Source organism: Chiloscyllium plagiosum, unplaced genomic scaffold (assembly GCF_037043375.1).
Source record: "Chiloscyllium plagiosum isolate Xiang-an unplaced genomic scaffold, Cpla_swu_hap1 HiC_scaffold_16, whole genome shotgun sequence".
NCBI classification, from domain to species: domain Eukaryota; kingdom Metazoa; phylum Chordata; class Chondrichthyes; order Orectolobiformes; family Hemiscylliidae; genus Chiloscyllium; species Chiloscyllium plagiosum.
In genome coordinates this window covers 60175850-60247938 of record NW_028270154.1, presented here as the reverse complement: position 1 = coordinate 60247938, position 72089 = coordinate 60175850, and the positions used below count along the sequence as shown (strand labels likewise).

Here is a 72089-nt window from a genome sequence, read left to right as displayed (position 1 = left end):
CAGAGCACAGAAGGCGTTTTCATAATAAAGTCAGCAGCACTAAGCTATTTCCATGAGTCACTTCAAATTGATTTTAAGTTTGGCCTTTTTCAACAGATAAATGATTTAAATTAACTGGTTCTTTCCAATAGAAACTTTATCACTCAGGAAATGATGCAGTGACAAAGAAACTTTAATGCGCCCTAGTGACATTAATATCTGAGGGATAACATTTTGATTATCCATTCTTTTCCAGCCTGTTTCGAATTTTGATCTTTGGAGTAAATTGATCAATATAAAGAGAAATATTTTCAGATTGGTATTTCCTTGCATCAGTAGACATTTCAGTGAAAGAAACGTTATCCCCATGGTGTCAAATATCAAAAAGTACCTAACCAGCAACATTGATGGCAAAAATATTCTTTGAATTTTTAATCCTTGATTGTGAATGTGGCATTTCACCCATCTTTCTCCATTTCGAAAGATCAGGTCATCCAATTGGAAGATAATCAATGCTGAAGTGTGGAGTGGAGTTGTGCATCAGGACCAAGTGAAATGACTCTGCAGGAATTTTCTAGAACTTTGAAACTGCTGATGGGCAATTGCCAGGCATTTGGAAACTTCCGAAAAAGACCCCAGATCTGAGTTAGAATGAGAGATTTTGGAGGGTTCTGACTTACTAATCTTAATAATTAACCATGATAAGTTAGAATTAATTCCTGTTTTAACTCGACCTACGATAAAACTGACTTCCCTCCAACTCATAGCTGAAGACAAACACTCTCTGCCCAATCTGCCATGACCACCTGATGCTTCGTGACTCCATCTGACCACCTCCCAAAAACATCCAGCGCACACCCTCACACAAGCCTTAACTCCCTCCGACTTCCCCATGCCCCCCACATAGACCCCCAGGACCAAGGACACTCTGTCCTGAACTGTCCACCAAAAGTCTACCTCTGAGCCAAACATTCTCTCCAATCCCTGACCTCCCCAAACTCCAGAATCCTAATCCCCTAACTCCCCTCTCAAACCAAAGCTGCCCAACCTGACCCTCCACTACCAACACACCTCACCCACTTAGTAGCAAGCTCCTCCATTTTCCTGCCACTCTATCCTTCATTAACCTTATATTCTTGCAGTACCTGTCAAATTGGCTTTACATCCTATAAACCATGAAATACAGCAGTTTCTACTGCAGAAGAGTCGGGGGTGGGGTCGTTGTTTGGGGGTCAGCACCAATTCACTCCATGGCGGTCTTCTTGGATTCCTGGACTTGACTGCACTGCTTCAGCTCGGAAAGTTCTAGGTCCAGCAGTTCTGGTGGAAAACTCTAAAGGTAATTGAGCAATTTCTCATCTGATCTGGATCAGGGACTATGCTCAGGGGTTATACTCAGATTCAGGTCTTGTCCTTTCTTTTTAATGAACTCATAAACCATGGACCTCACTGGCTGGACTAGCATTTATTGCCCATCTTTAGCTGTCTGTGCTTATCATTGAATTATCTTTTTCTTTCACTGTTCATAATGATTCTGTTGAATTAAAAATGTGAATTGAATTAAATCCTGTAAGAAATTTGGTAAAATATTTGTTTGTTAGTTTAATGGATCAATGTAACATACCATCATTCCTTGACATATTGACTAAATTTTCTTCCCACTGGTAAATTTGCAGTAGGGCAATTCTAATATCCACCACTAATTTGCTACTGATCTGTCACAATTCCATTATCAGCCCCAATCCTGGGCCAATGTCATGTTCTTTTTAAGGCAATTGTTAGGAGTCTTGTATTTAAGTCAATCTGAAGTAAAAGGGAATTGCACTGGGACTGTTCTAAATGTAACTCCAGTCTCCCATGAGTTATCCAGCAACTTCACTTTTGGTCGAAAAAGTGATATCCTTCAGGATGGAAAAAACAGGGCAGTTTCCTGGTTACTAGTCAATTGTACTCTTGGTTGAATGTTATCAATCCAACCATACATTAACTTTCTCATCATGAAGTTGATGACATTTTGTAAAGGGGTTTGGATGGCAACACACAAGCTGTCAGTAACCCGCACTACTCACAGAAGTTCTGCAAAATGATAGAAGTTGATAACCTTTTCTCTCTGGACCTATCTCCAAATTTAATTCTAGCTAAAATTTTACATTGAACATTAGAAATTTCAGCTACTGAAGAAGTAAGTATCAGAAAGCATTTTGAGAGAATTGCAGGAAAGCAGTGGCCAGATTCCACTGAATCATAAGATCCTGGAGGAGTTTCCATTAAAATTGTGAACATTGGAGATTACAACAGAAAATAAATACAAAAAATATTATAAAACTTACGTAGACAAGTAATGCACACAATTGCTGATATATGATGGATAGATTTCTAAAAAATATTGCCTTATCATTTGAAAAGAATCAATGCCTCTGTTCACAGTTCATCTTGGCACTTTAAAAAATTACAAATATGCAGTAAAAGCAATGTCATCTTGTGTGAATGCACTCTGTGACATAATATGAATAATATGAGCATCATACTGAATTAATTCAATTTTTAAAACTTTGATAAAAATTGTACATTTGCTGTGGCTCTGATAATTCTGTCGATTAGTCATTAACTATATCCCACACTAACAGACCTTTTTAGTTAAATGAATATTTAATAACTTACTTTTGTTTCACCTTTCTACAGGAAAAATTTCTGTGATCCAGAAAGCTCATAATGTTTTTTACTGTGTGCACTGGAAGACCTCTAACTTTCTGAATAATTTTCTTTCATATAAAACCTGCATGAATAATTTTCTGAATGTTATGTAGTTTGACTAGAAAAATGCATTGAACCAAAGAGCATTTTATAATTCATGTGTACCAATTTATTCAATCTTGATTTCTATGTCCCAGTTATCTATGTGTTTGATGTTGATGTGACAGTCTGGCTTTTGCAGCAAGACTGCTTGAAAATAAAAATCTTCTAGTGCTTGTGTGATGTATTGACTGCAGGCAGTTTGCAACCAGCCTATTGAATTGAAGAGAAAGCAAATTGGAAACGCAATGGATTTGAGTGACTATAAGTAAACTAAAGAAAGTAATAAGAAGTGCGAAATGGGAAGAAAAAATTCTTGCAAGCAAGATTTTAGGTAACATTAAAGACTTTATAAGTATTTGAGCCTGTTAAAGATAAATACAAGTAATACTATAATGCATAAAAAGAAAGCGGCAGATTTATAAAATGAAGGATTATTAATACTGGACAAATCAGATTCCAGAGTTAAATCTGGCTTGATAGATCCTAATTTTGTTTAACTTTTAACCATGGAGGGCAGTTACTAAACATATTCACAATAGCCTGCCAGTGTACCTCTAATACAGAATAAAAGATTTGTTAAATAAGAAAAATATGAACTCTATTACACTAGACAAAACAAGATATTGAAATAACTTTATCACAAATATCAAAAAGTTTAAAATTTATACTATGCCATTTAACCCAGCAATATTCTTACAAACACCCAAACCGCAATGAAGTTTACCATTACCTCCACATTAAAGCTCCTTGCTCTGACTCAGGTCATACAGCTGTAATCTGTTTCCTTTTGTTGAACTTCTGAGTAGGCACTAATGCTCTTTTCCTTCAATCAGTATCTATCAATGAAGCCCCAAAGTTAGTTACAAATAAAGCTCAAAATAACTTTAAAGAAAATGCAAAAGATTCTTAAGCACGGTGTCCAGAAGATTTATATTCACTCTCTGGCACCTACAGAAATTGGCTGACTGACTTTTTCAATTGTCCTACTATTCTCTGTTTACCACTTGCAGCCTGTTGCAGTGTTTCTCTACCCTTTCTTTACATGCACTGAACTATCCACTTCAAGAGTTTTAAACCTCTTTAAAATACATATAAATAAAACAAGCCTACAGACTCTTCAGCACCAAGCCCAAAGTAGTTCTACACAATGAACCTAAACCATCTCTCCAATCTCCACACCCCCACAACCTTTTTAATGCATGCAACAAAAAATACAAATTCAAGTTAAAGTTATACTTTTCTTTCTGAACACGAAGTAAATTATATAGATGGAATCAAAAAGTTAGAAACACAGAAGAGCAATACTAAATATTTTAAAACACACCCTAGTTTTAGATATAGATATCTACATTTAAGGACTTTGTGAAGGAAGTAAGAAGAGATGCATTTATTTGAACATTTTTCTGGATCGAACAGGATCATATTCTTTATTGAAATTGAGTTCAGCAGTGTGTAAGCTGTGACCCACGTGGTGATGACTGAAGTCAAAATTTGAATGTGCGCTGTAAGTCACCTGCCTTTCTAAACTGGAAATCAGTTGACTTTGAAAGAACAGGGAAACTTATCATTGAATGAGATAAGACATCAGGTTTATTGTGTAATGAATGGAAAAGAAACTGGCTTTGAGAGGACTAGGAGCTTATGCTAATGTTTGATAAGTGATCTTCTATGATCTTTGAAGTTTGTTTTGCAGAACAAAAATGAGTAAAGACACATTAGAAATTGCAGTCTCCCTAGGAAGTCTTGGGAATTTAATAGATTTTCAAATACCTGAATATTCCTGAAGCAGTGAAAAGCCTGAAGCAGTGACAAACCCTCAACGATTCTAATTCAAGGTGATGGAATCGAAGCTGGGCATTTGTCATCAATCTATAGCTATCAGCAATTTCGCTACGTCAACAGGAAAAGTGGCAAACACGAGAAGTTATCACAATTTATCATTTGTCTCCAAATTCTAGTCCATAGGAGTTTATTTTTTATCCTCCCTTTTGTTTGATTTCTAACCCAGAATCTCTGCAGAGACTCATCTTGTTTTGTTCTGTGTGTGGGATTAAAGGGATAGTTTTGATTTCTAATCATAGTTTAAGACTTCATCAGTGGTTGTTACTTGTTTAAAGGATAATTTTGGTTCATAATAAATAGATTATGTTTAGCATGTGGGCAGCACGGTGGCTCAGAAGTTAGCACTGCTGCCTCAGAGCACCAGGGACCTAGGTTCAATTCCAGCCTGAGATAGACTGTCTATGTGGAGTTTGCACATTCTCCCCATATCTGTGTGGGTTTGCTCCAGTTTCCTCCCACAACCCAAAAGATGTCCAGGTTAGGTGAATTGGCCATGCTAAATTGCCCATAGTGTTAAGTGCATTTGTCAGGGGTAAACATAGGATAGGGGAATGAGTCTGGGTGGGTTACTCTCCAGAGGGTTGGTGTGGACTTGTTGGGGCTGTTTCCACACTGTAGGTAATCTAAAGAAAATGATTATTTTGAAAATAGCAAAGATGCCTACTCAATGTTTCTTTTATTCTGAGCAAAAGGGAGGAGTGAAATTTGTCATTTTGGTAATTGAATTAACAAATTTTTACTGATGGTGTGACTGGTGATGTCATGGGACTTGATTGTGAACACATTCTTCCTGTCACATTGTAACAAAGGAAAAAATGGTTTGTGAGATAAAAACAAGTAAAGTGCATGGGAGACAGGAGAACTGTGTAAAAAAAGGAGTCAACAGCATGACAAGGGAGAATACAGACATTAGATTAATAGGTAAAAAAAGACAAAGAGGAAATATGGAATTAAATCACCAAGATATTAAATAATATAGTAAATGTAGCATAGCCAATATAAAAACAACCCGTCACCCAATGGCTCTATGTATTCATATCTTGCTTTGTATTCCTCAATAATAGTAATAGCAATAGTGCCGCTAAACAGAACAGCAGGATAACAAGTACAGGCAATGGTAGTGAAGTATTAAATAAATGTTTTGTTTCAGTATTTAACAGGAGCTTAAATCAGATAACTATGGCACCACAGGATGAGATTAGAAATGATATAACTAAATTCTGCAAAAGCAATAGTGCAGTTTAATAATGCCGATAAATTACAAGAGCAAATCGACACCAAGACTAATAGAATAAGACCATAAGAAATAGAAACAGGAGTAAGTTGTTCAGCCACTCAAGGCTGCTCCACCATTCGATGGATCATGGCTGATCTGATATTCATCATGTCCACTGTCCTGCCTCGTATTTATTTCTCAAGGTATTGAATTGAAAAGTAGTGAGTTATGCTAAACTTGTATTAAATGTTGATTAGCCACACTTGGAATCCTGTGTACTCTTCTGGATGGCATCATCTATACAAAAAGAAAGGTTAGAATGACTTAATGCAGGTCTTTAAAATTCAGAAAAATCTTCATAAAGATGATACAAAGAGAATGTGTCCTCTTTTGTAGAAAAGCAAACCAAGCAGTCATCAACATAACAGTTACCAATTAACTAAATAGGGAATTCAGAGTCAGCTCTCTACCAAGAGATACTATAATTCAGGGTATGCCATAGCTCATACCCATTTTTACTGCACTCTCTATGCACTAACAATACCCACATTAGTGTCCAAAGTACATGAGGGCAGAACATGAATTTGCCACTGAAAATTTGTCAAAACACCTCAGGTTAAAATCAACCTCAGCATGACAAGTCAGAAAGAAATCATACATCCCATACATAGGACTGACAGATTCTGTGAGAAACTGCTTGCATCATCACAAACAGGTCCCTCTCACGCTTACTGCTGACTAATGATGTGGAGAGAGACAGTTTGCAAAGGTGGGAGACAGAGGTTGCAATCAGAATATGAAAGGATGGCTAAAAGAGGTTGGCTACTAAAGGGATTAAGAATGAGTATGCAAGGAGGTGGAAGCCAACGGGTCAGGGACAGAGAAACTGCAAGGAAGTTTTGAAAGAGAGCTATAATGTGTCGAGAGAGGCTGCAAAGTGGAAGGAACAGTTTTAAACAGTCAAATAAATGCTCAGCTAATTGAAAGATTCCATTGACTTTGCAAACAAATGGCAGTTACTCAACAATAATATGTTCTTTTACACTCAGTTTGGGTGACACCAGGTCCATTCAACTGCTGACCTTATTACAGCCTTGGTGCAAACATGGACAAAAAGCTAAAATTCAAAGAGGAAGGTGGCTGTCTTTGACATCAATGCAGCATTAGAGCTGTCTTTGACATCAATGCAGCATTAGAGCTGTCTTTGACATCAAGGCAGCATTAGAGCTGTATTTGACATCAAGGCAGCATTAGAGCTGTCTTTGACATCAAGGCAGCATTAGAGCTGTCTTTGACATCAATGCAGCATTAGAGCTGTCTTTGACATCAAGGCAACATTAGAGCTGTCTTTGACATCAATGCAGCATTAGAGCTGTCTTTGACATCAAGACAACATTAGAGCTGTCTTTGACATCAAGGCAACATTAGAGCTGTCTTTGACATCAAGGCAGCATTAGAGTTGTCTTTGACATCAAGGTAGCATTAGACCAAGTGTAGTTAAACAGTGTCCAAGCAAACTGGAGTCGATTGGAATCGAGTGAAAATTCTCTACTAATACCTAGAATAAAGGAAAATAAGTGTGTTTTTTGGAGATGAACCAACAATTTCACTGGTTATCTCTGCAGGAGTTTCTCAGGGCAGTGCCCTACACCCAACCATTTTCTACTGCTTCAAAAGATTTACTTCTGTCAGAAAGATGAATAACCATCCATTCTTTGTCCACAGGTTTGTGAGGCAATCTTCACTTCCTGATCAGAATTCTGTTTCTAACATAATAATATTCTGGAATTTCTTCAATCTCCACTCCACTGTCTGCGCTAACCTACCTAACTCTGTATCTGCTTCCTAAGCCTCAATTTAAAAAAGACATGGTAAACCTTCCCTCTAAGCTATCCTCAATGTCAAACAGGGTTTCAGCTACTCTAATGTCTGCTGAGGTATTACTGTGACTATGATGGACTTTGGTTAGCCATTTTTCTTATCACTAAACATGAAGGAAAAATACCCATAACATTTTCCTGCAATTATTCCTTGGTTCCAACTGGACTGGCCATGAAATAGACAAGGCTATGACTTGACTTCTACCAAATTGTTCCCCATGAATAAATCAACTCCATCCACATTCTTAATTACCCAGAATACCACTAGTCCAGGCAAGTCACACTCCAAACAGGACTTTGTACAATGGAACAGGAATATACTGACCATCTATCCCATTTACCAACATCTTGGCTTTCATTTACATCTCTTGGGGAAAAACTAAATCCTACTTGTTGGTATGAAACATTCCATTTGTACATCATTCTTCACATCTAGTTTGTCTGCAAACTACACTTCATCTACTGCTGGAACTAGCAGCGGTGTAAACAACATATACAGTTTAGGTTACTTGCTTTCAAAACATGCAGAAATCCTTAGGCTGAAAACAGTTCTTCCCTCAATTCAGTCCACAACTAAAAATCTGGAAAATCTGGACACAGTTTTGACATAAATAACATTTGTACCACTTAAGTGCTAGACAATGACCATCTCCAACAAGAGATACTCAATGATATTACTATTTCTGAATTCCCCCACTATTCACATCCCAAGGATTACCATGAATCAGCTAGTGAACAGAAGAAAGCAGATAAACAGTGAAGTCTAGAGTGAATAACTCTTCAAAGCCTGACCACAATCTACAAGGCACAAGACAGCAATGTAATGAAATACACTCCATGTAATGAAATACACTTCAACAACATTTAAAGTCCTCAACACTATCCAGTGCAAAGCAAACAGTTTGGTTGGCACTCCACCTAATGTTTTCAATGTTCACCCCTTATAGCATTGGCCACAAGATGTACTGTAGCAACTCACTAAAGCTCCAAAGACAACATCTTTCTAACTTGTAGCTTCTATCAACTGGAAGGACAAGCGCAGCAGATATGTGGAAATACCACCATCTGTATGTTCCCCCTCAGATTTCACACCATTCTGACTTTGAAATATTTCGCTGTTTCTCAGTGCCACTGGGTCAAAATCTTGGACCTCTCTTCCTAACAGTACCATCTACACTGGCATCACAAGGACTGCACTAGTTCAAGAAGGAAGTTTGCCACCACCACCTCCAGAACAGTTAAAGTTGGGCAGTAAATACAGGCCTTGCCAGCAGCACTCATATCTCATGAACTTAACTGTCTAAAAATTACCAGTTAATCTGTATTTGTGGTGGCAGCTGGCAGAAGAATATTGTCTGGGACATAATGTCTTCATATTACCAACGAACAGGCAAACAGAGACCAAATTTAATGACTCATTCAGAGTAACATTCACTCAGTGTGGTGCAAAACAAAAATTAAACCAGGTATCCACTTGGACAGTACTCTGCAAATTGTGATATTAATTTTTACTAGGGGTTTTTACGTGTTATTTTTAGAATCAGTGTAAGAAAACTTGTTTCTTAGTAAAATGAAATTTATATACATGCCTTTGATTCTGGAGCTAATAGAAAGAAAGCAAATAAAAAATTGCTTAGTTATGACTTATTCCACTAAATTGATTCCCTTCCATTTCTGAGCACAGAAATGATCAAATAAAATCAAATAAGGTGCACTATGGAATGTGGTCTATTTTATATATAGAACACTTATAGAACACTTAAGAGTGATTAAAAACAATATTTTTCATTTACAGAATCCAACATAGATCATAAAAGTCATTATCTGAATCAGTAGATTAAATTGTGATGTTGTGAGCAATGGCCAACACTTGTTACTATAAATAATGTGTTGATTCAGTGGTATGAGGATTTCATTCTGTTTTTGGCCAATTTTTGTACTGCCAGCAGCTGTCATTTCAGATGCCAACTGTCAGTGCGATCTATAACTATGATATGAAATGACATTCTTATATGAGGATTAATGGCTGAGACACTTTCATTTTTCCCGCACAACATGGAGGAACTGTCAAATCAAATTTTTAGCAGATATATGGAAAGATATGTGTGTTATAAGCTAGTGACATGAACAAATGCATTTGTTAGATACATTTTGTAAATCCACTACAGATTCTAACGGGAGAAAAATTACTCTTCCTAACATAAATTACCTTAAACTCAAACAAAGATCAACTGTTAGCAGATTACAATTTGAGAAGTCATTGAATATCATGTCCATTGTCTAACATGTTATGGTCCTGAAAAAGATTTTGAACAAGTTGAAAATAAAATCAAATAACATCACTGACTGTTTGCTCAAGGGCTGCCTTGTAATCCACTGTTTTTGAGAGTGGGATAACACCACCAGCCAGTCGTATGTAAAAAGCCATTGTTCAAATTAATGAGCTTTCAATCTAAATTGTAATACTTGTTTTTGATAGTGAGGTCAGTAATATTCCATGGGCAGTCAAAGAGAATGAAAAAAATTGCATTAAAAAATTATCTGATTATGGAGAAATGCTGGCCACAACATTGAGAGAATGCTTCACCTCTAATTTGAACACTCATTGAACATTTAGAATTCACATGAACAATCAAAACTGCAACACAAGCTTTGTTTGAAATTCTCATGCGAAGAGTGGCACTTTGGCAGTGTAGACCTCACATAATGTTAAACAACTTTATGATAAACCATAATGTTTCAAGTCTTGTAATCAAGCTTTTATCCACTGAAGAACCTTTCTGACTCAAATAATGTGTATGAGCTGAAAATGGTCACCACTTACTATGCAGCCAGGAAGTATGGAAAGGAAAATCCAAAATCATCTTTGAGAATGTTCAGCATGATATTACCAGCTGCATTTTCCAAGGAATGGCAATGGCAGTCACTACTCTGCTCCTACCTTTTTCCATTAAGACAGAGCTCCACATTTCAAACAGAGGATTCTGGTATCAGTTCCTTCATGAATGGAGGGCACACTTTAAAACTAACTGTGTCTCCTTCATGCTGGTTAGTTGGGGGAAGACAAAGCAATCCTCTTATTCAAGGCTGGAGCTGAAAAGGTTCTGCAAAGGGGGTTCAGAGTAGCTGAGGGAAAGAGGCTTGCACTTGTCAAGCCTGTTCTCAACTTTTCCGTGGGACTCTCAGAATCATTATGCTGGTTTTCCTGATACGGCGAAGAAAATAACAAAAAAATGCTATATGCAACACTTCTGGTCTGAGCTGTTCTTCCTGCTGTCTTCACCTGGAAGAAATGCCCACACTGGCTTCCCTTATATGGTTCATGGTTAAAACAACAGTCAGATTCAAATCTTCATTGGCTTCAAACATCCTTATCTATTGCTTAGAAAAGTACTTTAAAATTCAAAGTGATAGAATCCATCCTCATGTTGATTGTTAAATAATATTCACAATCAATACTATAAAAGAAAAGAAATGATTTGCCATACTTCTCATACGCATTAAATTATAAGATACCCCTATTCTAATGCCCCTGATAATCCTTTGGCAAAATAATTCTTGTAGGGATACATTCAGATAATAGATTTTTCTAAATTAATTCATGTCACTAGTTGAGTGTGTACATTGTACATACTGCTGCTACTACTGGTGGAGGGAGTGAAAGTTGATGAATGTAGTGCCAATCAAATGGGTTGCTTCATCTCGAAGGTGTCAAGTGCTTGAGTATGATTGGAGTTACCCTCCTCAATACAACTGGGGACTATTCCAACACACATCTGATAATGCCTTATAGATTTTGGACAGGCTTTGGGCACTCATGGTTGGCACTCCTGGTTGGTATATTCTCCATTCTATCATTACCATCAAGCCAGAGGATCAACTCTGGTTCAGTGAAGAGTGCAGTAGGCCATAAACAGCATCAGGCAGACTAAAAATGAGATGTTAAATGGTGAAGTTACAATATAGGACTACCTACGCACCAAACAGCATGAGCAGCAAGTGACAGACAGGGCTAAATGTTTCAATGATAAGATCTAAGCTCTGCAGTCCTGTTACATCCAGCCATGAATGGCCAAAAAAACAATTTAGACTTGAATGTAGGGAGGGTGATCAGTAAGTTCACAGACAATACAAAAATTGGCAGGGTGATAAATAGAGTCATAAAAAGTAAGATGATCAACTTAGATAATACAAGGAGAGAGATGAGCTAGTCAGGTGGGGTGATCAGTGACAAACAAAATTCAATCAAGATAAATGTGAGGTAATGTACTTGGGAATACATGATGAATGGTCGGACTCTGGGAAGCTATGACGATCAGAGGGACCAAGCTGTGCATGTACTCTGGTTCCTTAAAGTATCAGGATAGGTAAAGTGGTTAAGAAGATATGGGATATTTGCCTTTATTAGTTGAGGCACAGAATTTAAGAGCAGGGAGGTTATGCTGAAGTTGTATCAAACTTTGGTTAGAGCACAGCTGGAGTATTGTGCACAGTTGTGGAATCCACATTCAGAGGAGAGATATGATAGCACTGACAAGGGTGCAGAGCATATTTACCATTATGGTGCCTGGCTGGAGAATTTCAGTTATGCAGAGAGATTATAAAAACCGGTGCTGTTTTCCTTCCAGCAGAGATTACTAAGAGGGAACATGATTAAGATGTATAAAATTATGAGGGGCAGAGACAGGGTAGTCAGGAAGAAACTTTTCTTCTTAGAGTCATAGAGATGTACAGCATGCAAACGGACCCTTCGGTCCAACTCGTCCATGCCGACCAGATATCCCAACCCAATCTATCCCACCTGCCAGCACCTGGCCCATATCCCTCTAAACCCTTCCTATTCATATACACATCCAGATGCCTTTTAAATGTTGCAATTGTAGTAGCCTCTACCACTTCCTCTGGCAGCTCATTCCATACACGTACTACCTTCTGAGTGAAAACGTTGCCCCTTAGGTCTCTTTTATATCTTTTCCCTCTCACCCTAAGCTTATGCCCTCTAGTTCTGGACTTCCCCACCCCAGGGACAAGACTTTGTCTATTTATCCTATCCATGCCCCTCATGATTTTATAAACCTCTATAAGGTCATCCCTCAGCCTTTGACGCTCCAGGGAAAACAGCCCTAGCCTATTTAATCTCTCCTTAAAGCTCAAATCCTCCAAACCTGGCAACATCCTTGTAAATCTTTTCTAAACCCTTTCAAGTTTCACAACATCTTTCCAATTGGAAGGAGACCAGAATTGCATGCAATATTCCAACAGTGGCCTAACCAATGTCCTGTATAGTCGCAACATCACCTCCCAACTCCTGTACTCAATACTCTGACCAAAAAAGGAAAGCATACCAAATGCCTTTTTCACTATCTATCTACCTGCGACTCCACTTTCAAGGAGCTATGAACCTGCACTCCAAGCTCTCTTTGTTCAGCAACACTCCCTAGGACCTTACCATTAAGTTTGTAAGTACTGCTAAGATTTGCTTTTCCAAAATGCAGCACCCCACATTTATCTAAATTAAACTCCATCTGCCACTCCTCAGCCCATTGGCCCATCTGATCAAGATCTTGTTGCAATCTGAGGTAACATTCGTTGTACACTACACCTCCAATTTTGGTGTTATCAGAAAACTTACTAACTATACCTCTTATGCTCGCATCCAAATCATTTACATAAATGATGAAAAGTGGACCCAGCACTGATCCTTGTGGCACTCCACTGATCACAGGCCTCCAGTCTGAAAAATAACCCTCCACCACCACCCTCTGTCTTCTACCTTTGAGCCAGTTCTGTATCCAAATGGCTAGTTCTCCCTGTATTCCATGAGATCTAACCTTGCTCATCAGTCTCCCATGCAGGAACCTTGTTGAATGCCTTACTCTTGATGGAGGGAATCAATGGCCAAGAAGCACAGATTTAAGTTAAGGGACAAGGATTTAGTGGAGGTGTGAGGAAAACCATTATTACCCAAAGGATGGTGAGAATCAGGAACTCACCGCATTTAAAGTGGTAGAGGCAGAATCCCTCATAACATGTAAGAATTCCTTAGATGTCCACTTGTGATGTCAAGATATGCAAGACAATGGGCCAAGTGTTGGAAATGGGATTAAAAGAATTAGGTAAAAATAAGGAATGCAGACGCTGGAAACCAGAGTCTAGATTAGAGCGGTGCTGGAAAAGCACAACAGGTCAGGCAGCATCCGAGGAGCAGGAAAATCTACGTTTCGGGCAAACGCCCTTCATCAAGAATAGAGGCAGGGTGCCTGCAGAGTGGAGAGATAAGTGAGGGGGGTGGGGGTGGGGAGAAAGTAGCATAGAGTACAACAGGTGAATGGGGGTGGGGCTGGAGGTGATAAGTCAGAGAGGAGGGTGGAGTGGATAGGTGGGAAGGAAGATGGGCAGATAGGACAGATCATGGGGATGGGGCTGAGCTGTGAAGATTGGAGCTGGGGTGAGGTGGGGGAAGGGGAAATGAGGAAACTTGTGAAATCCACATTGATGTCCTGGGGTTGAACTGTTCCTAGGCAGAAGATGAGGCGTTCTTCCTCCAGGCGTCAGGTGGTGAGGGAGCAGCAGTGGAGGAGGCCCAGGACCTGCATGCCCTCGGCAGAGTGGGAGGGGGAGTTGAAATGTTGGGCCACAGGGCAGTGGGTTTGATTGGTACGGGTGTCCTGGAGATGTTCCCTAAAGCGTTCTGCTAGGAGGCGTCCAGTCTCCCCAATGTAGAGGAGACCACATCGGGAGCAATGTTAGGTGGTTGTTTTTGACTTCCACAACTCAATGGGCTGAAGGCCCTTTTTTCTATGCTGTAGATATGTGATTCTATGACATGCATCACCGCTGACACTGATGCAGCACAATTCCCTTCAGTGACATGTAACCCCTGATTTCATATTGATGCTTCACACTTTCCTATAAATATGATACTGCCTTGGCTTCTGCATTAAGTGTCCCTCACTACTACCAACTGCTTGCTTTCTTTCTTCACTAAAGTGCCACCAGTAAAACAAATGCTGCTTCCTGATTGTGCTTTAGGCTGCCAACTCTGAAACAGAAACTGGTGTGTTGCCATTCTTCAGTTGTGTTCAGTGACAGGTCAAGGCCACATCCAGCCTTAGTCCCTGCAGAGGGTCTTACTGCAGTTTTAGAGGTTTTAGCGAAACTAAAGACAAGGTCTTTTTGAGAAGGTTTTGCTAAAGACAGCCAAAGTGATATACTTACAGGGACTTAGAGGCAAAAGACCAAATATATGATTGGCTTCTACAGACATTTTTCTAAAGTATGAAGTATTTAATCTGGTACAGTTCATTTGGGACGGAGATGTTAATTTCAGCAAATTGTGCAATTAATGAGATACAAATATATACAGGTAGGCTTATCACCTCCACAGGGCAAGAAAGTCAGCTCACCATCTAAGTAGGAAGAACATAATTGTGAATATTCATCTTGATGAAAAGAATCTGATTGCTGAGCCCTCACCCAATTAAGTCATACCCACCATTGTTCTCACTGGCTCAGGAAGTAGAATATTGTCACCAAATTCCTGACAGCATTCTGAATTTTCTCTGACACCTCTATCTTGTTGAAAATCCTTTTCCTTGTACATAAAACATTCAAATATGCAAAATCAAAATTATATTAATCATAATCCCTTCCAGGGACGGATTATCAACTATCTGAGGTAATTTAGGATTCTGCCCATGGACTAATTGAGAGGAAGCATAGCCTCCAAGCATCTGAAGTTAATCTTTTTGCAAGAACCACTCTTGTCTGTGCAAATGTCAACTTGCAGTGTGGTAGATATGCTAAGATTTTATGCTGCATTTCATCTATCATCGAATGATTTCTTTTCAGAGTTCATTGCTGAAAAGACTTTCAACTGTGATATTCATAACCACAATGTTCAGGTTTTCACACAGTTCTCTAAACTTGGCATCAGCAATTTTCCTCCATAAGCGGTTAGAAATACAGCAGGTGACCCAAGTTTGGCCCTTGTAATTTCTTCATGATTTTGTCTACAATCACATTTCTTTCCTTACCATGTATTCTTAAAAAAGACTAAATCTAGTTACTTCATCCATAAATTTGTTCCATAAAATAGATCCATAGCAAATATCTCATTAATGCGACCAACCAATGGAAGGCTTAGAATATGATACTCAGCATTATGCAGTACATTTTGCATTTTTTGTACTTTTGTATTCTCTTTGAATAACCTCGTACAGTCCTCTTCTACCACCCTGGATAACTTATCAGGATTTTTAATCTTTAACAAGAAGGATGTACAAATTGTCTACACAACTTTAAAACAAATTGCATTCTTTCTCTATCTCAATCTTATCCCCCAATGTCATTAATGTTTCTCTAACATTCTAATTAGAAACATCAGATTTTGGTAAGAGAGTACAATAATGCCTTATTTGGGTAAAAAGTAGATACACTAACATTTTGTAAGGAATTGCCTTTTTTTTATTATCTCAATATGTTATCATTCCCAAACTTAAAACAAGTATACTTTTCATATTCCCTGGTCTTGTAATGATCCTCAATACTGAACGAATCCAAGTATTTTAGCCAACCTGATCCATTTACTGTCTAATTACAACTACTATCTAACACTGCACAGCTAAATGAATTTGCAATTAATACACTTCTCATTGGATTATTGTTTCTTATGACCAGTTCAATTCCGTCAGACTGATCAATATTACTAGCTTTAACTACTAGATTCTCTATGCCATGTGCTATTTTGAAAACTTCACTGTTTCACTTTGGGCAATTCATTGCCTAGTTATGTTTTGAGTCATAGATGTAGCATCCATTAACTGTCCTCCATACATTCCTGGAGTTCATTTACCTCCGAATATTGTTCCAAGTCTGTCAACTGGCATGTTATCCAGATCTGCTAAAACTGCTTCTGTCTTTCTGCCTGAAACGTTTCCTTTGAAATAGCAACTGTGTATCTGAACAATCGCAGAATGCCATAACCGCTAAGTCCTTCATTTTTTGTTACACCATAGAATGTTCTAATTGTGCATCAAGGCTGCTGGAAATGACTACTTCCTTTGGAGTTCGTTTCAAGACAATGGATATCTGCTCCAGAGGAAAGTCCATTCCCAAGAATTGAATGTCAGTTAGGACTAAGGCCTGTTTATCTGTAACAACTTTGCACAATCTAGCAACTAAAATACATACACTCAACAAGGAATCTCCAAACCAAGTGCCTTACTTTTATTTATACACTTTGCTTAAATTCCATGATATATTCTTCCATGGAATTACTATTTATTTTTCAAAATCTATCAATGTCTGACTGTGGCTCAAAGTCATGTGATAAGATCAATTTTCTGGTAAATTTGATCCATAAAACTTAATAGAAGATCTAACTTTTTATCTATATCCAAGCAATAGGCATCCAGCTCACAAGATACTTTGCTTCTGTTTGGAGGTGACGATACTAAGGGTATTCCTTGTTTCCCTCTAGGAAAGGATATAACCCATGTCCACAAATCCACTTCATTCTTCCGTCATCCACATCCTGGGTAATCAGATCCTTACAATTTACAACTGCTTTGAGCCATTCTTCACAAAACTGTTACCAGGGCAAGCTTTATATGTAAAATTGTGTATTTACCAACTGAAAAGCACTGATTGAGGTTTAAAATATCAATTTCTATGAAAGCTGAATATCTACATCACTATACCTAACAAATTCCAGACACTAAAATATGGAATCAGTCATGTCTGCAGAAACCCAAAGATAATTAGCTGAGAGGAACCCAAATAAATTACACCTCTTGAACTATTCACAAAACATCCAGATAGCCCCAGATGAGGATCAAGGCATTGGGCGAAATCACTTCAGCCAAAGAACTCGACTGAGACCATATTTGGGTCAGTGGTCAATCAATGAAAGGATTGTATGTCAATCCAGTTAGTCCACTTTTGTGTTTAAGAAATTGCTTTTCTTCAAGCCACAAAAAAGACAGAATAGATAGGCAGGAGGCTGGAAGAACACAGCGAGCCAGACAGCATCAGGGAGTGGAGAAGTCAACATTTCGGGTGTAACACTTCTTCAGAACTGGGGGTGGGTGTGAGGCGAGCTGCAGATAAAGGGGATGGTGGGAGCGGGGTGGTGAAGTGGGGATAGGTGAAAACGGGTAGAGAGTATGACCTGGTTGGTCAACAGGAGGAATGAATCCAGTTGGTGGCAGGGAGCAGTGGAAGGGATGGGGAAATGCTGAGAAGGGAGTCAGGGGATGGGGAAGGAGGTTATTTGAAATTGGAGAACTCAATGTTGAGTCCTCCAGAATAAAATGAACAGCCCTTCCCATGATCCAGCCCAAGCTTTGGGTCCGCTATGTGGATGACACCTCTGTCATCACGAAATGCAACAAATTAGAAGAAACCCACAAACACATAAGCAACATCCTTACCAGCATGAAGTTCACCAAAGAGGAAGAGAACAACAACAGACTCCACTTCCTAGATGTCATAGTAGAACAAAAAGCCAAGGGGGACCTTCAGGCCAGTGTCTACAGGAAAGCCACACACACTGACCAGATACTCAACTACAGCAGCAATCATCCCCATACCCACATATGGAGCTGCATCAGGACTTCATTTATAACAGGCCACAACATACTGCAGCACCCTGGAAACGAGAAGCTGAGGAAAAACACCTAGAAAATGCATTCAGCAACAACGGGTACCTGATAAGCTCAGTCCACCGATTCCTGCAGAAGAGATCTAAACAAAAAGACACAACACGCCCAGAGACTCTAGCCACCCTGCCACACATTAAAGATATATCGGAGATGACAACCAGACTACTCCGGCTGCTAGATATCATGGCAGCCCACAAACCTACCACCACACTGTAACAGCTCCTGATTAATTTAAAGGACTCCATATGAACAACCAGCAGAACGAACATCATATACAAAATACTGTGCAAGGACTGCAATAAGCATTACATTGGACAGGCGGGCAGGAAACTCGGCAACAAGATACATGACCACCAACCAGCCACCAAAAGACATGACCAACTATCACTAGCAGTATCACCATACACACAAAGAGGGACACCCGTTCAACTGGGACAATACATCCATCCTGGGACAGGCTAAACACAGACATGCACAGGAATTCCTCAAGGCCTGGCATTCAAACTGGAACTCCATTAACAAACATTGATAGGACCCCATTTACCAAGCTCTCAGAAATAGAACCGGAAATGATATCACCTATCACAACAGACCAAGACAGATAAATATCAAGTGGGACAGAATATCAGCACTTCACTGGAGGCTCACTGATAATGTCACCTAGCATCGTGACGAAACATCTGAGAACAAATCTTCCAGTTCAGCGAGCAAACTTACAACCTGATCCAGAACCTGGGCTACAAATCTTCTCCAAAATTGCAAACTATTTGAATCTTACTTGTTAAACAGAAAAGCACACACATGCCCTGTTCATATATGTTCCAGGTGTCCATAGGAAGCACATAACTGTTTGGAGCAATAACTTACAGCAACTTCCAGTATGAGAGGTCACAAAAATTGAAGTGGCAAGGATAGGTCTAATGACTAGTGGGCACACTAACTCAGCAATTACAGTCTACTCTGACTCAATATTTTTCAGAACTTCAATGACCCAGAAAATGTGGTTGGCATGACAGAGAAGCTTTACGGTGTACAACATAAAACTGATACAAGTAAATTGTGTGATGGGATAGTCAATACTGAGGACAATTACAACAAATTACATGAGGCTATTAATAAGCATACAGAATGGACAAGTAATTGGCAAATGAAGTATGAGAGGTAGTATGCTTTTATCAGAAGCTTATTGCTTGAAGGTCAATTCAGAGTAGAGAAACAAAAGGATCTTGAATACAAATCATGCAATATGACACAACTCAAACCAAACACTAGGCTTTATTTCTAACGCAATAAAATTTAAAATGAGGGAAGTTATGCTAAACTTGCATTGAACCTCAGTTAGACTGCTTTTAAGAGCACTGTGTGCAGTTGTATTCACTGTGTTCTGAAAGAATATAGATACACTACAGAAAGTACAGAGAAGATTAACATTGATGCAAGAAATATGTAGGCATACATATCAGGAAAGGATTGACGGTATGGGTCTCAGAAAGCTGAAGGGTGACTAAATTGAAGTATTTAAAGTTATGAATGGTTTGAAAGAATGAATACAGGGAGAATGATTCCTCATGTGGACAAGAGCATAACTGGAGGTCATTAATATTTACTAATCACCAATAAATCCAATAAGAAATTTTGGAGAATTCTGTCAACCGAACAGCAATAAAAATGTGGAACATGCTTTCACACAGTGTAGTTGATGTCGTTATGCCTCAATAGTAGATTTGGATAAAAAAGGATGGGAGGAGACTTGAGTAGAGCATCAATACTCGCAAGCACTCATTAAGCTGAATGGCTTGTTTCTGTGCCATTATTCCTATACAATGCTATGAATAATTATTTTGAAGAATTTCTCTCACCTTGAAAAACTAACTTTGGAAGTGTAAAATATCATTGCTTCAGAATAAGATTTTAAAATTGAATCATTTACATTATAAAAAGATTTATGGTATTTCATTTTCTGCTTTCAGCCTATGTGTATGTCCCAGTCTTGATTTTGGTTTCTGTAGAACAGTTGAAATATGATGTGGAGGTGCCGGTGTTGGCCTGGGGTGGACAAAGTTAAAAGTTATAGTCCAACAGGTTTATTTGGAAGTACTAGCTTTCGGAAAGCTGCTCCTTCATCAGTTAACTAGACACAGAACTTATTGCATAAGATTACAGTGTCATGCAATTAAAATGATATTTTGAACAAATCTAGATTGCTGTTAAGTCTTTCATCTTTTAGAATGGGTTACAGGTTTCAATTCACTAATACATTAATCCCAGAACTTCTTTCAAGTCACATTCTCCAGATAACTTATAAAAAAAGTGACATCTCAGCTCAGACAATGTATTAAAGGTGTGAGGTTAGAGTCTGTCTGTGTCCCAATCTTGAGTCAGACTGGTTCTGTTTCCAAAGTAGGAATTAATAAAATGTTATATGGATGGACTGCCTGCAGGTTGTGTACTTTTTGAGCAAACATAGATTGTATCTGCAAATACAAATCTGCAAAAGTGTATGTGTGTGTGCTCAAGATAACTTAAGACCTTATAACCTCACACCTTTTATACATTGTCTGAGCCGAGATATCACTTTTTTAAAACATAAAACCTTAAGTTACCTTGAGAATGTGACAGGAAAGATATTATGGGATTTACGTATTAGTGAACCAAAACCTGCAACCCATTCTAAAAGATGAAGGAGTTAACAACAATCTAGGTTTGTTCAATATATCATTTTAAATGCATGACACTGTGATCTTATGCTATAAATTCTGTGTCTTATTACCCTGCCCCACTAATTACCTGATGAAGGAGCTGTGCTCTGAAAGCTAGTACTTCCAAATAAACCTGTTGGATTATAACCTGGTGTTCTGTGATTTTTAAGTTAAAATATGAATTGTAATCTATGCTAACTTTGAGAATTCTTCAATCTTATAGGCTGATCAGCCTTTCTGATTACTTCACTTTTGCTGGACACGACAAATCTCATTTGATGGTGTCAAATCCAATATCTCATGGGGTCTGCTAAATCCTTAAGATGGTGGTGGAGTAGGAATCTGAGCCCAGGGCCTGTCTGCTCCCTTGGCTTCCTTTCTTTCTTAAATATTTTTTTTTAACTTTTCCTCTTTTTCTTTTTTTCTTTTCTTTTAATCTTCCAGTAGCGCAGCAGCAACACCACAATGAGCTGGACACAGTTCCATCACAGCCCATGGTCTCCTGATGAGTGAGGAACAGGTCCCGTGCTGACTTCCCTGGCCAGGGCTCGCAGGCTAGGCTGAAGTAGCAGGTCCATAGGTAGGCTCAGGCACCTGAAGAAGAAAGGCAGTCTTGGCCCAGCATGGCGCTCTCCCTGTATGGAGGATCTCTCAATTTGGCTATGTCCCTGCGTGGCAGTCTCCTAGTATGGTGGTCTTCTCCACACATGGCAATTTTCTCTCAGCATACCAGTCTCGTCTGTGTGTGAAGGTCTCCTTCATCTTCATCATCCAGGCATTCCAGCGGCCCAGCAGGTGGTCTCATCCATGAGTGGCAGTCCTAATCTGGCATGGCAGTCTTCTTTGGCAGACACTTCCAGTCTGGTAACAGCAGCTCAGTGTGGCAGTCTCAGCCTGGCTCCATCTTCAGGGTATTCCATCCTTCCTAAAGCAGCTTTCCGCAAGCCCAGGAGCCATTAACTGATCAGTGGTAAATTTTGTCTTTACTTTTTTTATTATTATGTATGACTACTGTCACTGATGTGACCTCATGGTGGGGTGACCTTTCATTGTATTTTTCATATAAAAGTAAACATGACAATAAATTTCTATTCTATTCTCAAGGTAAGCTGCAAGCATTCGCCCTTCACCACTGACTGCAAAATCCCAGCCAATGTCAATAGATGGAATCAGTTCACAACTTGAATCAGGAAAGCATATTCAATATTGCTTACTCAATCTCTAATCAATGATAAGAGTCAGGTATGAGAAGTGCATTAATGAAATATACTGGTACTAAGGAAAAAAAGTGCCCACTTTTAATGTTGAACAACAACATTAGATTAGATTACTTACAGAGTGGAAACAGGCCCTTCGGCCCAACAAGTCCACACCAACCCTCCGAAGAGCAACCCACCCAGACCCATTCCTCTACATTAACCCCTTCACCTAACACTACAGGCAACTTAGGATGGCCAATTCACCTAACCTGCACGTTTTTAGACTGTGGGAGGAAACCCACGCAGACACGGGGAGAATGTACAAACTCCACACAGAAAGTTGCCTGAGGCAGGAATTGAACCCAGGTCTCTGGCATTGTGAGGCAGCAGTACTAACCACCGAGCCACACCTTTCCTTTATTGAAATGATGATGAATTTGCTGTGCATTGCTCAAAGGTTTCTTTCTATGTTGCCATAACTTACAATTTATTTGATTCTTGGTACTTTTATTTTGAGGAAAAAGCAAGTTGGTTGGATAATCTATGAAACATTATCAATTAGGTATGGTCTCCAGCTTATGGTCTAATTCAGTGATTCAGCTGAATAAATTCAAAATGTTTCCTGCAATTAACACCACTCAAAACAAATTAACTGGCCATTGATCATGTCACTTTTTTTATTCGTAATGTACTGTATTTGTTTGCTTTCATATTGATAGTTACCGCACATGAAGTCTGACACGATGTTTTTAAAAGAGGTGATCGAGACTTCTGTGACTGCAAGTCTTTCTTTCCTTTCTAAATACTATTATATCTGATATTGATGAGCAGTTGGATTAAAATTGATCCGTTTTCTTTCGATGATGCAAGTCATTAGTTTGGTTGAATCCAGCTGATTTTCATTCTGTCTCAATAGTTTGTCACCAGTGGCCTCTTATGGGTAATATGCAAGCTCTTTCATTTTACAATCATTGTTTAAAGCACTTCACTGCAATTGCAAACAGTATAAAAAAAGCAATCATATTATCATTATATGAATCATCATCACCACTTTTTGAAAATATATGGACATGGAGAATTGAAGTTAACATTAACTTTTTAGTTTTTTATTGTTTTCATCACCTTTTTAACTGGTTAAAATAGCTGGAGAAGTTCCACAAGCATGAAGAGGATGAATAAACACACGCCACTGGTTTTGCACAAGCACTGGAGCACACTGAGTTGGTGACCACTTTTGTCATTTCAATTCTTTCACACTGTTGTGCTCAGAATGTGCCCAAACTCCCTGTAACATAATTAGTATGATTCTTTCTGATAAAAAGAAATAAAAATACTGATATTATAGAATTACTGGGACAATTTGAAATATCATCAAGAAACATTTCAGTAAATTATCATTTATTTTATTTCCAGGCTCTGTTGACTGGTCAATGTTATTAACCATGCCATGAATGCTAATGGAAATTAGCTTGAAGGGGTTATTGAGCTCAGTAATATTCTAAAGCTGAATTAACATCAGTGGAAATGTAGTCATTAACCCAGAATGCTTCAGCTATCAACTCAACTCCTTCACATTGTCAATTCAACCATTCATTTTTCAAACCTTTGACAGTGTGATCTGTGTTCCATGTTTGAACTGAAAGATCAAAAAAAGTAACAATGAAAAAGTCATGTATACCTTCTTACACACAAAGAGGGCCTCAATCTAAACTAACCCATCTGCCAGTGGCACTGTAACATTCAGGAGTACTGTGGCATGTCTAGATTTGATCATTTACTATGAGAGATACCTCAAATAAAAATGTAGAGTTTTACTGAGATAGTAGGACCAGTTATTTAGGAAACAGGTGAAACATTCCTAGCCACCAGACTGTTCAGGATGTGTATGAATCTCAACAAATTTATATTCTGCCAGTGAGTGTGGGCATCAAATAAACACCCCACTGTAATTTACAACTGATGGAGGGGGAGGGGAGGTAGTTGGAATCTAAGTATGGACTATAAACCCAATGGGATTTGTATGGATTGACAGCAACTCAAAGCTACTTTTTGTGGATGTCGTGGTTTCTCCAGGGCCCACAGAGTATTATTAAACTTCCTGCGCATATACAATATATCCTCAGTCTACTTGTACTCGAGCATGTAAATGTGTATTACAAATGGCTTTCCATCTGAAAAAGGAGGGAAGTTCCATCCAATCTTGAATTGCATAAATAGGATAATAAGAAACCTTTTGTTAGTTTTGCCCGTTTTGGAGCAGCAAGTTAAAATTACCACTAGTGTGTTCAATGCAATTTGTAATGATAGGAAATCATTTTAGGTTGTTTGTTTGAAGAAGAATTAAAATTAGATTCACTGAAGTTACGAATTTCAATAAAACGAAAACATAATTTTTGCATTTCTTTTTCCCTTTTTGCAACTTATTTAACTACCGATTGATGTGCACAAGATGTGGTCAATTTAGACATGAGGAATTACTAAACCTCAAAATAGAGAGTTTAGTAAATTTACTAATTTAATACTCATAGAAATATAATTATTAACTTAGGATACTTTTTTTGGGAGTGATGTATATCCTTTAGATAATCAAACAAGTTGTATTACTGGGTTCTCAGCTATCCCATTTGTTGGTGTCTTTAGTCCACAATGTTTAAATAAAGTCATCAAAACTTGCATAATAAGGAACTAAAAATAGAATCTATTTTGTCTGAAGCTCTGGTGTTGTCCCAACTAGTAAAAGCACCACCTAGTACAGCATTAAGCCAAGCCAAAAAGTCACAGCTTTGATTTCCAAGAATAAGGTGATCAAAGTCAGGGTAACAGCTGGAGCACCAAAATAGATCTGAGCAGCCCTCGAGTGGGAAGGGAAAGTATCAGCTAGGATTCCTCATCTCTCCTACTCTGCAGTGACCTCTCATGGAAAGAAATAAAATATACAAAATTCTGGGAACACTTCACAGGTCTGGAAGAATCTGTGAAGAGAATAATAGGATTGATCCTGTAGCTAGGTGACCTTTCATCTGAACTGGAAGAAGCTAAAGATTTAATTGTACTTAAGAAAGCACAAAGCCAGAAAAACAGTTACGTAGCAATGACAGTTTGGGGGGGAGGGGTCAACGGAAAAGGCAAGGAAAGAGTTAAGAGAATCAACTGTGACAGGGTGTAAGACATACATAATGAAATGAAGGATTATCCAGTCAGTTGAAGATAGGAATGTCACAAGAAACAAAGGGTGATTCTAAAAGAAATGCAAGTTGCAACAGCAGTACCATTATCAGTCTAAGTGGAAAAACAAAACCGAGTTAACGTTTTAGGTCAATAACCTTTCGTCAGAACTAATTTTATGAAGGAATATTAACCCAGAACATTAATCATTTCTTTTCTCCACAAATGCTGCCAGACCACTAGGTCCTTCCAGCATTTTCTGATTTTATTTCACATTTACAGGAGTCACAGTACTTTACTCATGCTTTACTTGCATCTGCTCTCTGAAAAAACTGGATGGTGGCTACTCAGCTCAGTCTTGAGACTACAGAACTGTGAAGTGCCTACTGAAAAATGGGATGCAGTCCTGTGACTATAGTTTTAATTTCAATGGAACAGTGCAGAAGACTGAAGATAGAAAGGACGGAGTGAGATTAGGCTGCTAGAACAAAGTAGCAAATGACCAAAGCTTCAAATTTGCAACCTAAACACAGGTATTCAGTAATCTGCATTTGTCCTCCCCATTTGTGAGGCCAGTTTGTGAGCAGTAGGTACAAAAGTTTTCATACACCCCAACAAAGTGCAAAAATAAATGCAATATTCTGCAAATGCTGGAGATTTGTAAGAAAAACAAGTTCTGAACTCAGCAAGTCTGACGACATCTGTGGAAATAGAAACAATGAATGTTCTGAGTCCAATATAACTCTTCTTCAAAACTAAATAGAGGTAGAAGAATTATGAGCTTTATGCTGATGATGGGAAGTAGTGAGGATGACACAAAGAGTCTGCACAGGGAGAGAGAGAGAGATGGGTTAGGTGAGTGGCCAAAACCTGGAAGACAGAATATAATGTGGGAAAATGTGAGGTTGCACACTTTGGCAGGAAGAATAGGAGAACTAAATATTATTTAAATGGAGAGAGACTACAGAAGGGATTTGGGAGTCATTCTGAATGAATCACAAATAGCCAGTATCCAAGTTCAGCAGGTAATAGGGAAGGCAAATGATCTGTTGGCCTTTATTTCAAAGGGAATGGAGTATAAAAATTGGGGGAGGTCTTGTTAAAACTATGCAAAGCACTAGTTATACCACACCTAGAATCGGAACAATTGTGTGCCCTTTATCTAAGGAAAGATATACAGGCAGTGGAGGAAATCCAGAGAAGGTTCATTAGAATCATCGAGATTTTCTATTGAGGTGTAGTTGAATGGATTGGGTTTGTACTGATAGTAGTTTAGAAGAATAAGAAGACCTGATTGAAGCATTTAAGATTCTGAGAGGACTTGACAGGATAAATTCAGAGAATTTCTTTCCTTTGTGGGAGACCAGAATAAGGAGATCACCCTTTTTTTTACAGAGATGAAGAAGAATTCTTTCTCTGAATTTGGAGATGCCTGTGTTGGACTAGGGTGTACAAAGTTAAAAATCATACAACACAAGATTATAGTCCAACAGGTTTATGTGGAAGCAACGCTCCTTCATCAGGTGCCTTGATCATCTTGTTTTCACCCTGTATTTCCCATACAACCATCCCCCAACATGGCAGTCTGCAGATTGCTGTACTTCTATCGTGGACAAAGCCCCAAGCAATCCTTGTCAATCACTATCAACCTTCTCCTGGTAGTACTGCTCTTCTAACTCCACTCATTTCCTTCAAATAATAGATATTCCTATAGGAATCCACAACTACCTGATGAAGAAGCAGTGCTCCGAAAGCTAGCGCTTTCAATTAAATCTGTTGGATCTTTCTCTGAAGGTAGTGAATTTATGGAATTCTGTATCACAGAGAGCTGTCAAGACTGAGTCAATAAGAATATTCAAGGCTGAGATAGCACTCTTAGACAGTAATGGAATCAAGGGCTGTGTGGAATAAACGGGAAAATTGAGCTGAGGATTATCAGATCACTCATGGTCTCTCCATAGTCTCATTGAATGGTGGAGTAGACTTGATAAAACAAATTGCTCCTAATCTTTTGGTTTTATTAAAAGGGCGAGGGGTGCATGGAGAAAAGATGTTCCAGTTAAGGTTAAAGTGTGAAATAGTTTGGAGATCAAAGGCATCATGAAATCAAGTGCGAAGGGAGTGGTAATACTTGTGAAGAAATGAAGTGTTGTTAATAGCAAAGTAAACATCAGGTCTGATTGAAAATATTGTTGGGATGAGAAAAGGTGAGAGTAATGGAACAGGTAGAGTTGGATGCTCTGCCAATCATCCTAAATTAAGAAGATAATATTTTGAAAGCATATTTCTGGTGTGAAAAATGGTGATATCACAACAGAGGTAATGGAGACAGAAACCGAAAGGATAGAATAGAATCTTTAAAGGAAGGAGAGATGTGAAAAAGTGTAAACAAGGTAGCTGTGAGAGTCAGTGAACTTAAAATTCATGTTGGTAGACAGCCTAATTCCAGCTACAGAGATAAAGTAGTTAAGGAAAGGGAAGAAACACAGATGAATCATAAGAGGACAAAACTGGGAGTAAAATAAATTAGAGATGGAAATGTGTTGCTGGAAAAGCGCAGCAGGTCAGGCAGCATCTAGGGAACAGGAGAATCGACGTTTCGGGCATTAGCCCTTCTTCAGGAATCTTCCTGAAGAAATGCCCGAAACGTCGATTCTCCTGTTCCCTAGATGCTGCCTGACCTGCTGCGCTTTTCCAGCAACACATTTCCATCTCTGATCTCCAGCATCTGCAGACCTCACTTTCTCCAGTAAAATAAATTATCCAATTCAGGAAGACAACTGGAAGTGAACTAATATAATTATCAATATACAGGAGTTAAGGAGCAAGCTATGTCCAACTGGAACAAATCCATATATCCCACACAATACCAAGCAAAAGCAGGAATCATGTTGATTCCTATAGGAATATCTATTATTTGAAGAAAATGAGTGGAGTTAAAAGAGCAGTACTACCAGGAGAAGATTGGTAGTGATCGACAAGGATTGCTTGGTCTTTGTCCAAGATAGAAGTACAACAGTCTGCAGACTGCCATATCAGGGGATGGTTGTATGGAAAATACGGGGTGAAAACAAGACGATAAGGGCCTATAAATTAGAAATGCTAAAATAGTAGAACATATCTGAAATGGAGCCTGTTTGAGCTGGAAATCGAAAGGTGGCAGCTGTCTTGCAAATACCTTCAGACAACATGAGGTGTTTGGGAATAATTGATGGATGATTAGAAGGATTGTGAGTCAGGATTGGTGTGAAGTGTTAGAGTTTCCATTTACACTGTTCATAAAACAACAACGATGCCTCTCTTGTCAGCAGCTTTGAGTACTATGTCAAGGTTCGACCTGAGAGAATGATGGAAGAATATTATCTCAATGCAAATGTGTGGAATAGCATCTCATTATTCAGTAGGCACTCTACAGACTTGCAACCTCAACAGTAAGCTCTGAATATTCCATCCTTGCCATTTACTTGGTCAATATATACTGGTAATGATTCTATTACACCCATTTATACCTCCTCTGGCCCCTTTCTTCCTTTACTTGTGACATTACCACCCACTTTTGCTCCCAACATCATCCCTAACTTTGTAATATGCCTCGCAATTCTTTGAGATATCTCAATCAAAAGTGGAGCTGGAAAGGCACAGCAAGTCAGGCAGCCTCAGAGGAGCAAGAGAGTCAATGTTTTGAGTCAGGACCCAAAATGTTGACTTTCCTGCTTCTCTGATGCTACCTGACCTGCTGTGCCTTTCCATCTCCACTTTTTATCGATTCCGACTTCCAGCATCTGCGGCCCTTACTGTGTCCTTCGAGATATCTGTTCTGCTCTATTTCCAAACTCTCGATCATTGCTGAGGTAAATCACTCCATCATTGGTGACTGTGCCTTCAATTGCCAAATGCTCAAACCGTGAAATTCTTTGTGAAACTTCTCTGCTGCTTTTCCTCTCTTTTCTCCTTTAATAACCAACGCTTTGACCAAGCTTCCTCTCATCTGCCATTTTATCTCCTTATATGGCTCAATGTAAAATGCTTTTTTTTAATTACCCAAATCTTCCTTCCAGTCTTCAGATAATTAGAAGTCTCAATGCACTGACTCTACAGGAACTCCTGGAAGTTTAAACGTCCAGAAAACAATTCTCCATCTTTCTGCACATTTGGAGAAATCAATCTTCCTTACCTGGACAGTTATCAAGTAAACATTAGACAACTTAAATGTCTGTCACTTATGAGTAACAATACATCTGAATCCCCACCCCAGCCCTAATTCCTCACTGAACGGACCCCTCCCGACCCCCTAGAACACCCAACTCTTCAAACCTTCAAACACCATCTGATTCCCAACTTCCCTCCCAGACTTCCAACTCCACCCTGCCCCACCCTCTCCCATTTGATGCAATGTATTTATCCAAATTCCTGCTGGACTCTTCAATTCCCTCATAAACCAACTGGACTGCTACCAGCCCCATCACTTGCCTTCCTGGCCCTACAATGCCTCCTAACATAATCTAATTTGTCCCTTCCCCTTCTCAACTCGGCCCAACTACCAAGTTAAGTGGGCGGCACGGTGGGCGGCACGGTGGCACAGTGGTTAGCACTGCTGCCTCATAGCGCCAGAGACCCGGGTTCAATTCCCGCCTCAGGCGACTGACTGTGTGAAGTTTGCATATTCTCCCTGTGTCTGCGTGGGTTTCCTCCGGGTGCTCCAGTTTCCACCCACAGTCCAAAGATGTGCAGGTCAGGTGAATTGGCTATGCTAAATTGCCCGTAGTGTTAGGTAAGGGGTAGATGCAGGAGTATGGATGGGTTGCGCTTCGGCGGGTCGGTGTGGACTTGTTGAGCCGAAGGGCCTGTTTCCACACTGTAAGTAATCTAATCTAATCTAATCTAATTAAGTCATTATTAATAAATGATCACCAACTTCTGAGATTCACTCAGTTTCTATCTCCACGGATGCTGTCAAACCTAGCTATGCTTCAAACTATTACAAAGATGATTTTATAGAGTTTTTGAACATTACATCTAGTTATGCTTAATCTAGCTTGCAAATTGTGGGATGAATGAATAGAAGCTGTAGTATCCAGCTATTACTTGATGTTTGAATCAGATCCTCCATTGCAATGGTAATTAATGCCTGGAGAGTAGGCATCCTCTGAATCCAATTTTCTGTTTTATCCACATGACATATACCCAATCCATACAATAGATTTTGCAAGGTTTTTTGGCTTACTGGCAGTGAAAATTGAAAGCTAATGTAACAGGCCTATACAACAGGATTGTATATTGTTCACTGACAGCCACTAGATTAGCTAACACATTCTGAATACCTGTAAATGAAAACAAATTCACTTTAACAGCAGCAACATGATCAGCATCACTGTAAATTATCGAACTGAACATTTAATTACAAGACATTCAGTTGTACATTCACTATCGGTATCTGAATTGCTGGGTCCTTTCACGGAACAGTCTCAGTCATCAGAAAACCTGAAACCACCAGGTTTTTGGCATCTGATTCATGTTTGCTTCTCAGTTCAGCGCGGCATGAGATTAATCGAGAGTTTAGGTTAAAATGACACAGGCACAGAGTGACCTTTTTTAAAATTAGCTAGTTCTGAGGTAAGCAAAGAAGAAAAACCATACATAACACAGTTTCCAAGCTTCCATATTTGTGCACAGTACCGGTCCAAACAGTACACAATGGACAATTTCCATGTGCCATTACTGGTTTGTCAATACAAGAAATGAAAGGAGGTGGGCATGAGGGGAGAGAGAAAATACATCAATAATGTAAAGGGTGCGGGGTGATTAAGACAATTGATTGAAGGGCAATTATTGCCTTTTTGAAAATACACACCAAATACAATTTTCATAAATGATCAGTACATAGAACAAGAACATATAAAATTGGAACAGCTGAGGCATGAGCACAGAATGTACAACACATAGATATGTGAAGTTAGTTTACTTCTCAACAAATAAGGGACAAACTCTTTACTGCCTGACAATACAACTCATCCGCATCTCAGCATGTTGGAATTCATTGAGTTTTTTTGGGGGGGTAGAAATCTAAATACTAGTCACAGCCCCACATTTAGTATATAGCATTACAGGTTATGATGTTCTATCAGTTAATAAATAGTTCTATTTTGAATACAGTTTTCAAACTTTGGAAATCAATAAGCCTCCCCATATCATAGCCAAGGAATCCCATCTTGACTATAGAGCAATTGTATGTATTTTCTGCAGCAGGAAATGTCACATAGTCACTGAAACTTAAAGGAGGTGCCAACAAAGGTAGACCATAACAGATCCCAAATCTGACTGGTTGCTTAGATTGGGGGTGTTGAGTATTGAGTTGAATAGAGGACTCTCTCGACGTTTGTCATCAATCTTACAATTACGATTTGGGTGCAAATGGAAATTAACAGGTAACAAAAACTTATTTAAACTCCATCTTCTAGTTTGGGTTCTAATGAATGTTTTGCAAATCATCTCAAAGGCTGCAATAATACTCCACACTGACTACTTGGCCACATTCACCGATTTCGCAGATTTCGACTGTGCATGAAGTGGGCTTCTACTCCAATACAGTCACAGGTAATATTACAAAATAGGACTGATGTTTTGTACCCTTTGTACTGAATGGGCTTCAGTACTGAATATAGCAATGAATGCCATCTAACCAGATTTCTCACTTAATTTCATTAAATCTCCAATATTAAATAGGGGTAAATGAAGGACTCTGTAATATGTAACTTGAAGTTCAAGTAACGACAGTAAGCAGTGTGTTGTTAGTGATGGACAAACCGAATTTAAGAGGTTTGACACCAACTGGCTCTACTACGTTGAAAAGCAGCTTTTTTTTTCGGCATGGTCAGGTATTGTGTTGGCCGTTTTGGGTAATGGGAATGATCTTTTCCAAGGACACGTCCGTCTCATAGTCCCCATTGCTCGACATAAGGCTGATCGCCCCGTGCTGGGAGATGGGCGAGAGCTTTGCGCAGCAGTTGTGGTCTGTCGGAGTTTCTGGAGGGCAGGGCACCGAATGGGGGATCAGGTAGACGCTGTTCTCCGCTTTCTCCAGGGTTGGCCCAGGATGGTACAAGGAGACTCCGTTGTGGATGGTGACCGTCTCCACGGCGTTGCTGGCGCACAGGGCGCCGCAGCCCAGCAAGGTGGAGAAGGCCTTGCGGAAGTCCGCGTTGAAGGCGTAGATGATGGGGTTGAGGGAGGAGTTGGCCCAGCCGAACCAGACAAAGACATCGAAGGTGCTGCCGCTGACACAGGGCAGGGGAGGCGGGCTGGCGTGGCTCTCACAGAACGGCACCAAGCAGTTGAGGATGAAGAAGGGCAGCCAGCAGCACACGAAGACGCCCATGATCACCGACAGGGTCTTGAGCACTTTGGTCTCTCGCTTGAAGGACATCTTGAAGGAGCTCTCGGGCTGTATGTCCGCAGTGCTGGCGCTGCTCCGGTTACTCTGGCAGTTCTTGGCGTGCACGGCGGCTCTCTCCAGGGCCGAGATGCGCCGGATCTGTTTCTGGGCGATTCGGTAGATGCGGGTGTAGGTGACGATCATAATGGCCACGGGGATGTAGAAGCTGATGAGGGATGAGGAGATGGCGTAGGTCCTGTTGAGGCTGGAGTCGCAGTTGTCCCCTGGGCGCTGGGAGGTGGCATTGCCATGTAGCCCACTGGGGACCCTCGCCTTATGCCAGTCCAGCTGGACGGGGATGAAGGAAATCAGCAGAGAGAGGCTCCACGCCGCGCTGATCATCACGAAAGCCACTTTGGGCGTCATTTTCCGCTCGTAGCGGAAGGGGCTGGAGATGGCCCAGTATCTGTCCACGCTGATCACGCACAGGTTGAGGATCGAGGCGGTGGAGCACATGATGTCGAAGGCCACCCAGACGTTGCAGAAGGGGCCGAAGGGCCAGAAACCCGCGATCTCGCTCACCGCCTTCCAGGGCATCACCAGCACCGCCACCAAGAGGTCGGAGACGGCCAACGAGATCACAAACAAGTTGGTGACCTTCGTCCGCAGGTGGCGAAAGCGGATGACCGCCACGCAGACCAGGGTGTTGCCCAGCAGCGTGGAGAGGATCAGCAGCGAGAGGAAACAGCCCGTCAGCACTCGGAACGAGGAGTCCTGCTCAGCAGCCAGCGAGCTGCCATCCATGGTGGTAGTGTTCTGCCTCATTCCCAACACACACACACACACAAACACCGAAAGAGCCCTCGTGTACAGTGTCCACCCCTCCTCCTGTGTCACACTCAGACCTGTTCCCGCTAATCACAGGGAACCCACCGACCACAGGGCAGTCATGGAGAAATCTCGTCTTCCAACCAAAGATAGGGCCTACCTTCAATCCATCTGCACCTGGTCTGAGCTTTGATCAACGTCCTTTCTCCCGAGTTAGGTTTACCTTCACCTCCATGGTCGTGCCGCAGTTAAACATCTTTTGCTTCAGGCAGTGTCCCGGGAAAGAGTAACTCCCAACATTGCTCCGTCCCTTGTTGCTGATGTGCAAAATTCTGTGGTGGCCTCACATTGCATGCTAACAAATGACCAATCCCCTGTAAGTGTCTCTGTTCAGTTGTCTCCCTGGAGTCCCGGAGAGTGTGAAACATCCACTTTACGCAAAAGGGGGGAGAGATTTTTTTTGTGGTTTCAACACCTTCTCTGACAAAACATCCCTCAGTCCAGGCTGTCCGTGCCTCCACCGTTACAAACTCCGCATATCCGGCACCCCGCCATCCATTTTCCCGTTCCTTAGAAATTTAAACAGATCAGAAATGAAGCAAAAATAATGTCACCATTACATAGCCACACAACTGGTGTGAATGTCATTCCCAAATTATTACGCGTTACTGCACACCCAAGTCCCATTTCAGCTGTGATCACTGGTGGGTCGTATTTACAACCAGAAAAGCTGAGAGGTTATAATAGCTGAGAGGTACAGAGCATGGTGGAAACACTCAGCCGGTCAGGCAGCGTCTGTAGAGAAAGGACACCAGGATTAATTTCACAGTTCGATGACTGTCCGCCAGAACAGGTTTCCAATGTGTTTTGGGTTTTGTTCTCCCGCGAGGAAGTCGTGATTTAAAGTCAATAGTTACACCATTGCCTACCATTCTCCCATAAAATAATGTTCAGCAACTTTCTGGACGCCACGATGCAGGGAGTTTTGAGCCTGTGAGGACGATGCAGTCCGCCCCAGATAGCAGTTCATGTTGCGGTTCCTACATCCCCCCAACTGCACACACTCCACCCTCCGTTCAGCGATAATCTGCAAGTACTCACCGAGGTCGTCCCAATCTGTGTTTGTCAAACAGGCAAGATCGCAAAACCATGTACTTCAGTCCGTTTTGAAGCGATCCAACACTTCACCCTCTTATTCTTACGAAAGTGGTGTTGACGGGTGGGTTGAATACTGATCCCACACTCATTTTAAAGCTGAAAAAGACTGTCGTCGCAATATTCACGTCCAAATCGAGAATAAAATTTCCAAAAAATGTGCTGTGGTTTTGTTGCTGTGCACAGTGTTCCGATAACATAAATGTTTGTCACAGTTCAGTGGCTGGCTATAGGTGCATGTGTCGTCATTGACAAAATATAGTGCTTCGCAGTAAATCTTCCGAGCTCTGTTACCTCTTTGCTTCTCTCCCCTGTTAATAAATTCCCCCAAATCTCTGATAACTGGATGTGAGCTGGTTGCGCCACCACGTGGATTGCGAGCGTTATCATTCAAGAGACGGGAGAGCACCAGCGACTTCTCAAACATGTAGCTGCTAACTCGTGGACTGTGCTTGATGGTAAAGCTCCGCCAACCAACTCGGCAGCGAGGTCAGCAAGTGACAAATGCTCCACGTCGGCCAACGAAAGCAGATGCTTAATTTGCTCACAATTTCAGGTAATTATTTGGGCTACAGTTGGAAAGTTCGAATGCAGGCGAATAATTAATAGAGGGTAACGTTTAGCAAACTTTGGAACGTTGTTTCCAAGGGCAAGTTGATAATGTTTCAGCGAAATCTTAAATATCGAAAGCGGTAACACGGCACATTAGCTGTTCATACCAAGATCAAATGTTAAACTTTGATTTCAAAAATAGATCTCGTATGAATTCTGCCTCCCGTGGCAACAGCTGTCCATCACTAAAATGTGAAATCAAGTCTGGTCCACCTAGCTTTCCCCATCCTTTGCAAATGGGGGTTCTAATTAAAATGGCTTTTTTTATATATGAAAAGTGGTAAGTTTTGATTTCGAACCGCATACTTTCACCATCAGATTCGGTGTGTTCTTCAGAACAATTGACACAAGGGTGTTTTCAGATTAACGAAATCTATATGCGAGATGCTATTTATTTCAGGAAGGCGACGACTCTTTAAAATCGCCCAGCCCAATTAGCATTCCCAATCCACAGTTAGCAGATGACCAATAGCTAGTAACTAGCAACCCAGGTCCCCTTTTACAGTAATAAGGAGACAACATGTACTCGGTACTGCCTCTCTGTAATCGACGCTCACTACTTTAAAGAGGGCTCGAATGTGTACTCTCCGCGTTTATTTTTCATTGTTTTTATACCATTACTTCTGACGCCAGAAATGCAAACTTAACCCACGAAAATCGAACTTCGTAAATGTGAATTGCATTCCACCCGGCACAACATCTTCGAAAGATAGAAAGCTGCGCAATGTTATTAACTTCAGAGAATAAATTAAGATCACCGTAGCTTGCATTAACACACTCCTTTAATAATAAGCTGACTATAGTGCTCAATTAAATTTAAAACATCATGACCTAAAATTTTCAGAAAATGTAAATTTATAGTTTTAAAAGAGCTTCTGACAAATGATAGCTTTTAATAAACATCGGGCGGGCTATTTGGAAAGAATCTGAAGCAGTTTCTGTTTAAATTGATTTAGATACTAGTTCAACATTTAACAGGCATCTGAATGGGTATATGAACAGGAAGGGTTTAGACGGATATGGGCCAAGTGCTGGCAAATGGGACTAGATTAATTTTAGGATAGCTGTCGGCATGGACGAGTTGGACGGAAGGGTCTGTTTCCGTGCTGTATACAACTTTATAACTCTGGTATAATCCAATGGTGTGATCCGTTAATCCTTTTCAAACGATAAACATTTGCTGTTCTGCATCAAAAGGGTGCAGCCCAGAATGCAGTACTCAAATCTTAGTTACACCTTTTTTAAAAAAAATCTACTGAATGTATTCTGTTGTTCTGAACTTATTTTCTTTCAGCTTTTGAATAATTATGAGTTAGTATCGGTAATTTTACTTAAGTAACACTCTTTAGGCAGTGACATCTTTCCTTTTTCAACAACATTATTTCAAACCTCATTTCTCTGATTGTGTAAAACATTAGCAAGACTGGTTCCCATTGCTGCCAGTTGTCCTGAGAAGTTTCCTTGTTCAGAAGACAGAAAGTCAAGGATTAAGACAACAGTAGTTATTTTCTAACTTAAATTCTTATCAAAACCAGTCTTGCTGACACACAGAGGAACACCACAAGGATCAGTGGTGGAGCCACAATTATTTCCAATATATATGGATGACTCGGATGAGGAAAGTGAATGTACTATAGTCAAATTTGCAGATGTCACAAAAAATAGATAGGAAGGCAAGTGGTGAAAATGACACAATTGAGTCTGCAGAGGAATACAGATAGATTAAGTAAATGGACAAAATCTCAGCAGTTGGAATATAATGTGGGAAAATGTGAGGTTATGTACCTTGCATTAGAATTAAAATTAGGTTTTATTGTCATGTGTACTCAAGTACAGGAGTACAGTGAAAAGTGTACTGCTTGTGCCATCTTAGGTACAAAGTATACAAATAAAGAAATTAGGTAAAAGTTCAAAATTACTGATCTTGTTATAGAGTGGAAAAATAAAGAATATGAAGTGAAAAGGTCAGCATTACAGACTTTCTTTCGCCATGGGCCTGCAGTCGCTTCATGCTGGACTTTGCCCACAAAGGCTCAATCTCTTCCTCAAGCTGAGCTCGATCCCTTCCCCATGCTGGGTTCATTTCCTCCCCTCTCTGGGTGTGATCTCTCCCCCCGTGCTTCCATCTCACTGCCAACTGCCACCCGGGCTCACCAGCTGTCTTGCCATCAACCATTCCAGACCTCGACAATGCTCCTGAGCGATGGAGTTCCACCTGGGTTACCAGCCACCTCGTTGCTGAGTGCCAAAGTCCCGCTTTGGGCCCCAGACTCTGTCAAGCTGCAAACCCTGATATCTTTCCAGAAGGTAAGTAAAGAAAACAAATTATAAAACTGAAAAAAAGGAGAAAAGAAAAGCAAGCCCTGGGTTCAAACCCTGGGCCTGGAAGAATAGAGGATCTGAATATTCTTTAAATGGAGAAAGACTGCAGAAAGCTACAGAACAGAGAGATTTGGGAATCCTCATCCAGAAATTACAAAAAAGCTAAAGGGTTCAGCGGGTAATTGGGAAGAAAAATGGAATTTTGGCCTTTATTTCAAAGGCCTGAAGAAGGGCTCATGCCCAAAACGTCGATTCTCCTGCTCCTTGGATGCTGCCTGACCTGCTGCGCTTTTCCAGCATCACATTTTCAGCTCTGATCTCCAGCATCTGCAGTCCTCACTTTCTCTTAAATTGGCCAAAGGGCCTTCTTTCAGTGCTGACAACCTCTGTAACTCTATGGACTGCCTCCAATGCCAGAATATCTTTCCCATTGATAACAGGCCAGAACAGTTCAGAGTATTCCAGTTGTGATCTGACTAATGCCTAGTATTGTTTTAGCAAAACTTTCCCATTGTTACGGTCTATTCCCTTTGAAATAAAGCCCTGAAGCTCATGCCCAAAACGTCGATTCTCCTGCTCCTTGGATGCTGCCTGACCTGCTGTGCTTTTCCAGCAACACATTTTCAGCCTTTGGCCAATTTAATCTGCTATGGTCAAAGACAAGAACGTAACTATTCTCATCCTATTTTCCAGCCCTTGACATTGCAAGTGTACATTTAAATACTTATTAAGTGTTATGGAGATTTTACAGGCAGTGAATTCTCGATTCCCTTCACCCTCTGAGTGAAAACAAAATTCCCACATTTCCTCTAAACCTTCTGCCCTTGCCTTAAGTCTATGTCCCTGGTCATTGATCCCTCCACCAAGGGGGAAGGTTCCTTCCTGCCTACCCTTATATATCTCAATCATGCCACCTCCCTCCCAGTTTCCCTTGCTTCAAGGAAAACAACTCTAGTCTAACCAATCTGTCTCTTCATAACTAAAATTTTCCAGCTTACACAACATCATGTTACATCTCTCTGCACCATCGCCAATTGGATTCCAGAATAACACAAAATACTCTAGCGTTGCCGAACCAATGTTTTATACAATTCCAGCACAACTGGCAACATGACGCTTGGAGGAAGAGCACCTCATCGTCCGCCTAGGAACCCTCTAACCACAAGGGATGAATGCAGATTTCTCCAGCTTCCTCATCTCCCCTCCCCCCACCTTATCTCAGTCCCAATCCTCGGACTCAGCACTGCCCTCTTGACCTGCAATCTTCTTCCCGACCTCTCTGCCCCCACCCCCTCTTCGACTTATCACCCTCACCTTAACCTCCTTCCACCTATCGCATTCCCAACGCCTCTCCCCCAAGTCCCTCCTCCCTACCTTTTATCTTAGCCTGCTTGGCACACCTTCCTCATTCCTGAAGAAGGGCTTATGCCCGAAACGTCGTTTCTCCTGCTCCTTGGATGCTGCCTGACCTGCTGCGCTTTTCCAGCAACACATCTTTCAGCTCTGACCTCCAGCATCTGCAGTCTTCACTTTCTCCTAGCTTCTTACTGATGCCAATATTTTATGTCCACATTTTCAAAATTGAATTAAAATTTTCAAACTGTTGTGGTAGAATTTGGATTTGAATTGTAAGCTTGTTAGTTCAGTAATCACACTGCATTGAATATTGCTTTGGATTCTTAACATTAAAGAAAACAAAGGTATTGCTATGAAATTTCTTAGGGAACAGATGCTCAGTAATATACTGAGGCTAAGAACGAATGAACCAAAATTTGATCAAAATATTGCGTTTTGAGTTGGAGAGACAAGACGTGAGGTGAAGGTTTGGAGAGTGAATCCAGAAATTGGAACTGATGCAAAAGCTTTGCTATGAATGGTGGAGTAAAGTGAGGGAGGACACAGAGTCGGGGAGAAAGGATACGGTAGGTGATTTTGGCTAGAGGTAGATTGGGACAACACTGTTAAAGGATCTGAAGCTGAGTGCAATTTTGTGTTGAGAGAATAAAAGATGCTGATATGGATTAATGAGGAGAGGGTACTAAGCAAATGTGGAAAGATACGTTCTGTTCCTATTCTCTTAGTAAAGCCACATCCTACCAATATTGTATTAAACAAAATTCTACAATACTTTTTAGTATTGGGACCTGGGTGTTCTTGTGCACCAGTTACTGAATGTAAACACTTTGCTACTGCCGGCAGTAAAAAAAGTAAACTGTATTTTGGCCTTCATGGAGAGAAGTCTGTAGTACAGGGGCCAGGATGTCTTCCTGCATTTATTCAGGGCACTACTGAGACCACACCTGGAATATTGTGTGCAGTCTTGGTCTCCTTACCTGTGGAAGAATGTTCTTGCTACAGAGGGAGTGCAGCAAAGATTTATCAAATTGATTCCTGGGATAGCAGGACTAACATATAAGGAGCAATTGAATCAGTTTGGAATGTATTCACTGGAGTTTAGAAGAATGAAGGAGGATCCCATAGAAACTTATAAAATTCTAACAGGACTAGCAGATTAGATGCAGTATAGATGTTCCTGATGGTGGGGGAGTTCAGAACCAGAGGTCATGGTTTAAGGATAAGGGAGTAAACCTTTTAGGACTGAGTTGAGGAGAAATTTCTTCACCCAGAGAGTGGTGAGCCTGTGGAATTCAATACCTCAGAAGGTAGTTGAGGCTAAAACATGATGTTTTCAAGAAGGAGGTAGATATATCTCTTGTGACTAAAGGAATCAAGGGATATGATGAGTAGGCATGATAAGGGTATTAAGCTGAATGATCAGCCATGATCATATTAAATAGCAGAGCAGGCTTGAGGGGTTGAATGACAACACCTGCATGTTTCTATTAAAGCAAAATGGCAAAATGGCAGTAGAAGCTGCATAGATATTTAATGTACTTTTATTTAAACTTTAGTCAGGCTAGATTTGTGAAGTGCATGGGTTAAAGCATTCAACTAACGCATTCAAGAAGGTACCATATAAATAATTATTGCATAAGATAGGAGCTCACTGAAATGGGATAATATATTAAGGATTGGTTCACACAGAAGACCAAGAATCAGGATTAATGGATTATTTACCATTTACGTTATGACATGGAAGAGGGGGAAGAGTGGAATATATCCAAATTTCTGTACAAAAGTAGTTCTGAAGATACATTGTGATAAAGATATTCGGAATCTGCAAGAGGAGATACATTGGTTGGGTGAGTGGACAAAAACCTGGCAAATGACGATTAATGTAAGAAAGTGTGAGGCCATGTACTTTGATAAGAAGAATCAAAAAGCAGAAACTATTTAATGGAGAGAGGCTCCAAAAGGTGTAGCACAGAGGGATCTTGGTGTTCTTGTGCATGAAACACCAACAGTTATCATGTGGTTAGTATAAGTAATTAAAAAGTCAAATGGAATTTCGGCTTTATTGCTACGGGTTTCAAATTTAAATATACGGAAGTCTTGTTACAATCATATGGGGTATTGGTGAAGCTACACCTAGAGCACTATGTACAGTTTTGGCCCCTGTACTTAAGAAAGGATATAATGGCATTGGGGATATTCAAAAGAGATTCACTTGGCTGATTCTTGGGATGAGGGATCGATTACGATTGGCTAAACAGGTTAGGCTTTTATTTCCTTAGAGTTTAGAAGAATGAGGGATGGTCTCTTTGAAACATATAAGATTTTGAGGGTCTTGACAGGGCACATTGTTGAGAAAATGTTTCTATCAGTGGAGGAATCTTGAACTAGCGGACATAGCAACAAATTAAGTGGACATGCATTTAAAATGGTATTGCAAAGGAATTTCTTCTCTCAGAGGGCACTGAACATCCAGAATTCTCCACCCCAGAGTAATAGAGGCTAAATCACTGAAAGTATTAAAAATGAGTTGAGACATGGGATAAATCAGCTCAGATTTTACTAAATGGTAGACCGGTTTTAGGGAACAAATGTCCTACTCCTGCTGCTATTTCTTATGATCTAACCGTGATACAATAAGTACCGTGATACTAATCTGGAAATCCAGTTGTGTTGAACAAATAAAGTGACTGAATGAAGTATCTACTGATATTGACTTATGGTGAGGACACTGACTACGACAGAGAGACAGTTTGAAACAAATATAAATTGACAGATACAAGTACATATTAATTAGGTGAGTGAGTTACAGACCAAAATATGCTAACACAGAATTTAAATAGAGAGAGGAGAGATAAACACAAATATTGACTAAAAATCTCTCCATGTGTTTCATTGAGCCCAGAGAAAATGTGTGCCCACACTACATATTCTTCAGGAAAAGATATAACTCTGTAATGCATTGAAGAATTTATGGTCAGTAGAAAGACAAAGAGAAATAAAACCTCCTGCGTAAAAGCAATCAAATACATTTAGAGTCATGATTTTCAAATTTTCCTCTGTGAGAAACTGACTGAAAATGTTGACATACTCCTACGAACACCAATTAATATTGACTTAAGATTTTGAGTTCTTAACTACCAAGTGTCCTCAAGCTAACATAATTTTTTTACTCTATTTTCCCATCAACAGAAATAAGAATGGAAAATAAGCAATGAGAACAAAGGTCTGCCAGCCTCAGGCACTTCTGAAAGATCTTTCAAGATCCATTACATAAATATATTACAAATACAATGAACGTTATTGTTGTTATGCCAAAATGGATATCAATATCTTTTTTAATTCATTCATAGAATGTGGGCATCACTGGCTGAGCCAGTATTCATTATCCATCTTTAATTGCCGAGTAGATGATTAAGAGTCAACCATATTACTGTGGACCTGTCAGTAAGAGCAGGTAAGGATGGCAGATTTCCTTCCTTAAAGAGACATCTGTAAACATTTTTATAATAAGAAAAGGAGTCATATTTACATAAACAAATGTTTGTAGTTCAAATGTACTCTTAAGAATTTCACTGGTAGGGGAATGAGGGAAAAGCTGAGGCAGATTATGTTGTGAAAGCTGTTATGGACCAGACCAGATCCCCTTAAAATATTTTAAGAAGATAGCCTAGAACCTAACTTTATCTTATTTCAAAGGCAAATATAAAATACTGTCTTCCAGATGCAATTCAACTAGTCAAGTTATACTTGGCATTATGCAAGACACAATTTATTCAAACACTATAGTTAAAGTACAACAAAAGAAAAAAAAGCTTTGAATAACTTAACTCGGCTGAAAATCTGAACAGAATAATAGATACACTAACTATTATTCATCAACTGTTCCAATATAGTAACATCCCATAAATATACCTCTTGGAAAAATTCAGAAAACAGATTTGTCTTACATGTAACTCCAGCAACTGAGAAGAAAAAGCAAAGAGAAAACTCAGAGAGTAGCAGCCAGGAAATATTTACTGCAGCTTCCATCCTTGTTGAGACTTCAACAGCAACTGATACTGAATCTCAGAGCTCAAAACTAAAACCTGGAATTACTGGTTTGTGAAAGCTGGCCATACTCATCCAGGCTGCTTCTGTTGTTCCAACTTTAAAAAATCAGCTAAGGCCTCGCAAGCTGTTTATGGGCCTTTATTAGCCAGCTTGGCATCTCTGCCTTGAAATCTCTCTTAAAAGAAACCAAGAGAAAATATACCTCTTAAAGCCACAGCATCACCACAAGGTGGAAGTAAATATTTTGATTAAATATTGTTCAAAGTTTGTGCGAAGATTTGTAGCTCGGGTGCTCGTTGTTGTGGTTCTGTTCGCCGAGCTGGAAGTTTTTGTTGCAAACGTTTCGTCCCCTGGCTAGGCAACATCATCAGTGCTTGGGAGCCTCCTGCGAAGCGCTTCTTTGATGTTTCCTCCGGTGTTTATAGTGGTCTGTCCCTGCCGCTTCCGGTTGTCAGTTTCAGCTGTCCGCTGGAGTGGTTGGTATATTGGGTCCAGGTCGATGTGTTTGTTGATGGAGTTTGTGGATGAATGCCATGCCTCTAGGAATTCCCTGGCTGTTCTCTGTCTGGCTTGCCCTATGATACTTGTCAAAGCTGACAAAGGGTCAGTTAGACTTGAAATTCAGCTCTTTTCGCTCCTTACAGATGCTGCCAGACCTGCTGAGATTTTCCAGCATTTTCTCTTTTGGTGGCAAAAGGAACAAATATTGATTTTAAATCAATTTATTTGGTCTCGCTGTGATTTTTATTGCGTGGTCATGGCATTGATGCAAGGCTTTATTGGAAAAGAAGAATATAAGACTGAGACTTGTTAAATTACCTGAACTCATTGCGCACCACATTTTTTGTCACAATGATGATAAGATATGGACCATTGATTTTTAAAGCCATCATCTGATTTTTATATGTGGAACTTTCAAAAGACAGAAATGAATAACAAAAAAGGGACACAACCACTGAAATAAAATGACCACAGCAAACACCTAATGACACCGTTTAGCCAAGCTTAATGAAGTCAACATGGAATAAACAAAATAATCAAACTGAACTTAAGTTAGCGATTTATCAAAGACACCAAAACCAGTCAACCCAGTCAGGCTTGAAAAGGTCTTTTCCTCCTGTTTCAACTTATAATGTTATGGGAATTTTCAAATATTGGAGATGATACCCCACCTACAATTAGCAAACAAGAAAAATCACATAGCTTGTGCAGACAGACTGAACAAACTAATTTGTACTTCAAGCAGAACAGAGCAGGACTGCAGAATGTAACTGCAGAAAGTGCTCTGTCTGCCTCTCAAGAACAACAAGTGACCAGTGACAAGACAGGTTTAAAAGAAACATCAGAACATCAAGAATTCAAAGGACAACTGAAATATTCACTATTGTTGATGATTCAAGACTCTAAATAACTAACTGTGGTCTCAGAATTAAAATATACAACTCAAAAACACCTTAAGCACTTTATGTTGTACTTTTATCTTCTTTTTGTCTTAGACATTATCCTTGCTGAGGTTTGTACAAGTATACGTGTACACTTGACATTGTGTCTTATTTTCTTTCGCAATTGGCTGATGATAAAATTGCTCACTCTTTCACTCAAGAAAAACATTGTAATTGGCTCCTTATTGATACAATAGAAATTAGTTAATTGCATTTTACTTGGAGACAGATATAACTTCATGCTAAAAAGAAAATTAATCTTTGTTGTGGTCATTCAGGAAAGTTGAAAAAGGCCAGCCAATTCAGTACCTGATCACATTACTGTTTTCTCTGGGGTGTTTGGTTTAGAGCAGTCAGTGTGGGAAATAAGTATTTTACTTTTTGTTTCCTTTTCCAGTCATACTATGCCTCCAAGTAGCATAAATTACTGTTACACTCTCATTAATATTGTCAACAATTTTGATTCGATTATGATCATAATTTTATATCAATTAAAAAATTAGAACACTTTTCTCCTCTCAGCAAGTAAATACTTTTTCTACTTTCTTCATCAGCCAAGGTTACATACGTAGAGTGAGATTTTGCTATTGTTTCACAGCCTCTTAACTTGATAACTGTAGCAAGGATATGCTACACACCTTACATTACCAGCATCAAAATTGAAGAAAAGTACATTAGCATTGTTGAGGTTAAAATTATATCCAACATAATACACCATTTAGAGACAGAATGTGGGATTTTCATTTTGTCTTTCTCCCTGCTTTGCAGTGATATTGGCATGAGCAGGGAAAGAAAATGCTAACTGTGGACTATTAGTAGTCTTTTGGGCTAATGTATTTTTCAGCAGAAATAATTACATTTGCTTATTATGATATAACCACATTATAAGACACATATTCATCATTAATGCAACGGATAGAACATAGAACATAGTACAGTATAGCCCTTTGGCCCACAATGTCATGCTGACCATTTACCTAATCTAAGATCAATCTAATCTACACACCCCTCGATTTACTGCCGTTCATGTGCTTGTCCAGTAGTCGCTTAAATGTCCCTTATGTCTCTGACTCTATGACCACCACTGGCAGTGCATTCCACACACCTACCACTCTCTGCGTAAAGAATCCACCTCTGACATCTCCCCTATACCTTCCTCCAGTCATCTTAAAATTATGACCCCTTGTGACAGACATTTCTGTCCTTGGGAAATGTCTCTGGCTATTCTCTCTATCTCTGTCTCTCACTACTTTGTACACCTCTGTCAAGTCACCTGTCTTCCTTTTTCTCTGCAGTGTGGAAAGCCTGAGCTCACTCAACCTCTCTTCATAAGACAAGACCTCAAATCCAGGCAGCATCCTGGTAAATCTCCTTTGCACCCTCTCCAAAGCATCTACATCTTTCCTATAATGAGGCGACCAGAACTGGACACGATATTCTAAGTGTGGTCTAACCAGTGTTTTATAAAGCTGCAGCAAAACTTCACGGCTCTTAAACCCAATAAGCCTGTTAATGAAAGCCAAAACACCATACGCCTTCTTAATAGCCCTATCAACTTGGTTGGCAATTTTGAGGGATCTATGGATGTGGACCCCAAGATCACTCTGTTCCCCCACACTGCCAAAAATCCTGTCTTTAACCCTATATTCAGCATTCAAATTCGACCTTCCAAGATGAATCACTCCACATTTATGCAGGTTGAATTCCATCTGCCACTTCTCAACCCAGATCTGCATCCAGTCAATGTCTTGTTGTAGCCTGCAACAGTCCCCGACACTATCTACAACACCAGCGATCTTTGTGTCATCGGCAAACTTACTAACCCAGCCTTCCACTTCTTCATGCAAGTCGTTTATAAGAACGACAAAGAACAGAGGCCCAAGAACAGATCCCTGCAGGACACCACTGGTCACTGACCTCCTGGCAGAATACTTTCCATCCACTACCGCTCGCTGTCTTCTTTCAGTTAGCTAATTCTGTATCCTCGAGGAGAAAGTGAGGTCTGTAGATGCTGGAGATCAAAGTTGAAACTTTATTGCTGGAACAGCACAGCAGGTCAGGCAGCATCCAGGGAACAGGAGATTCGACGTTTCGGGCACAGGCCCTTCTTCAGGAATGAGCAGAGAGTGTTCAGCAGGAGAAGATAAAAGGTAGGGAGGAGGGACTTGGAGGAGGGGCGTTGGAAATGTGATAGGTGGAAAGAGGTCAAGGTGAGGGTGATAGGTCGGAGTAGGATGGAGGCGGAGAGGTCAAGAAGAAGACTGCAGGTCAGGAAGGCGGTGCCGGGCTGGAGGGATTCGGCTGAGACAAGGTGGGGGGAGGGGGGATGAAGAAACTGGTGAAGTCCAAGTTCATCCCCTGTGGTTGGAGGGTTCCCAGTCGGAAGATAAGACGCTCCTCCTCCGACCGTCGCGTTGTTGTGGTTTGGCGGTGGATGAGTCCAATGACCTGCATATCCTCGGTGGAGTGGGAGGGGGAGTTGAAATGCTGTGCTACAGGGTGGTTGGGTTGGTTCGTCCGGGTGGCCCAGAGGTGCTCTCTGAATCGCTCCGCAAGTAGGCGGCCTGTCTCCCCAATATAGAGGAGGCCACACCGGCTGCAGTGGATGCAGTAGATGATGTGGGTGGAGGTGCAGGTGAATCTGTGGCGGATATGGAAGTTTCCTTTGGGGCCTTGGAGAGAAGTGAGGGGGGAGGTGTGGGCGCAAGTGTTGCACCTCCTGCGGTTGCAAGGGAAGGTGCCGGGAGTGGAGGTTGGGTCGGTGGGGGTGTGGATCTGACAAGGGAGTCGCGGAGGGAGTGGTCTCTACGGAAAGCTGATAGGGGAGGGGAGGGAAATATATCCTTGGTGCTGTGGTCTGTTTGGAGGTGGCGGAAGTGACGGCGGATGATGCGCTGTACATGGAGATTGGTAGGGTGGTAGGTGAGGACCAGTGGGGTTCTGTCCTGGTGGCGGTTGGAGGGGCGGGGCTCAAACGCCATCCCATTCTCCCAATTCCTTCATCAAAACACCATCCCATTCTCCCAATTCCTTCGTCTCCGCCGCATCTGCTCCCAGGAGGACCAGTTCAAAATACGTACAACACAGATGGCCTCCTTCTTCAAGGACCGCAATTTCCCCCCCGACGTGGTCGACGGTGCCCTCCACCGCATCTCCTTCAGTTCCCGCTCCTCCACCCTTGAGCCCCGCCCCTCCAACCGCCACCAGGACAGAACCCCACTGGTCCTCACCTACCACCCCACCAATCTCCATGTACAGCGCATCATCCGCCGTCACTTCCGCCACCTCCAAACAGACCCCAGCACCAAGGATATATTTCCCTCCCCTCCCCTATCAGCTTTCCGTAGAGACCACTCCCTCCGCGACTCCCTTGTCAGATCCACACCCCCCACCGACCCAACCTCCACTCCCGGCACCTTCCCTTGCAACCGCAGGAGGTGCAACACTTGCGCCCACACCTCCCCCCTCACTTCTCTCCAAGGCCCCAAAGGAAACTTCCATATCTGCCACAGATTCACCTGCACCTCCACCCACATCATCTACTGCATCCGCTGCAGCCGGTGTGGCCTCCTCTATATTGGGGAGACAGGCCGCCTACTTGCGGAGCGATTCAGAGAGCACCTCTGGGCCACCCGGACGAACCAACCCAACCACCCTGTAGCACAGCATTTCAACTCCCCCTCCCACTCCACCGAGGATATGCAGGTCATTGGACTCATCCACCGCCAAACCACAACAACGCGACGGTCGGAGGAGGAGCGTCTTATCTTCCGACTGGGAACCCTCCAACCACAGGGGATGAACTTGGACTTCACCAGTTTCTTCATCCCCCCTCCCCCCACCTTGTCTCAGCCGAATCCCTCCAGCCCGACACCGCCTTCCTGACCTGCAGTCTTCTTCTTGACCTCTCCGCCTCCATCCTACTCCGACCTATCACCCTCACCTTGACCTCTTTCCACCTATCACATTTCCAACGCCCCTCCTCCAAGTCCCTCCTCCCTACCTTTTATCTTCTCCTGCTGAACACTCTCTGCTCATTCCTGAAGAAGGGCCTGTGCCCGAAACGTCGAATCTCCTGTTCCCTGGATGCTGCCTGACCTGCTGTGCTGTTCCAGCAATAAAGTTTCAACCTAATTCTGTATCCTGACAGCCAAACTTACCTGTATCCCATACCTCCTAACTTTCTGAATGAGTCTACTGTGGGGAACCTTATCAAATGCCTTACTGAAATCCACATACAACACATCCACTGCTCGACCTTCGTCATCTTGTCTCATCACAACAAAAGAAGTCAATAAGACTTATGAGGCGTGACCTGCCCCTCATAAAGCCATGCTGACTATCTTTAGTCAAACTATGTTTTTCCAAATAATCATAAATCCTTTCTCTCAGAATCCTTTCCAGTACCTTGCATGCCACATATGTAAGACTAACTGGTCTGTAATTCCCAGGGATTTTCCTATTTCCCTTCTTGCACAGAGGAACAACATTTGCCTCCCTCCAATCATCCAGTACTCCCGTGGAGAGCGAGGATGCAAAGGTCATCGCGGCAATCTCATTCCATGCTTCCCGTAGTAACCTTGCATATATCTGATCCAGCCCTGGGGACATATCTATCTTGATGCTTCCCAGAATTTTCAGCACGTCCACTTCCTTAAATCAATCTGTTCAAGCCTATTAACATGGTCCATGGTGTTCTCACTATCAACAAGGTCCCTCTCGCTCATGAAAACGGAAGCAAAAAACTTATTTAGGGCCTCCTCTACCTCTTCAGACTCCAGGCACAAGTTCCCTCCACTGTCCTTAATTTGGCCTACCCTCTCTCTTTGGGTTTTTCTCTATTCCTTCCCACTAAGGCTTTTTCGTGCCCCCTCCTAGCTCTCAGTTCATTTTTGAGTTCTTTCCTAGCTACCCTGTAATCCTGTAAAGCTGTGCCAGATCTTTCCTTACTTCCTCAACCTTAAGTTAACTTGCTTCTTCCTTTTGACAAGAAGTTCCTCTGCTCTTGTTACCTATGGCTCCTTCCCCTTATTATTCCTTACTTGTCTCAGTGGGACAAAGTTATCAAACACTTGCAACAAATGCTCCTTAAACAGCCTCCACATTTCTATTGTGCATTTCCTGTAAAACAATTGTTCCCAATTTATATTCCACAGCTCCTGTCTAATAGCAGTATAATTTCCCCTCCCCCAATTAAATACTTTCCCATACTGTCTGTTCCTATCCCTTTCCATGGCTATGGTAAAGGTGAGAAGGTGAGGAAGTTGTAGTCACTGTCACCAAAACACTCTCACACATTGCCTGGCTCATTGCTTAGCACTAATCCAGTATGGACTCCCCCAGTCAGCCTATCTACATATTGAGTCTGGAATCCTTCCTGGACATACCTGACAAAATCAGCTCCATCCAGACTATCTGCACTAAGGAGGTTTCAATCAATATTGGGGAAGTTGAAGTCACCCATAATAACAACTCTGTTACATCTGCACCTTTCCAAGATCTGCTGTCCAATCTGTTCTTCCATCTCTCTGCTGCTATGGAGTGGGGGGGGGGGGGGGGGGGGGGGGGGAGTAGTGGTTATAGAAAACACCCAATAAAGTCACTGCTCCTTTCCTGTTACTCACTTCCATCCATACTGACTCAGTAGACAATCCCTCCTCAACAGCCTTCTTTTATGCAATTGTGATGCACTCTCTAATTAGCAATGCTACTCCCCCTCCTCTTTAACCCCCTTCCCTGGTCTTTTAAAAAGATCTAAACCCTGGAACATCCAATAGCAATTTCTGCACCTGTGAAATCCATGTCTTCGTTATGGCCACAACATCATTGTTCCAAATACTGATCCATGCTCTCAGTTCATCACTCTTATTCATGATACTCCTCGCATTGAAACAGACACACGTTAAAACATCCCTTTGCCCTATAAACTGTGTATCCTTTCTGACAGACTCTCTGCATTCTATTTCTGCCTGTTCACCCTCTAGTTCCCATCCCCCTGCAAAACTAGTTTAAACCATCCCAAAGTGCTCCAGCAAATCTCCCACCCAGAACATTGGTGCCCTTCCAGTTTACATGCAACCTATCCTTCATGTCCCACTTTCCCCAGTTATCTATGTATCTGAAGCCCTCCCACCTGCACTAGCCCTGTAGCCACATGTTTAGCTGCTCTCGCTCCCTGTTCCTTGTTTCACTAACACATGGCACCGGCAGTAATTCTGAGATTACTACTGTGCTCATTCTGCTTTTTAGTTTCCAACCTAACTCCCTGAAATCACTTTTTAGAACCTCATTCCTTTTCCTAGCTATGTCACTGGGGCCAATGTGCACCACAACTTCTGGTTGCTCACCCTCCCCCTTCAGAATCTTAGAGACTCAATCAAAGACATCCCAGACCCTGGTACCTCAGACGCAACATACCTTCTGGGAGTCCCGTTCACGATCACAGAATCTCTTGTCCTTGCCTCTAACTATTGAGTCTCCTACCACTGGCACTTTTCTATTCTCCCCCCTTCCCTTCTGAGCTACAGACCCAGGCTCAGTGCCAGAGATCTGGCCACTATGGCTTTCCCCTAGTAGGATACCCCCACCAATAGTATCCAAAACAGTATATTTATTATTAAGGGGAATGGCCTCAGGGGATCCCTGCACTGTCTGCCTGTTCCCTTTCTGTCCCCTGACTGTAACCCATCTAACTTTTTCCTGTACCTGAGGTGAGACTACCTCCCTGTAATACCTTTCTATTACCCCCTTTGCCTCCCGAATGATCCAAGTTCATCCAGCTCCAGCTCTAGTTCCCTAATGGGGTTTCCGAGGAGCTGGAGTTGGGTGCACTTCCTGCAGATGAAGTCAGTGGGGACACAAATGGTGACCCTAGCCTCCCACATCCTACAGGAGGAGCATGTGACTTCCCTAACATCCATTCCCACTGTTGAATTTCCAAAAAGACTACTGAGGAAAGACTAGTAGCCTTGCTGAATCAGCACACGGAACCATTTTTTTGTTTAGAGGACGAAGATGGGTTTTGGGCAACTGCCCAAATATATTACCTCACTTACTCAGCAGTCCTGTGTCCGCTCCTGCTCAGCCTATTCATGAGGTAAGTTTTTAAAGGATTAATTTACCTTCCCAGCAGCCCTCAAAACCTCGTTCTGACCGCCCCTGTTGCTCCTGCAAAAATGGAGGCTGCTGATTTAATGAGGCAAGTTATTAAAGCATTAATTTACCTTCCTGGCAGCCCCCGATCCTTGCTGTCACCACTCCCACTGCTGCTGCAAAAATGGAGGCCGCTGAACCCACGAGGTACGTTTTTAAAGGATTAATTTACCTTCACGGCAGTCCCCTGGTCTTCACTCTCACTGCTCCTGCTGCTGCTGCTGCAAAAATGGATGATGCTAACAATGTCTGTATTAAACAAAGATTCAATATTAATAAGTGGTAGCCACTTGATTCAATGTTTTGGATATCGCAGATGGCTAAAATAAAGATGGCCTGAAGAAAATACAGAAAAAAGTATTATTTATTGGAAGCAATTGTATTTAAACTGTGGTATCTTAATTGCCTCTGGCTAATTTGAATCCTGATGTGGAGGTGTTGGACTGGGGTAGACAATGTCAGAAGTCACATGACATCAGGTTACAGTCCAACATTTTTATTTGAAACCACGAGCTTTCAGATCATAGCCCCTTCAAGTGAAGTGAGAGAGAAGCACACGGATGCAGGCTTTATAGGCAGAGAAATCAATGGCTTTGACTCTTGATATTAACTGTTGTTTCTTTCTCCACAGGTGCTGCCAGAGCAGCTGAGTTTCTGGAATTTTTGGTTCTTATTTCAGATTTCCCAACATCCATATCTTATTTTTGTTATAGGAACCTTCAAGTTCTCTTTCTTCACCTGGAGGAAAGTGTATGTGTGAAGGGGCTAAGGAAGGAAGTTCTGTTGTATTGGAAAGAAAGTCTAAACTTGCTGCTGGCATGAGCGGAATTGAGGGAGATCTGGAAAATGGATGTAACAAAACGATTGTCAGTTGGGGATACATGTATAACACCTACAGGAATAAAAGAATTGAACCTCTGCCTGGTCAGAACAGAATTTTGAGGAACTGTATAGCTGAGATTAATGTTATTGATGCCAAAGGAGCTGCAAATCAATCTGTAAGATGTATTTTTGCTGTATCAGTTATTTACACTTTAATTTATAATCTCTACTGAACACAATTTATTATGGATTTATGTTTATTTTTGGTTTGATTGCTGGTGTCAAACTTTAAAAAGTAAGATATTGTCCATTAGTTTCCTCCATTGGGATTGTTTGTAAATTCAGTCCGTTCATGTTATTGATCTCCTCAAGCATCATAACGTCTGAAATAGCAGACATTCACCCAACTCGCATTGCTGTTGACATATCTGGATCATGTTAAGTAACCTCCAGATATTATCCATTGATCTGCGACCTTTTATGAACTCCATCTGGTCCTCCTTAATGGTGTAGGCAGTACAGTTTCCAGTCTTAGTGCCAAAGTCTTAGATAGGATTTTGAAGTCGACATTCAGAGCGAAATGGGCCTATAGGAAGCACAGTCCCTGGGGCCTTCCCTTTTTTAAGAATGAGAGAGATGTTCATCTCTCTTAAAGGTGGTGGGAGGAGGCCACAATTGTGTGAGTCATTAAATGTACTAAGCATCGCCCCTGACAACACACTTATAAATTCCTTATGGAACTCACTGGAAAGCCCGTCAGTACCAGGCGCCTTTCCATTCTGGAGCTGCCTCACAGCCTTCTGCACCTCTTGTTCTGACAATGGGGCACTGAGGAGAGACTCTTGTTCAGGAATCATTCCCGGAAGGTCCAAATTCTTAAAAAAAAAGACTCCATCCTAACCCGCCCACCCTCATAGCTTTCAGATTGGTATAGTTCAGAGTAAAATTTCCGAAATGCTGCATTAATCCTTTTTAGGATCACAGGTTAAATTTCCAGTGTCCTCCCTAATTGAGGTAATGGCTTGGGGGGCACTCCTTTTCCTGGCAAGGTACGCTAAATACTCGCCTGGCTTACCCCCATGCTCAAACAGCCTTTGGTTTGCAAATATAAGCTCCCTCTTGGCTGTGCGTGTGAGCATGGAGTTCAGTATAGACCAAAGCGCTGTGATCCTCATCAGTTTAGCCAGTGAGGGCCTGTCAAAATATGCTTTTTCAGCTGCTTTCAGACATGTCTCGAACAAGCATTGCTGCTCACCCATCTGCCGCTTCTTACTGGCTGAGTAGGAAATAATTAATCCACTAGCATAGGCTTTAGCTGTTTCCCACAGAATGGATGGGGTACTGGCTGAGCCTGAATTAATACCTTAAAAAAAGCCCTGAACTCAGTAGAAAGAAATTTGATAAACTTGCTATCTTTGAGGATGAAGGGGTCCAGTCGCCAGTGCCACAAGCCTACCACAGGATCCTTACTCTTAACCATTAAATACACTGGGCACGATCAGAAGTAGTGATATTGCCAGATGTGCTGCAGGGGTCAGAAAAAGATCTATCTTGGTATGGCATTTATGTGGGTTTGAAAAGAATGTGAGGTCCCTGCCTCCAAACATCCACCAATTCCATTTCAGCACACAAATCCCTTAATTATTTAGATCATGAAGAAGATATCGGAGGGCCTTTGGGCAATCTGTCCCCCATAGGATCTATTAGACAATTGAAGTCCCTATGATAATATGCTGAGATGCAAGGTTAACAGTCGAGAAAGTGCGTCTATCTAGAATTTAAGGGGCTGGGCCAGGGGACAGTAAACATTTAGGATCCCATATTCTTCCCCATGTATCAAAGCTTCAAGGATTACAAATCTCCTGTGTGTGTCTTTAATACACTCTAACAACTTAAATGGGATATTCTTTCTGACTAAAATGGCCACCCCTCTACTCCTCGTATTGAAAGATGAGAAATAAACCTCATCATAACCATTCTTCTGCAGCTTCAAATGCTCTGCATCATCTATGTGTGTTTCTTGTAATAAGGCAACATCCACCCTTTCCCTTTTAATACTGGAAAGTTCCTTCTTCCTCTTGCCCAGCGAATGATTCCCCTTAATATTCCAGGTGCACCACTTAACCACATGCTTAGCCATAACCTTCCATAGGAGAAAGTGAGGACTGCAGATGCTGGAGATCTGAGCTGAAAATGTGTTGCTGGAAAGGCGCAGCAGGTCAGGCAGCATCCAAGGAGCAGGAGAATCGACGTTTCGGGTATGAGTCCTTCTTCAGGACTATAACCTTCTATAGCACCATTTAGACTCAAGAGAGGAAGAACCCGAACTACAGATCACTGAGCTTTAATGCAAAAGAATCCACAAAACCCAAAAACCACATAAACTAAAATAACTACAGCCAATAAATCTACAAAACCTAAAAAACTATTTGCAACAAAAATAGGAAAACAAAAAATCGCCAAAGGCACTGATTGGAGGAATCTACTCCCCATTCAAAGGGGGTACCTACACGTCCTACAACCCTACTAACCATCCCAACTGCCCTCTCAACTCCTATCAGCTAGGGTCGCACCACATACACCAATAACCCGGTAGAGAAAAACAAAACATGAAGAAGATTAGTACTATAGCCAAGTAAGCTAAAAATAAATATGTCACTCATCCCTTAACATAACTTAGAGATTAAAAATAAATACTCTATCCATCCCAGACATCATTTAAAGCAACTTATTACCAGAAAGGAGATTTTATCAAGTCCTTTTTAAAGGAAAACTAACCCAAACAGCTCTGTCCTCTACACCTATTCGGCCATTTGACTTAAGTCAATGTGTCCACAAAGTTCTTCGCTTTCTCTGGTGAGTCAAACAAATGTATGGATCCATTATGATTGATCCAAAGCACCGCTGGATATCTTATACAATACTGGATCCCAAGCTCTGTCAGTCTCGTTTTGATGCCATCGTCGGACTTCCTTTTCCAGACTACTGAGAAGTTTTGAAAAAACATGACCCTGGAGCTGCTACATACCAATGCACTCAGATCCCACTCTGGGCTCTAGCGGCTTCCATGACCCTCTCTTGTCTTGATCAAACCTCACCAGGACAGGGCATGGGCACTGACCGCACCTGGCTTTTGTGCCACGATCCAATGTTCTCTCTCAATTGTTACCCTAACAGGTAATCCTAACAGGATGCCGCCACTTGGATTCCCCTCATATGAAGAATTTTGATGGAGTGAACAGGAGAAGACTATTTCTTCTGTTTTGAGAGTTGGGAATAAAGGTAATCCATTTAGGATTGTTGCTAAGACGAAGAGAAGAAGCATTTTTTATACAAGGTCTTTTGTTTAAAGCATGGAATACTTAGCCCCAGGGAGTGATTAAGATAGGGATGATTTCATATTTTAAGAAAAAGTGGAATAAAAAATGAAGCAACAAAGAAAACATGAATCTACAGGGAGATTGGAGTAGTCTGATCACTTGAGATTATTTTATCAAAGAGGTAGCTGTCAAATAATATATGGAAAGGCTCCTTCCTGTACTGTAAACAGGTATTATTTTAAATTCTGCAACCAAAATGGAGATATGACTTATAGATACAAAGATTAAGAAAGATTATTGCAGCTACATTCCATTAAGAACATTCCCAGGGGATAAATTAAATATATTAACTTTTCAAGATTATGATATCTTCTATATAGAAAATATTTCCCTTGTGATAAAATTTATGATGTTCTTGTTATTCTAATCTGGATTTTCCAGTTGTCAACATATTTAGCACTAATTTTAAAAGGACTGAGGCTAGCAATTCTCCCTTTGCCTATCTTTGCTCTATAACCTAAAATACCTAAGGTGACAAGTGCAGCCTCAGTGCTAGAGTTCATATTGAAGATAATTTAAAAAGAGCTCATGTCAATCTCTTTTATAAGAGGACTGCACATCATGTTTCAAGGGACAACCACACACCAGGTAGCAGGAAATGGTTAGGAGTTTCCTGTTGTGTGAGGCAAATAGTGGCTATGACACATCCACAGTGGCACAGTCTCCCCCAAGTTCCATGCATATTAGATGGCCTCACAATGACCTGCATACTTTGGCATGGTTAATACTAGAGGATAGCAGTGGGCATGATCATGGTGATACTACCAAGGTTATATCTCATGTATTACATTCAAAGTTTCTAAGAAATCTTTTACTTAACCCTGCCTGAACTGGTTTCAGATGATTATTGGTTCCAAGGTTGTTTTCAGCACCACAGTTTTACTGCTTGCTTCTTCATTTTTTTTCTCTCTGTGAATGAACCAGTTTAGCAGTTCTTTTTGGATCAAGATATCTAATATAGTTAATATTGACTCACCCCTGAGGTAATTTGAAATACAACGGAAATCTTACAAGAGATTCAATGAGAATAAAAAGGCATTATTGTTCATCCAGAGCACACATCTCTGATTATTTCATGCATACGATGCATAAAACAACAAGTGTAAGCTCACATAAAGGAATTTTTTTTTCTGTTCAGCACCAGAAAAATATTCGTAGTGAGACTGAATCATAATACAGTCTGTTCTGCTTTAACGCGGCAGTTGCATTCTCGTGCAAACTAGTGTTACAGAAAATCACGCAATAGAAATAATGGGGCCTATGGGAAAAATAGGGTTGGGGGTGAACCACCAAAATATCAATAAAAATCGAAATAAAATCAGTAGTTAACCTAACACAAACAATAGCACATCTATGTTAAAATCATAAATTTTCATGAAATAATACAGTAGGTTTAACACTTTAAGGGGTTTCTGAGTTTGCTGAGTTACAGTACTGCATTTAGATAGTGGCTGAGGGTCATCATTAGCATCATCATTACTTCCAGATGCTGTTCTGGATGCAGTGTTATGATGAAAGAAAATATTTAGTCCAGAGTGGATGGCTGTGATTTATTGTCCTCAGATTCTTTCTTGGGGGTTGGATTAAAAAAAGACATCTAGTTTTTGCAGCTTTGCCATCTTTCTTCTTTCATGAAGAAGTTGTTCCTAAGGTGCAGGATAGGACTTTATGCCACAAATTCTATCCTGTGTTCTGCATTGTAGTCATTGTCTTCTAAGATCTGCAACTGCTTCTCAGTTTCCCTCAGGATAGAAGACAGAAGAGAAATGGAAAGTTCTTATGGTGCTGCATCCTAGAGACTTCTTTGTCTTCATCTCGAGCTTCAATTTCCCCTGTAGCAATAAATTGTAGATCAGTCTCCACTTCTTCAAGTCCAATTTGCTTTGCAAGAGTGACACAATGTTCATTGATTGCTGGAAGCTCCTCTGACGACTCAATGTTTTTAACGTTGTGAAGAAAATCTGAGAGAAGCTTCCATCAAACTGCATGCAAGCAGTCCTTACTGACATCACCCCAGGCCTCCACAATGATATCAATAGCATTCTTAATGTTAAAACCCTTCTAAAATTGAAGAACACTGTTCTCATTATCCCCCTCATTAGCAGTAATCAGCTTCCTGAATGTGTGCCTTAAATTATAAACTTTAAAAGCTGCTGTTGTACCCTGGTCCATGGGTTCAAGGAGAGAGGTAGAAATAGCACTTCGATGTTTTCAGAAAGCTCACTAATGGTAGGAGGATGGCTTGGTGCATTATCCAGAAACTTGAAATCTAAATCTTTTCTTCTGCAATAATTTCTAAAAACGTGTCTGAAAACATCAACAATAAGGTCAGAAAAAATTTGCCCCCTCATCCAATCTCTTCTGCTTGACCTGAAGTAAATATCCAGAGGTAACTGGGGATGGAATCGCGTAATAGCTAATGGGAGTTCGTGTTTTAAAACAAAGTTTCCTAATTCACCAACCGCATTACAACCAAATCACATTGACAAAACATGCATTATAGGAGAATGACCTGTAGCCCTCATCAATTCTTTACTAACATTAAAAACAAAAATAGCATTTGGATGCCAGAGAGAAGGCTTTAATGTGGAAAACCATATGAGACCTAAATGGAGCCACACTGTTTCCTAAAATGAAAGTACTTGCATGTGAAATCTAAATAATTGACAGTTGTGCCAATATGTTGTTGACATTTGCATATTTGAAAAGTGTTGCAGAGGTTGGAAATGAAAAACAAGTTTAAAAAATATAATATTAACTGCCTTTCCATTAAAATATATCCATTAAATTAAATTTGAGACCATACTACTCATTTATGAAGTGATAAGTAAGCTGTTTTTTTAATTTTGGCATCCGCAGTACTGCATCCAAGAGTACAAACCATGTTTGTTATGACAGTTTCCACCAGTTATTGCTATTGTCAGCACTGTTGATGGCCACAGCACAAAAAAGTAGAAATTAGACCCTCCCTGGTATGTACTCTAAAACAAAGAAGAAGCTTGTTTTATATAATACCCCATGACAATGAAAAGTGTCTCAAAGCCAATTAAGTTCTTTTGATATATAGTCACTATTGAAATGTAGGGAAATGCGGAACACAATTTATGCACAGTAAATATCTACAAACAGCAATGTCTATTTTATTGATGTTGATTGATGAATGTTGGCTGGAATGCTGAAAAAAGTCCTCTGTTCTGGAAAGGAGATAATGCTGTATTTGATGGATGGGTTTCAGCCTAGAGGGCTGAATTTAATGTACCTCTAGAAGTGGACTAGGAAGCAGGATAAACCATACAATAAGGCAAGAAGATACAGTGTGGAGATCCAGTTCTCTTCCCGACTCACCTCAATTAAGTCCAGAGTGGCAAAGGTTAAGGACAGCTTTACTGTCCAAGGGCAGTAAATGGCTTGAAGAGAGGGTAAGGACTCACAGTAGTGGAAGTGCAAGACAAAATGGGATGGACATGGCCAATGGGAAGTGAATCCTTGAACTAGGAAAAAGGAAGAAATATCAGAAATATGAGTATGGAAGTCGACATCATTAGAACAGATACAATAGAGAGAGAGAGAGAGAGACAAAAACTGAGAAATTTGAATACAGTGAATGGTAGCAAGTTTGAAGAGTGTAGCTGTAAAACTCAGTAGGTTCTAGTAATTATTCATCAATAGCCATACTTCTAATACTGGTCAAGATGCAATTAAGTTTTTGACAACTTATATCGTAATAAAGATAAAAGCCCTCAAGTTCTTGACATTTGTTCATTATTATTTTCAGCAGTTAGTGGGTCAGTTAGTTTGGTTGCCCAGTTAGTTTGCAATGCAGAGTAATACCAACAGTCTGGGTTCAATTCTGCATTGATTGAGGTTACCATGAAGGACACTCCTTCTTAACCTCTCCCTTCACCCAAAGTGTGGTGATCCACAAGTTAAATCACCACCACCACTTGTCTCTTTCAAATGAGAACAGCCCTAAAGTAGCTTTTTATTTTCACCAAATGGTGGCAAAAACATTTGCTTTCCTGCACAATCCCATGCAATTGTCAACAAATATGAGTGCCTGTAGGCAGAAAATAATACAAAACTATTTATATTGATGGTATTATAACACAAACATTCTAGGTGGCTCAACATTTTGGTATTTCCAATTATTTTATAGTAAAGCAGTAGATTGTATATTAAATTCTGTGATTATTCATGCCATAAATTCCAAAGTTCATAAATTTAGCATAAAGCAAAGGTAAGCAGTGAAGTCAAGGAAAAAAAATCAATGAATGCACCATTCTATTTTCTAATTTATTCAAGTGGTAGAATCAAGAGCTATATTGACATGGCCAATGAGATAATTTAATTTCACTCAAAGAAGGGAAGTAAAAAATGTGCCCAGGGGAAAATACTATTGTGTTGAAAATTTGCCTGTATCTGTTATACTTTCTCAATGTTGACTCAAATTGAAAAGTCACCAGGTAATAAATGTCCTTACATAATGTAATACAGGAACAGAGAACAATCTTTCCTGAAAGCAAACAAGTAAGGCATCAGAATGAGTAAGGCATCAGAAAAGTGTTTTACTTTTCTGTGAAATGGTATCGATAATCCACACTAGCCTGGAGACAATCTGACAATTGGACCAGCAATTTAATGTTTTCAGTGGTATTATGGACTTTAGTCTTTTGTGCGTATCATTGAAAGTGATTCAATCCATTTTAAACTTAATCTTCAGTCTACATTCCACAATTCCTGGTATTTCCCATTTTTCATAATATTGTTTACGTCATCTTGCTCAGGTGAATGTGATTAACATTTAGAGAGAGCAAACTTTTGAGACAGAACAAGTAGATGACATAATTAGTTGATGCTCCACACTCTTAGTAATAAATAATGATCAATAGCAGTTACATGCTATTAAACATAGTTAAAAATCACACAACACCAGGTTATACTCCTGCAGGTTTAATTGGAAGCACTAGCTTTCGGAACGCTGCTCCTTCATCAGGTGGTTGTGGAGTGTCTGTGTATAGGAGTGTCTGTGTGTGTGTACGTAGGAGTGTGTGTAGGAACATGTGTGTGTCTGTGTATGTATATAATGCAATGGTGGTCACCTGTAGTGTGACTGAACACAAGGTCCCAGTTGAGGCCCTCCCTATGGGTATGGAACTTAGCTATCAGCCTCTGCTTGGCCACGTTTTGCTGCTGCCTGTCCCGAAGTCTGCCTTGGAGGATGGTCACCCAAAGGTCTGAGGTCAAATGTCCTGGACTGCTGAAGTGTTCTCCAACTGGGAGGGAACACTCCTGTCTGTTGATTGTTGTGCGGTGTCCATTCATCTGTTTCCATAGCCTCTGCTCGGTTTCACCAATGTACCATGCCTCAAGGCATTCTTGCCTGCAGTGTATGAGATAGACTACATTGGCTGAGTCGCATGAGTACCTGCCACGTACATGGTGGGAGGTGTTCCCACGCGTAATGGTGGTATCTATGTCCACACTCTGACATGTCTTGCAGCGCCTACCTATAAGCACTCCTATATGCACACACACAGACACTCTTATACACAGACATGCACACAGACACTCACACACACTCCTACAGACACATACACTCCCACACTCATACATGCACCCTCTCACAGACTTAGACCCCTATACACTCACGCACACACATTCTCTCTCACAGACACTCACAACGCCCCACCCAAGATACATACACACACGCACACATACAAATATACGTTTGTGGGGTGAATTTGTACTTGCAGAGTTACATTGTACTTTGCTCAAAAACTTCATGAATCCATTTAAGACTGTTAACTCATTTTTTAGATTAGAAACAGTCTAAACATTATGGCACAGACAACAGCACACTGGGGACTTACACCTTCAACACATTATCTGGGCTGACACCAATTGTTAAAGTAAACCTGAGAATAGTTTTGTGATTTACATATGAAAGAAGTGAAACTAACGTGATCATTCTAACAGATGAGAGACTTACCAAACAATCAAGGTATTTTTCAATGTATAATTTCAGTTACATCACACTGTAAACTTTTGCTATAAATTCTGTGTCTTACAATCATGTACTCCATAATCATCTGATGAAGGAGCAGCGCTCCGAAAGTTAGTGCTTCTAATTAAACCTGTTGGACTATAACCTGGTGTTGTGTGATTTTTTAACTTTGTACACCTCAGTCCAACACCGGCATCTCCAAATTATGGCTATTAAACATGGTAAAGTTTGCCTGAACATCAATGAGCACTCAGAATAATTTTATATTAGCTTCAACTATACAATGAATAGAACAAGACGTTTGTTTTCAGAGACATTTTCAGAGATAAATTATTTTAACAAACTTCACATGAAACAATATTGGTTTTGTCATCTAATTACTTCATTTCGTTACTATCTCCATTATATCCATTCACTACAACATTCAGTAATTAATCACACCAAATTACATTTTCATTCTAGCTGAGTAACAAAAAAAACACATGAACCAAAGTTGAGAATGACTGATTGAAAAATTTTAATTCAGCTTAGGGCTTTCATTCCCAAATGTTTACATTAATGTTCATTAGGTTCAAGAAATGTCTAGTCTCAAATACACACTTTTCAGTATGAATAAACTTCCAAGTTGTACCAAAAGGATGCCTTTTAAGGGAAATGAAAAAGTTCAATATGATGCAACATGCATTCTAATGATATTAAGAGTAAGAATAAGGCCATAAGGTGTAGGAGCAGAAGTAAACTATTCAGCCCATCAAGGTGGTAAAAACAATGACCGCAGATGCTGGAAACCAGATTCTGGATCAGTGGTGCTGGAAGAGTACAGCAATTCAGGCAGCATCCGACGAGCAGCAGCTCGTCGGATGCTGCCTGAATTGCTGTGCTCTTCCAGCAGCACTGATCCAGAATTCAGCCCATCAAGTCTGCACTGCTGTTCAGTTAGGTTATGGCCCATATGACAATCCTCAACTTTACTTTTTGGTAGTTTCTCTAGAACCCTTGATTCATTTACCGATTAAAAGTCTACTTCAGATGTGAATATACGTGACATTCCAGCCTTGGCAACCCTCTGCAGTAAAGAATTCCACAGATTCATTACTGCCTGAGAGCTGAGAGAAGAAATTCCTCCTCATCTCTGTCTTAAATGTGTGACTCCATATTCTGAGGTGATGCCCTCTGGTCCTTGACTTTCCCCTAAGGGAAAACAACTTCTCCGCATCAAGCCTGTGATGTCTCCTAACAATCTTGTATGTTCCAATAAGGCCACCTCTCATTCTTTTATATTCAGATGATTACAGACTCAATCTACTCAACTTATCCTCATAAAACAGTCCTTCTATGCCTGGCATCAGTTGAGTGAACATTCTCTGGACTGTTTCCAATGCCAGTATATTTTATTTTAGATAAAGAGCCCAAAGCTGTTCATGGCATTTCAATTGTGGTCTGACTAGTGGGTTGTATAGTTTTAGCAAAACCTCCTGACTTTTATGCTGTATTCCCATTGAAATAAAGACCAACATTCCATTTGCCTTCCCTATTATCCTTTGAACTTGAATGCTAGGTTATGAGATTCATGGACAAGAACTCTCAAATTGTGAAAGTGACTTTAACTTCAAAGCCCTGACTTCATTCAAGGAACCAAGACTGCCATCTGGGAGACTGGAAAAAACCATGACAGAAATATTCTACCTTTACCTGTAACTAATGTGTGCTTTTGTTGGAGATTGAGTAGCACTATACTACTTTGGGGTGAGTGAATGAAAAGAAATGAACTTTTTCAAGTCACAAAGGCCTTCTGCTGCAATAATTTAATTGGGAATCCTCGCTCGGAGATAATCAAAACACAGCTCTAGTTCACGGTACAATGTGATCACGTGCTAGTAATGTGGACGCATTCTGTGAACACACATGCTTATATTTGTAAATGTTGTTTATTGCTTACTTCAGGCTTTAACACCTTTGCTCAGAACAATCCTTTGAATACAGTAAGAAAAAATAAGATTTATTTTATACTCGTTCATGGTATGTCAGTTTCACTGACTGGGCCAGGGATTTTGCCAATCCCTAATTACCCTTGAAGGTGTTGGTGACCAAACTTCTTGTGTCACTGCACTCTATTTGTACTAGATACACTGGCAATTCTGTTATGGAGGGAGTTTCAGGATTTTGCTTGAAACTAAAGGAATGGTGATATATTTCCAAGACAAGATGTGGAGTGGCTCGGAAGAGGTGGTGATGTTTCCATATAGCAATATCTCAGCACTGGTCAGGGAAGAGAGTGAAGTCAAGTGAGTTGAGGGACAGGGAGAGTGGAAGGCAGCTCCTAACAACTCATCTCGGTCAATTCCATTTCATACAGTGAAAACCATGCGTTGAATAAGGCAGCAACATTTTATCAAGAATTTAAATGGTTTATTGAAAATAATTTAAAAATATAATACTAAATAGGACTAAACTTTCACCTTTCCATTCTGAACCCTTTCTCAGTCCAGAAACCTGCCTGCACTGAGGAAGAACTCATTTATTTATACAACAATTTTGATAATGGTTTCACGGTCATTACAGTCTAAATTCCCGATTTTTATTAATTAAGTTTCACCATCTGCTATAGTTGAATTCAAATCTGGATCCCAGACAAAATCTGAGTTTTTGGATTATTTGTCCAGCATCAATATGACTTCATTGTTTCCACTAAAGCATGGCCAACCTTCAGACTGTCCCATTTTTACCTCCTGACAGACTGCAAAAGATATACATTTGAGAACCTAGTTTGACTGTGTTCTTAATGCACCATCCTTGACTGGATTGGGATTTGAACCCTGAGCTCAGATGCAGGGATGCTACCCACTGCATGACATCTGTTAATAACTCAGCTCTTTTTCTAATTTTAGATATCCACCATCTAGTTGACAACTTTCCAAATTAACAATGAACAAACTGCAAACACTGCTCACTAGGGACAGTGTAAAAACTCAGCTTAAATATACCAGTCAAATAATCACCACCTGATCTCAATCAGTTCTAGAGTTGATTTGGAAGTGGTGGTGTTGGACTGGGGTGGACACAGTTAAAAATCACACAACACCAGGTTATAGTCCAACAGGTTTAGAGGGGAGCCTCGATTATCCGAACGAGATGGGCGGGCACCACTTCGGTCGGATAATCGATTATTCAGTTAATCAATTAAATGCCTTTTCTCTGGGGCTCAGAGTTTTTACAGTCTGCTCCCAATTCAGGAGACTGCAGCAGCACACAGCGCGCAAGACCCCACACCCAACGCTGTCCCCGCCCACCATTCACGCCAGCCTGCCCCCAATCCGGTCCAATACCGACCCCGCTCCCAACTCCGTTCAACCCCGACCCCCCAAACCTGTGCAACACTGTCCCCCTCTTGTGGTTCTGTTCGCCAAGCTGGGAATTTGTGTTGCAGACGTTTCATCCCCTGTCTAAGTGACATCCTTAGTGCTTGGGAGCCTCCTGTGAAACGCTTCTGTGATGTTTCCTCCGGCATTTGTAGTGCTTTGAATCTGCCGCTTCCAGTTGTCAGTTCCAGCTGTCCGTTGCAGTGGTCGGTACATTGGGTCCAGGTCGATATGCTTATTAATTGAATCTGTGGATGAGTGCCATGCCTCTAGGAATTCCCTGGCTGTTCTCTGTTTGGCTTGTCCTATAATAGTAGTGTTGCCCCAGTCGAATTCATGTTGCTTGTCATCTAAGTGTGTGGCTACTAAGGATAGCTGGTCGTGTCATTTCGTGGCTAGTTGGTGTTCATGGATGCGGATCGTTAGCTGTCTTCCTGTTTGTCCTATATAGTGTTTTGTGCAGTCCTTGCATGGGATTTTGTCCACTACCTTGGTTTTGCTCATGCTGGGTATCGGGTCCTTTGTTCTGGTGAGTTGTTGTCTGAGAGTGGCTGTTGGTTTGTGTACTGTTATGAGTCCTAGTGGTCGCAGTAGTCTGGCTGTCAGTTCGGAAGTGCTCTCGATGTATGGTAGTGTGGCTAGTTCTTTGGGTTGTGGCATGTCCTCGTTCCGTTGTCTTTCCCTTAGGCATCTGTTGATGAAATTGCGCGGGTATCCGTTTTTGGCGAATACATTGTATAGGTGTTCTTCTTCATCTTTTTGCAGTTCTGGTGTACTGCAGCGTGTTGTGGCCCTTTTGAATAGTGTCTTGATGCAACTTCTTTTATGTGTGTTGCGGTGGTTGCTTTCGTAGTTCAGGACTTGGTCTGTGTGTGTGGCTTTCCTGTATCGACCTGGACCCAATATACTGGCCACTGCAACGGACAGCTGGAACTGACAACCAGAAGCGGCAGATTCAAACCACTACAAATGCCGGAGGAAACATCACAGAAGCGCTTCACAGGAGTCTCCCAAGCACTGAGGATGTCACCTAGATAGGGGACAAAACGTCTGCAACACAAATTCCCAGCTCGGCGAACACAACCACAACAACGAGCACCCGAGCTACAAATCTTTTCACAAACTTTGAACTGTCCCCCTGCCCCCACCCCCCCAAACCCTGTCCAACAACCCCCCCCCACCGCCCTTCAAACCCAATCCAACACCCCCCCCGACCTCCGTCTGCCCCCCAACCCCCGTCTGCCCCTGCACCCTCTCCAGGGCAGCCGGACTGTACACCAACAAGACTGCTGCTGCTGCAGCAGCTGCATTTGTGGCGTAAGTCTCCAAATAGCATGCGCGCGCACACACAACTTTTTACTGCAACTTTTTGACAGGTTCCATGTTTATCCTGTACAATGTTTACATGTTTATCAATGTTGGTGAGATTATCTAGGGAAGGGTGGTTTAGGGTAGACCCCTCTGTACAACTCCAGGAAAAGTGTGGGGAGAGAGAGAGATCACTCATTTTGAGACAGTGCCTGTTTAATCACTGTAAACAAAAGACGTGATCAGTGTTGGACACACGTCTTTGATGTAATGTTTCTATCGGGACCTCGAGATCTCCTTCGGATAATCCGATTTTTGGATAATTGGTATTCGGATAATTGGGGTTCCTCTGTATTTCAAGCACTAGCTATCGAAGCACTGCTTCTTCACCTGATAAAAGCTAGCGCTCCAAAAGCTAGTGCTTCCAAATAAACTTGTTGGACTATAACCTGGTGTTGTATGATTTTTTAGCTCTAGAGATTATCTGTTTGAACCTTAAAGGGATCGTTCTTTCTAACTCTAAAGAAAAATTATATTTATACAAATGTTACATGCACACAAAAGAAAACACCTTCATATTTTCACTATTACATTGTGAATCTTCACAATTTTTCTCTCGAGGCATTCCTCTTATGAAATAATCTTGATGACTAGTATCCCTATCTCAGCCTAGAGATGTCTTTCCTTTCCAGCATCTGTTTTACATGGATATGTCAATTCTTTATTGGCTATCTCTACACTTTGTAGAATTACATTAACCCACAAAGTCTGATTGTCTCTGAGATATTCTATAGGTATTGCTCTTTGTCTTTTTTGCACAGAGCATTAACTTCAAGACAGTAGGTAAAAAGAACACTGTCAACAGCATCATTGAGAGGCAAACATTCAGTGGTTAAAACGCTCTACACTACTCTTCTTATTTTCTTTGTCTTCTGTGACAAGGGGTAACTTTTCCCATTTTCTCCGACAAAGAATATCACAAAACCTTTGCACTGGAAAATTCATTGCTAAGAATCTTATGCAAAGCATCTTTACATGTTTATCAATGTTGGTGAGATTATCTAGGGAAGGGTGGTTTAGGGTAGACCCCTCTGTACAACTCCAGGAAAAGTGTGGGGAAAGAGAGAGATCACTCATTTTGAGACAGTGCCTGTTTAATCACTGTAAACAAAAGACGTGATCAGTGTTGGACACACGTCTTTGATGTAATGTTTCTATCGGGACCTCGAGATCTCCTTCGGATAATCCGATTTTTGGATAATTGGTATTCGGATAATTCTTGGTGTGGACTTGTTGGGCCGAAGGGCCTGTTTCCACACTGTAATCTAATCTAAATCTCTAAAAGTAATTGATGTCATATTATTGGGAGCATCCAAAGTTGAGAACTCCAACATGAATCTTCTTTATTGTCAATATTTTTTCAAAGTTTTATTCTCTCTCAAGAAGTTTTCCACCTTTGGATTTCTCATAGTCAGAACATACATTCCAGCCCATGAAAACTCGCATCTGGTCTGTGTGGCTAACCAGTGGAGCTGCCTGATCAATCTCCTCAACTGTTCCATCTCATCCTTGGAAAGCCTAACCTTTCTGTCCAAATCTAGTTCAACTAATTGGAATATGATTGACATTTACCAAATTAGCTTTTAAGTGTAGAATTGCATTTGACTTACGCTGCATAATTCCCAATTCCACATACTTAAAGGCTCCAGACTCATGACTCCCAAATTTCAATCCCTTTATAATTCAGCTGATAATCTTTTCTTCAAAGTCATTGGTACCCCATCCTGACCCAAAGAAAAAGCCATCACAATGCACCATGGAAAATATGTCTGAAAGCTTTCAATTCTAATGCCAATATAAAATGATCAGGTCCACAATCAGTTGTGAAGACCCCAACATTAAGAGAACTGCACTTACTCAAAAATACTACAACTGGGAAGTGCCATTTAACCCCCAGAAAAAATCATTTCCAGAATTTCCATTCTATATGCGAAGTTCAACCCTTCTACTAATTAAACCAAGCACACAGAAAGCTCACCTCGCTTCGTTATCTGTTAAAGTATGAGTGACAGAGAACTACCTAAATTCCAATCTTTAAAGAAAAAAAATTATTATTTAACTCCAAAAGAGAACATTAAACAACTACTAATTACAACTGTCAGCCTTCTTTGTCTTAAAGGTTTGTTAACTACCTCCCACTCTATAACAATAGCAGCGGCATGGTGGCTCAGTGGTTAGCAAGTTCGATTCCATCCTCAGGTGACTGTCTGTGTGGAGTTTGCACATTCTACTCGTGTCTGTGTGGGTTTCCTCCGGGTGCTCGGTTTCCTCCCACAGTCCAAAGATGTGCAGGTCAGGTGAATTGGCCATGCTAAATTGCCCATAGTATTAGGTACATTATCAGAAGGAAATGGGTCTGGGTGGGTTACTCTTCGGAGGGTCGGTGTGGACTTGTTGGGCCGAAGGACCTGTATCCACACTGTACGGAATCTAATCTAATATACTGATCTGATAAAGCCCCTACTAAATTTATAAATTCTCCTCTGAGGATGTCCCTGGGTCATCTTCGGTTTTCTGCTGCACAGATTTTTCATATGAAAAAGTTACCTTTGACAAAGAGTGTGGTGAAAGTAGTCGTTCAAATGGCAGATGGTGCTCTTTCTCTGGCTAACTGTCCAAAATGCCTGTTTTTTATACCTCAAATATTGGATCATCTCATTGGTTCAATGTTGTCAAAACAGTAAAATTCAAGTTTGATTGGGTTTTAATCCCTTGGGGCATAATTTAAACTGATTGGTTAAATTCGAACTGCTGTGAAAACATACTGACCAAGCTTGTTTCATAGCCAAAGGTTACGTAACTTCACTTTTCCAGCACACGCTGAGACTGCTGTCACTCCTGTGACAGGTGTCTGCATTCTCTCTCTCTTTTAAAGGTACAGTACACACCTTCAACTTCATAACACCTCCCCCCTTAAGAAAAAGAAAATGAACCATCATAATGAGAAGATGGCTTATTTTATTTCCTTAATTCTTAACTCTATTACCATGAAATACATAGGACATTAATCTGAGTTGATATTAACTTATGCACATACATAAATATATAACATTGGTATCTGTTCAATCTTACCCATACGTTATCCATTAAAACCGTGATAACACATCTGCTATCACATTCTTACAACCCACAACATGTACGATTTATAAGTCTGTAACATAAGACTCCAACAATATAGTCACATATTCTTGTCTTCAAAGCCTTCCAAGAATGTAAGAGGATTACAATCTGTGTACATAACTGCTTCCGACACATTGTACATTACATAAACATTAAAATGTTGTAAGGCCAGTACCAAACTCAATAATTCTTTTTCAATTGTAAAGTATTTTCTCTGATGAGTGTTGAGTTTCTTTGAAAAGTAACCAACTGGCAGTTCAGTTCCATCACCATCTTCTTGTAGCAGTACAGCTCAAACACCTATGTCGCTAGCATTGAAGGGTTTAAAAGATTTTGTGTAGCTAAAACTGGTGCAGTGGTTAATACTGCTTTTAAATTGTCAAATGTCTCCTGGCATTCTTCTGTCCACTGAAATTTTGTGTTTTTCTTCATCAAATCTGTTAACGGTGCCACTATGCAGCTGAAGTTTGGAACAAACTTCCAGTAGAATCCACTTAGTCCCAAAAATCAAGCACCTCTTTCTTCGAGATTAGTCATGGAAATTCCTCGATGGCCTTCATCTTTGCCTTCCTTGGGGGTCAACCTTCCATGACCAATGTTATGTCTCAAGAATGTCGCCTTGGCTTTCACAAATTCTGTTTTCTGTAAGTTTAGTACTTGTTTTGCTTCTCTTAATCATTCAAAGAGCTCTGCCAACTGTAGCATGTGATCTTTCAAGGGCTCACTAAAAATCACTCCAATGTCCAGACAGACTGCATAGTTTGTTAACCCAGCCCCAACTCTGTTCATGAGTCTTTGGAATGTGGCAGGTGCATTCTTCATTCCAAAGGGCATCACTTTGAATTAGTCCAGCCCTGCATAGTAATCAGAGCTGCATTCCCTACGTCTACCTCATGTACAATAGCATTAGTCCTCCCCATCTTATTCCTGCATATGTCCACATACTGCTGTAACAACCCGTTCAGCTACAATCTTTGCTCCTAAGACAGAGAGGTTACTAACCTATCCTCATTGTGTAATGTATTTTGACGCACATCAAATTCCACAACATCTGGATTTGATTCCTCATTCAGCGATGTAGAAACTAATACCTGTTTCTCCAGTTCTTTCTCTATTATAATAGGGTTTCGACAGATTCATATGGCATACACGATACAGTTTTTTTCTTATCCGACACCTTTACCTGACTCAACTTTTTTCTCAATGTGATAGAGAGCACTAAACCTGGCTTTGAGGAGATGTCCTACCACTGGTAACAATACTAATACATCATCCCCACAGGAAAACATCTGAATCTCAGAGTTTTTGTCTGCCACCTGCCTCATTCTATGCTGTGTCCTTTTTAGATACTGTTTAGCTAACTCACCTACTCAATTTAATCTCTCCCTCACCTCCAATACATAATCCAAGTGTGAGATCTCTGACTTCTGTCCTGTCAATTTCTCTTTAATTAATTTCAAAAGACCTCTCACTTCATGTCCGGATATTAACTCAAAGGAAGTAAACTGAGTAGACTCTTTTGGGGCATCTCTAACGGCAAACAACATAAATGGGATGCCCTTGTCCCAATCTTTCAGGTAATCATGACAGTATGCTCTCAATATGGTCTTTCGGGTCTGATGTCACCTTTCCAAACCTTCCTGGGATTCAGGATGATATGCATTTGATTTAAAGTGCTGCATGCCTAATCTATCCATGACTTCCTTAAACAGCCTAGCAGTAAAATTAGACTCTTGGTCTGACTGAATATCTCTGGGTAGCCCATATGGCATAAAAAAAAGTTACCATCTCCTCGACCACCCTTTTTGCCTTAATACTCTGCAATGGAATTGCCTCCGGAAATCTGGTAGACACATCTATTATGGTTAGCAAGTACTGGCTCCCACTTCTGGTTCTTGGGAGAGGACCAACACAATCAATCATAACCTGCGTGAAAAGGGTCTTCGTGTGTGGGAACTGGCAACAAAGGTGCTGGTTTTATTACGAACTGTGGCTTACCTACCATTTGGCATGTATGACACATATGGTAAAAGTTAACCACATCCTTGTGCATTCCAGGCCAATAGAGATGCTTTGATACCTTAGCCTGAGTCTTCCATACACTTAGGTGACCTCCTTCAGGACGTTCATGTACTACCCGTAACACCTCCTGTGTGTATGCTACTGGCAATACAATCTGGTGTACTTCAGCCTGTTTCTCCTCTACATTAACCTGCCGTGGTCTCAATTTTCGTCTCAGGATTCTATCTTTGAGATAATAACCCTCAGGAATTTCTCTGCCTGGTTTTCTGAGTACACATCAACATA

General features: G+C 40.7%; 1 protein-coding gene and 1 long non-coding RNA gene across 2 annotated transcripts; one reads left to right on the top strand and one right to left on the bottom strand.

Moving 5' to 3' along the window:
- Positions 1–31384: 31384 nt before the first annotated feature.
- On the bottom strand, positions 31385–33638 carry LOC122556737 (D(1) dopamine receptor-like). The gene has a single exon (XM_043703837.2). The coding sequence runs from the start codon at positions 33635–33637 to the stop codon at positions 32312–32314; it is 1326 nt and encodes a 441-aa protein (XP_043559772.2). The 5' UTR covers position 33638; the 3' UTR covers positions 31385–32311.
- Positions 33639–35215: 1577 nt separating this feature from the next.
- LOC122556738 (uncharacterized) lies at positions 35216–52864 on the top strand. The gene is made up of 3 exons (XR_006313637.2): positions 35216–35351; positions 42436–42539; positions 52443–52864. It is a non-coding gene; the product is annotated as an uncharacterized LOC122556738 (long non-coding RNA).
- Positions 52865–72089: the final 19225 nt, after the last annotated feature.

Coding starts and splice junctions, on each gene's coding strand:
- LOC122556737 (XM_043703837.2), bottom strand. CDS start 33,637: ATGAGGCAGAACACTACCACCATGGATGGCAGCTCGCTGGCTGCTGAG.